The sequence below is a fragment of the Phocoena phocoena genome, chromosome 6, assembly GCF_963924675.1.
Source record: "Phocoena phocoena chromosome 6, mPhoPho1.1, whole genome shotgun sequence".
NCBI lineage: Eukaryota > Metazoa > Chordata > Mammalia > Artiodactyla > Phocoenidae > Phocoena > Phocoena phocoena.
The window spans coordinates 8,225,174-8,296,445 of NC_089224.1; the positions used below are offsets into that span (position 1 = coordinate 8,225,174).

Genomic DNA, 71,272 nt, shown 5'->3' on the forward strand with positions numbered 1-71,272 from the left:
TGTAGTTGTCTTTCTGTGCACCGCCCATGTCAATCATTTGTCCATTTGTCTTTAGGTTATTTAGAAACAGGAAGGACTCCTTACATTTTCTTTGCAGTAATCCTTTGTTATACAGCTACTGCAAATATTTTCTCCCCGTCTGACACTTACTTTTAACTTGTTCACGTCCTTCCTGAGGCTCTTATGTCCTTTGCAGGATTAGCAGTGATCCCATCCTTTGCTTCTGGGTGTTTAGCCCTCATTTCTCTTGCAAAAATCTGGTACCAAGAGTAACAGTTACCCTTTTATTGAATGCCTGTCATGTGCCAGGCTTTCTGCGGAGGGCTGGAGAGGCACCGCCTGTGTCATGCACGCAAGGTAAGGCCCCGCGTAGTGGGTGCACTTGACGGGGGAGGACTCGGGCTTGAGGAGTCAGCTGACTTGCCAAAGGCCACCTGGCTGAACAGGACTCCAGCCCCCAGAGCCATGACCGCTGGCTCTTGTCTTCCCAGCCTCAGCCCCCTTATTGACGTGGCTTAAACCATCCTTGCCTGAGCCCTGATTGGGCGTATTGTTTTGACTTTAATATGTTACTATCTATCGGATGTGGGCAAAGAGCAAAATAGCAACTTGTCCCCATTGATTCATGTCTTTGACGAATACCCACTGAGCACTTTCTATGTTCCGGGCTCTGTACTAGGGGCTGGGGACACAGTGGGGAAAAGAAACAGCCCAGCTCAACAGTAGGGACGGCCTGGCCAAACCTTTCCGCATTTTACTTTATCGTTTACTCACTCACTTAATAAATACCCGTGGATCATCTGGGATTCAGGAGGCCCTGCCTATTTTTCTTAATCTCAGGTAGGGTGCACGGGGGTGCAGTGGGCCTACTGTTCAAACCTAGGGGCTAGAAATGAGTAAGAAAGAAACAACACAATCAAGAAATAATGCCAATGGCAAAAAGCTTGCACAATTCTGGGATTGAGTCTCTTTCCCAGGGGCCCTGGCCTGGTGAGTCAGGCGTGCAGGCAGGCCCACCGGTGCACGCACTCGTACAGCCTCACGTGCACATGCCCCACCCCTCTTGTCCAGCCTCTGGAGCAGACGCCACATATTCTACTTCCCTCTGGAGAGCGGAGGGCTCGCAGGCCAGTCGGTCTGTGCAAGCCCAGTCCTCGTGGCTCATGGGAAAGGCCGTTCAGTCCAGAGTGATGAGCTGCAGAGAGACCTTGGCCCAGAGGGAACGGCTCCAGCAGAGGTGCCTCCAGATGGTACCCTTGTCCTTCCAGAAGACCTCAGGCCGAGATTAGGGCCCCCCTGTCCTCCTGCCTCCCCTTCCTCGCAGGCGATGCTGTCAGCTCACGGGCAGCTATCCCCTTCACCTCATCAGTCCTCGGTAATCTGCCCGCAGACCTCTTGGGACTGGCTCCCATCAGCCCCGACAGCCTCTGCTGCCCACGGGGGCCTGGTGGCCCAGGGGCCAAGCTGATTGGAAAGGGGAGGCAGACGGGCCCCGGGGTGGGCAGGCTGGGCTCCCACACTGACTCCCAGGTGACCCCAGGGAGATGCTGTCCAGCCTGGGCCCTGACGGGGGAGGGCCGTGCATGTACTGACCTTCTACTGCACGTGTGACCCACACCCGAAGCTTTATGCACAGCTTCCCTGTGAGCTGGTATGTTTGTGTCCAATTTAAACATGATGGAACTGAGGCCGAGAGGGGTTAAATAATTTGCCAGGGATTCCACAGCCAGTAAGAGGCACAGCCAAGAGGTGAAGCGAACACGGCCTGGTTCTTCCAAAGCCCGTCCTTCCACAGCAGGCTCGGCAAGCAGCCAGGGAGCGAGGTCACAGGGGTCTGGGCCCAGCCCGCGGATGGGTCTGGGGCAGCTCCAGCTCTGTCTCCAGCAAAGCCGTACCTCCCTCACTCTCCCAGGAACTCCCGCAGGAGGAAGCTCTGCACAGAGGCTTGCATCCCGGATGCCCAAGCTTGGCAGGTGACCTCACCTCTCAGAGCCATGGTTTTCTCATCCATGAGGGGCACGGTTTGAAACATCTAGACCAGATTCTTCCTGGAAGAATGGTTAAGAGTGGTGAGTCCTCACTCCACCATTTACCAGCTGTGTGGCCTCGGGCCAGTTACTTACCCTCTCTGTGCCCCAGTCTCCTCATGTCTAAAATTAGGATCATAGGATCAACCTCTCTCTTTATACCCAGTAAATGTTGACTGGTCATGAAGGTCTATTCAGCTCAGAATGTACACATGGTGCCAAGGTTAGCTCTTTCTTTAATCCAGAAGACTTTATGAGCTCAGCTTGGCTGGCTGCGGGATGCACCGAACAAGCCTATGTCAGTTGTCTGTTTGCCCTGATCTGCCTGTGAGTCATGGTGGCTGCTGCCCTCAGCTCTCTCCTTGTTGCCTCTGCGGCTGGGTGCCCAGAACAGGATGTGTTTCTCCCCTGTGAACATGTTGGGGTGGAGGTCTGAGCACATGCCCATGGATGCAGACCCACCTGGGGACGGCTGGTGAGAGCCTTGGGCAAGTAAACCCCGAGGCAGTGCTGGGCAGACTCACCCAGGGAGAAAACAGAAATAGAGTCCTTTCCCCAGAATAGAGTCCTGCCCATCCCCCCACCCCAGACCTCCACCCAGCAGGGACCTCTCAGCCAGGCCCACGAAGCCCCCAACACCCAGCCACAAACAGCAGAACTTCAGAGGCACCAGCCTGAAGAGGCTTGTCACCAGCAAATACAGGGAAAAAAACTCGGGAAACTCAGACATCAAAGAGGACTGAGGTCCTGTGGTGTCCAAAGTCACAGAAATTTGGGTTAATACTATTAAAATGACACTAGCCGCCCCAATCCCATTAGGATGGCTATTATCAAGATATCAGGTGTTGGTGAGAAGGTGGAGAAATCAGAACCCTTGTGTGCTGCTGGTGGGAAAGTAAAATAGTGCAGTCGCTGTGGAAAACGGTATGGTGGTTCCCGAAAACATTAAAAATAGAACTACTAGATGATCCAGGCTTGGGTCCCAAGAGATATTTGTACACCGTTTATTGCAGCATTATTCACAAAAGCCAAACGGTGGAAACAACTCGTGTCCATCGACAGATGGATAAACAAAATGCAATATATACAATGTCCAATGGAATATTACTCTGTCTTAAAAGGGAAGGCAATTCTGACACATGTCACAACTTGGATGAACCTTGAGGCCATTATGCTAAGTGAAATAAGCCAATCACAAAAAGACATATATTGCATGATTCCACTTACATGAGGTTCAGAGAATAGTCAAATTCAGAGACAGAAAGTAGCATGGGGGGAGCCAGAGGCTGGAATGGGGAGTTAGTGTTGAATGGCAACAGACTTTCAGTTTGGGAAGATGAAAAACTTCTGAAGAAGGATGGTGGTGATGGTGGTTCTACAATGTGAATATACTTGATACTTACTGAACTTAAAAAGTGCCGAAGTTGGTCAGTTTTATTCTATGTGTATTTTACCACACTTAAAAAAAACCCCAGACAACGTGAAGCCTGGGGAAACTCGAGCCTTCCTTTTAAAGTACCTAAAGGAGTATGTAGTGGACCCCTTTGTAAGATAAATCATTGGAGACAGTTGTATCCTTTGCGTAAATCTGGATTATTGTGTGTGAGTTTGCTGAGAGCTGGTCCACTGGTTTTCCAGCTTAGCTTTGGTTCTTCCTTATTCGTAGATGGGAAGTTTATTCGCACTAAATATTCTTGTTTTTAAAACTGGTCAGTTACAAGGATACATTGACACCTACTCTATGTCTTGCACTGGGAAGGTAGAATGGAAGGTACAAAAGAAGAAATAATTATTATATTATGTCTATGTGTCACTATTTGCTATGGGCTGAATTTTGTTTCCCCTAAATTCCTATGTTGAAGTTCTAACTCCCAGGACCTCAGGATGTGGCTGTATCTGGAGACGGACCTTTTAAAGAGGTGATTAAATTAAATGAGGTTATTGGACTGGACCTTAATCCAACACGACTGCTGTCTCTGTAAGAAGAGGAGATAAGGACCAGACACATACAGAGGGAAGACCACGTGAGGACGAGGACACAGGGAGAAGACGGCCATCTGTAAGCCAAGGAGAGCGGCCTCAAAAGAAACAACTCTCCTGACACCTTGATCTTGGACTTCCAGCCTCCAGAGTTGTGAGAAAATAAATGTCTATTGTTGAAGCCCCGCAGGCTGCGGGGTTTGTTACTGCAGCCAAATGCACCAACTCAAAGTCTCTTTAAATCCTGAAAACAGCCCTGCAAGGGAGTCACTGCTCTTCCCTGCCTGTAGAAGGGGAAATCGAGGCTCAGAGGGCTTGAGTTACTAACTCAAGGTCACACAGCTGGAAAGTGCTGGGTAAACCCAGGTCCCTGACTTCAACACCAGGGGCTGCTCTTCTCGCAGTTCTGCCCCGAGGGTGGGAGCAGTGTGACGGCAGACAAAGAAAAATCCTAGCAACCAATAAAGAACAAAACGCTGAGGGGCACAGTTTGAAGCCCACCCTGGGAGACAAAGAGGACAGGGGACACCCAGTTAAGGCAGATGGAGGTTGTGGATCAGGGTCTTTGAAGGTCTTTCTTTGGGGGCTGTCAAAATACTAAGAGCTTGGGCTTCCCCGGTGGTGCAGTGGTTAGGAATCCGCCTGCCAATGCAGGGGACACGGGTTCAAGCCCTGGTCTGGGAAGATCCCACATGCCACGGAGCAACTGAGCCCGTGCGCCACAACTACTGAGCCTGCGCTCCAGAGCCCGCGAGCCACAACTCCTGAGTCCACGTGCCATAACTCCTGAAGCCTGGGCGCCTAGAGCCCCTGCTCTGCAACAAGAGTAGCCACTGCAATGAGAAGCCCTTGCAGTGCAACGAAGAGTAGCCCCTGCTCACCGCAACTAGAGAAGGCCCGCGCACAGCAACAAAGACCCAATGCAGCCAGAAAAAAAGAAAAAAAAAAAGAGCTAAAGTTTCTGAGCACTTACCATAAGACAGGCACTGGGATAAACACCCCATGTGTTCTATTTTGGCTAAACCTCAAAACAAGCCTATAACGTAGGAGTTATTAATGTGCCCATTTTCCAGATGAAGAAACTGAGACTCAGGGAAGTCAAGCAAAGTGTCTGAGTTCACACACCCGGGAGAGGAAGAGCTTGAATTTGAACCCAGGTGTATCTGATCCCAAAGGTCTTGCTGCTACTCATTTTACAATAGCACTGCAAATGCCCTGGCTCTGGGGAGGGAGAGAGAAGGGGAAGCACAAAATCCATGAGGGGTCCGAGGCTGGGGCGTACTCCTTACCAGAGCTCTGGTTGGGGGGCAGCAGTCATAGGTTCCACTCTCTCAGGCCTGGGCCCCTTTCCAATACCCTCACACGGACAGCTTGGGGCTGGGAGAATACTACCTCCACAGCCATGAAGAGGGGCTGAGGGCAAAGAGTGGGTTCAGATCCAGGGTCCAGCACTGGCCAGCGAAGAGCCTCTGGACAGGCCTGGTGTGTGGAGTCTCTGCCGGTTTCCTCATTTGGGAAAAGAGTTTAGGCATAACAATGGTGAGCCCCTGCCCGCCTGTGGGCTGTTTGGGAAAGCACCCTGGAAACAGCAATACCGTGCAGATGTCTGTCCTCCTTTGCCTGTGCGGCAGCCCCTCCTTGAGGCTCTCCCAGCCCAGCATCCCCCGTTCTCTGCTGCCACAGTCCAGCTGCTCTGCTTGGGGTCACATCCCGACCCTGCTACTAACGAGCTGTGTGACCATGGAAACACCGCGTACGCTCTCTGTTGCTGGTTTCTTTCTCTGTATTCCCACCTCTTTGATTGTCACATGATCAGAGGAGTCGAAACAAGGCAAGTTGTTGGCCAGAGGTCCAGGGAGAGGGAGAGGGGAAACAGGTGGAGCGCAGAAGATGGCAATGAAAGTATTCCGGATGGTAGTATGACGACAGGCGATTTTACGTTCGTCCAAACCCACAGAATACAAGGCAAAGAGTGGCTCCCAGCGTAAACTATGGACTGCAGTTAATAATAATGTGTCAGTGTCAGCTCATCAGTTGTAACAAATGTCCTGCCACTATTGCAAGATGTTAATTATAGGGGAAATTGGGGGTGGGGCGGGGTGAGGGGTAAATGGGGATTCTCTACGCTTTTCATTTATTTTTCTGTAAACCTAACAGCTCAAAAAAAGGAAAATCTGTTACAAACAAAACAAAAACATGACAAATGGGGAGCCTCCATGAACAGTGAGGAACCCTGGAACCTTCCTTGGTGTTACCAGCCCCGCCTCATCGGTTTAGGCGGCTGGTCCCGGCACCACCGGAGCCCAGGGCTGCTTCGCCTCCCCGGTGCGCGCACTGACAGCTCTGCGCTCTGCAGAGCAACGGCCCTCCCACCCGCGACCCCGACTCAGACCTAGAGGCCGAGGATTTCTGAGGTGAGAGCGCCACCTGCTGGTCCTACTCAAGCTGCCCTAAAAGGCAGTGACTGTCGGGTCTGCGTCCTCGTCCTGGGGGGTTGGGGGCTTGACTTTCACCCAGGGCCGTCCGCGAATCCCTAGCGGCACCACTCATGCAAACACGAAGGTCATGTATGCGTTGTCCAGGCTTGTCACCAGGAACGACACGGGAAAGGTCAGATCTCGTGACTTTATTACGGAAAAGTCCCAAAGTGCTCCAGCGCAGTATGGGTCAGGTCAGGGGGGAGCCCGCGGGACTCAGGTTACCTGCGGTAGACTCCTGGCTTTTGGTGCCAGCACAGGAAGCCTTATATGACATGATGACAAACACTTACGAGTGTGCCGGACACTATTCTGAACACCTTAGCGGGTCATCCTCGTGAAGAACATACAAGGTAGATACAACTGTGGTTCTTTCCCGTTGTGCCAATGACAAGGCGGAGGCACAGAGAGGCTAAGTAACTCGCCCAGGGGCACACAGCCGGAGAAGGTTCGTGCTGAGATTGGATCCGGTGTCCAAGCCATGACCCACCTGCCAGGCCACTCTACCTCTAGTTTGCTCATCTGAGAAATGAGCTTGCCGACCCCTCCCTGCCTTTCCAGCGCATCTGGGGCTGAGGAAGCCGCCAGTTGCACACGGGCCTAGGGCTGCAGCTCGTACTGGCCCTCGGTGGCCGTGTGGAAGTCCTCGAGCACCGAGTGCAGGAACTCAAAGGTGGGCCGCTCCTCAGGCCGGCTGCGCCAGCACTCGGCGATGACGCTGCTGTACAGCTCGGGTGGGCACGAGTCTGGGCGCGGCATGCGGTAGCCGCGCCCCAGGTTGCCAATGACTTCGGGGTTGCTCATCCCTGGAGGCGGAGGGGACGCGGCTGAAGGGCGGCGGGGTCCCGCCAGGCACGGACCGCCATCTCCGCCCTCGCAGCCCGGCTGGTGCCACCTTTACGCATCCCACCATTTACTTTCCATTGCTTGGAGAACAGTTGGAAACGAGGCTGTAGATTATCTCAGTGCGGGACAGTTCCTCCTGGGTGGGACCCTACCTCGCTTACCTGTGACTGCGCGGCACACAGGCGAGCATCACTCACTGCGCAGGTACTTGGTGAACAGGCCCCAGCCCCCCCCCCCCCCCAGAGGCTGCTAAGAGGCCCCAGCCCTCCGGGCCTGAGGCTGGGGGGCTGGGGGTTGACCCTCAAGATGGGGCTTTGTACACAAGGTGCAAGACCAAGGGAGGGGTTGAGGGCAAACTAGTTGGAGGAAACCTGAGTTCAGACCCCGACCTTAACTGAATTCCAGGTTTGGGGGCTCACTGACCTCTGCTGGATGAAGGGGACATAGCTCTGTTGCCAAGAGCAACGTTGAGGAAGGGGGTGGAAGCCCCGCCCCCAGAGTGGCACGCTTGGGTTTCTGTTTCAACCACTGGGCTCCATTCTGACGTGCAGGTGGGCAGCCCCAGGCACTGAGGATGGGACATCTGCCATCACAGTCACGTCAGGACAGCCCTGAGCAGTAGAGTCACTGCACGATGCAGCCACCTACCTGGGTAGGGCACACGCCCGTACGTGATGATCTCCATCAGGAGGATTCCAAATGACCACACGTCTGCTTTGATGGTGAACACCCCGAAGTGGATGGCCTCTGGGGCAGTCCACTTGATGGGGAACTTGGCCCCTGTGAGACAGCCAAGAGCAGTTTTGTGAGGCCGTGACTGACTGCCCCTGCACGCCCCCCGACGCCCTGCTGTCCCTCCCCTCCACCCTGCCCTGCCTGGCGGAGTTAGGGCAGCTGTGCCAGACACAGATGCATCCAGGGAGTCACTCCGACCCCTAGGACACATGACCAGGAGTGAGCAGACCCTGGGGGTCCGCAGCATGAAAGGACAAAGACCACCCCTGTCATCCGCTTTGGATCTTTGCCCAGTGGGTTTCATTGGGCAACCAGCACGTGTTTCCATCTGGGATGGAAGATTCCTTTGGCACCTCCCCTGAGTCTTGTTTACTAACAGGAACCCATGGCTTGGGAAAGTCATGTAACTTGTCCCTGCATTCATCCTCTCCTGCAAAAGGGAAATGGTGACACATGACTCATATACCTCCTAGGGTCACAGTGAGGAAGGAATTCAAATCCTGCTGTCCACGAGGCCCACCGGATGGCCCTGCCCTTGATCACCTGCACCTTGCCTGGCTTTATCCCCTGAAGTTCCCTCAGGGAACGAGTCATGTCGATCCCTCTCCCTTATCAAGCGATGAATGTGCTGAGCTAACATTGCTCACTAACTTGCTGGATGAAATGTATTTTGATCCTTTCAAATCCTCTTGTGAAGAGGGTTTTTTGCCAAAGTTTTACAAAGTAAAGTAGAGTGCCCGTGGAGACCCCAATTCAGGTATTAGGTTTTGCCGCTCATACTTTAGAGCAGTGTTTTCCAAAGTGTGTTCTGTGAACCCCTGGTTCTGTGGGAGGTTCACAGAAGTTATGTGGAACAAGTATTTGGGATTCCAATTAGTTTGGGAGACCCGAGGTGAGGCACAAGTACACTGTTCCTTAGCTGCAGGACTTCTCAGTGCCTTTAATATGCTGCTGTGGGCTGGGAGTCTCCAAGGGAGGGCTGGATGGACTGGGCGGTGTCTCCAAACTCACTCCCTCACAGAGCTATTCCTCCCGAGGCACCTGTGCTCTACAGAACACTTTAGGGAAAGGCTGGACTAGCTGGGGTCAAGGCCAGAATTGCATGACAAGGAGTCCAAAGGGACTTGGGGGAGTTGGGAGGCTCTGCTCACCCTCTTGGGCAGTGTACTCATTGTCGATGATCCGGGCCAAACCGAAGTCACCGATTTTGCAGCACAAGGTCTCAGACACCAGGATGTTGGCCGCCCTCAGGTCGCGGTGGATTGAATTCATCCGCTCGATATACGCCATTCCTTCTGCAATCTGAGGGAATGGGCCCCACGGTGAAGGCCAGCACCCCTCGGGGAGAAGGACTCCGGCCACCCTCTGCGTCAGAGCCAGGGGCTCCGCCCTGCTTACCCACCTCTCCTCTCCTTCCAAGGGTCTGCAGGGCAGGAAGGTGGCAGATGGCAGGCAGGAGAAAAGGAAGGAAGGGGCGTGAGAGGAGGGGAAGGCAGGAGCTTGGGCAGAGGGTTTCATTTCCTCAGCAAGTTGCAAGCACTGGTCCTGGAGCAGGGAGCCCTGGATTGCAATCATTGCTTAAGCTCCTCGGGGGAGGGGGAATCACTGCCCTGACATGGAACGTGAGGGGATGGGTCTCCAGGGCCCCAGGGTTGCGGTGAGCATTACGTGAGACCGGTAGGAGGACCTAACCCAGCAGGATCCTGACGGAACAGAAGCAGTGAAAGAAGAGAGTTGTTTCTGTCCCAGGTCACCAGCATTGGGCCAGGAGGAGCTGTTTGTCCTGCTCTTGTGCCGTTTAGCCAAAGAAACTAACTCAGGGTTTATTCACTGCACTCCCAGTGGATGGGTGAAGAAACTGAGGCAGAGAATAGAAAGCCAATTTACCTCCTCAAAGCCAGCACTGGAATTGATCCCACTCCTACTTAGGCTTCCAATGCACTGGTTTATTCATTTATTCATTCATTTGTATATTATATCTTCATATTTATTCCTTCGCTAAGTCATTCCATCATACGTATGTGTTGGTATGGTACTGTGAGGACTATAAGGCTGATACCAAATATCTTATATCTGGACAGCATTTAGCAGTATTCATCCCATTAACAAATATGTACTATATTGTATTCATGTATATATGTACTATATGAGCGGTATTAGAAATTAAAAAAAAAAGGTCTAGCAGGACCCAGATCTGCTTTCAAGAAGCATCCACCAGGCACGATGCTAGGGGAACACATGACCAAGGTGCTCTCTGCACTTTCTCGTCCAGAAAAATTGAACAGAAGTGACCTTGACCTGGGTCGTGAACGTTGATTAGGATTCTGCCAGCTGAGAAGAGAGGCAAAGGCATCCCGGGCAGAGGGGACAGTCTGGGCAAAGGCTCCCAGATGTGACAGGACAGGGGGGAGCTGCTGTGTGGCTGCAAAGTGGGGCACATGGGCTTGTGGTTGGAGGGGAGCTTGGCATTTCATGCCTTAGAGCCGGAAAAGGAGCGCCCAGGAGGCGGTGAGTGTGTGTGTGTGTGTGTGTGTGTGTGTGTGTGTGTGTGTGCACGCAGTGAGGTGTCAGCTGCTCGCCTGGAAGGTTCTGATTTTCTTGTTTCCTAACCTTCAGGTTCTTGACCACACCTACTTAGAAACTCAGGTGGCTTTTCGCATCTTTTGCCTCTGGGTGACCCAAGATTTCCCAAAGGATTGACTAAGAGACAGCGGAGAGAGAGAGAGAAGGAAAAGAACGGGGGCAAAAAAGAGCGGGCAGGCTGATCACTGCGCTGTGCTTTGAAACCGGTCACCAGCATTAATTTTCCGAGATCACCTCACCAGCCTGTTGGACCCGGCCTGTGCTCACCTCGGTGGAGAGAAGAGGGGTGGTGACCTCAGTGCCTGTCCTGATATTAAGAGCAGATAACAGTAGAGGAGAAGGTAGATGCAGGAGGGTGCCTCTCTGCAGCAGGGTGTGTGTGTGTGTGTGTGTCTCACGGGCTGACCACAGACCGGAGCTTTTCTGCTAAGTGTTCCAGTTTTAACAGATGCATGCTTGGAGCCACCAGATGTGCTTTGCTGCCGGTTAGAACCCTCAGCTAAAATCCCCGGGGAGGAAAGATCCTCCTCTTCCTTTTGCTCTTTACCTCACGCCGTCTGAGTCTACAGAAGGCATTTGTGGGCACCGTCTGAGGACAGGCGAGGTCACCACCAAACACGGGCCTACCGTGTGGCATGGAATTCGTGGGAACTCTCTGGGTCTCCCACACCATCCTTTCCTCCCTCTCGTCCTTAGCAATGGAACCCAACTCGCTCCTTCACGGCTGCCCAGGATAAAGACTACACTTCCCAGGCTCCCTTGCAGTAGGTGTTGGCTGGTGACCGCTGGCCAGGGGGCTGGGAGAGCAAGGGTAGTGGGTGACTTTGGGGACGCGTCTCTAAAGGGAGGGAGGTGGGCTTCCCCCCCCCCGCCCCCCCACTTCTTCTTGCTGACTGAGGAGGACAAGATGCTAAAGTGTGAGCAGCCTCCCTGGGTGGGAAGACGACCTGCTAAGACCTGGAGGGTGGAAGAAACCTGGGTCCCTGCTCTGAGGAGTGGCCCCGCTGCCCACCCCAGACTGCCCACCTCTGGTGTTCACACATTTAAGCCATGATGACTTTAGGCTCTCTGTCCTTCACAGCCCAGCCTAAATCTAATGGACACAACCTCTAAATATTTGATCTTGTTAAGCCATGGGGACGGAGGAGAGGGTCTGGGGGCCTGGCCCGCTGCACTCGGTTCTCACAAACCTGGGCCGACATGTCGATCAGCCTTGGGAGGGACAATCGACTACCTTCATCCGTCTTCAGGAAATCCAGCAAGCAGCCTGAGGAAAGACAAGTTGCAGGTGCATTTGTGCAAATTGACCCAACCCTGGCTGGGCCGGCCTCTCGGGGTACGGGCTGTTCCCCACCTGCGGCAGGAAGTGGGTGGCACTGGATCTCTAGTGCCCAGAGAACAAACCCACCCACAGCTGCAGGTGCCTCTGCTCTACAGAAACTCCCATCTCAGCCCTCCCAGCGCCCAGGAGGTGCTGATCTGCTACCAGCTGCTTGGAGGATGTTAGGTCTCAGCCAAGTTCAGGGTCATGCAGCCAGGGAACCGGAGCAGAACCTGCCCATTCCCGGCACCACATTCCGAAGAATCTTCTTGCCCCCTTCTCCGTTTGTTGGCAGAGATTCTTCCTCCGAGGACCAAGGGCACAAGAAAGCACCAGAACGGAGAGACCCGTCTCCTGGGTTGGTGCAGGGAACAAACGCAGCTCCCCTTTGGCATCTAAGAGTTGGGGGATGCTCACCACAGGGGTGGCTATGAGGTGAGCTGGGGAGTCAGGTGCTCAGCGTGGGCCCCCTTCATGACGACCTTTAAGGAACTGTATTAGCACAGCACGTTAGGATCTGACCAGAATCAGTGTGCGGTCAGGGCCACAGGAGGGGTGAGAAGGAACCCCTGCCCCGGGAGAGCGTGGCCACACCATGGACCTCAGAGGCCATCTCGCCCGACCTCTCTTCATCCATGTTGTAAAATGCTCATAGGGTTGTAAAACGTTCTCTGGACTAGAACCGTCTCTGGACACCCAGCCTACTGTTCTTTGGACTTTGCCTCGCTCTGTCCTCCCCAGGGGGCATCAAGCAGTGCCAGGCACAGAAGGTGCGCTCCAAAAATGCTGGTTCAAGGGCTCCTGCACTGAGGACACCGCTCTGTAAGGACCACTTATCCGTCTTGTTCTCATCACCCTTCCCTCCGCCCCCCACGCACATGGAACACCCTAGACCTGAAAGATGTTGGCTAACCGATCCAGCCCGTGGCTCAGTGATCTCCTGCCAAGGTCTCCTGGCCAGGCAAGCCCATGGCAGCAGATCAGCCTCAGCCTTCTTGGGCCCCCAAGCCTGGACTCCCACCCTCAAGCCTCCCTGCCTCTGTCTGAAGGATGCAGTCCCGGGCAGGGCACCACCTCTGGCCATGTACTCGGTCACGATGTAGATGGGTTCCTTGGTGACCACGGCGTAGAGACGGACCAGCCTCTCATGCTGGAGAGTTTTCATCAGGTTGGCCTCACCCAGGAAGGCTTCCGGAGACATGGTTCCCTCCTTCAAGGTCTTGATGGCCACCTTGATGTTGTTTTTGTAATAACCTGAGCCCCAGGGACAGAGAATGAAGAGGACATTCAGAAGACCCAGAGGCTATGGGAGGTGATCCCTTAACCAAAATCGACATAAGCTTCCAGGAGCCATCTCTGTTCTATAGATGGGGCACTGAGGCCACAGCCGCCCCCGCCCTGCCCCCGGAAGTGGTCCTGGGCTGGAATGACAGCTCCTGAGACAGATGGATGTGTCTGCTTACCTTGCGGGATGCCAGCTTGTCCCAGCCTCCCCTGCCAGATGGGAGCCCCAGGCAGTGGAGGAACTTACCCGGCCTGGGAGGGGGGCCATTTCACCTCCTTGCCCCTACACCCGGGTCTGGGGTGCATCTCTTGTCCTTCAAATAGCCTGCCTCCTACCCCTACGTAATGAGTCTCTTCTATCACTTGATAGCTTCAGCGTGGCAGGGAGCATCACAGCCCACGACAAAAGCATAGAGAACGCAGAGGGGGCCTGGAGCCTCCTTCCCCCTTTCTGCGCCCTGTGATGTTTCCCTTACAGCGCCAGCACCTGCACACCCCCACCCCCACCATGAGGTCCCCATCCACACTGAAGGGAGAAGGCAAGTCATGACTCAGACTTGCAACAATCCAGGTGGAGCTCCTGCCAGGGGCGCCTCAGGCACCAGTCCTGGGTGCCAGAGGATTGCGGGGGGTGGGGGGGCAGCAGGATCCCACCGTGAAATCATGCCCATAGACACGGACCTTTCCGGGGATAAAATAAAGCACCTTGTGCTCTGAGAGCGCCCATGCTGAGTAGAGGAGTGGCCGTCAACTGTAACTGAAGGTGAGGCCACAGGAGTCCAGAAGTTAAGGGACTGGCTAGTCTCACAGCTGCAAGTGGTGGCTTTGGTCTGTTACCAGAGTCTTGGGGCCCCTGGTTCACCGCTCACCACGGTTAACATGCTGTTGCCACTCTACGAGTTAGCAAGGCGTTCCAGGTCACACACAAATCAATGGCAAAGGCAGCTCTGGGCAGCAAAGAACAAAGGAGGGACTGGGCTGAGGGGGTGGGAGAGTTGGATTCTACTCCCGCTTCACCATCATGTGGACCTAAGGAGTTGACAACTGTCAACTGACAGTTGTCAACTGACAACTGACAACTGTCAGCCAAGGGCAAGTCACTTTAGTGTCCTATGCCTCCATTACCTCATCTGTAAAATGGGTATATAGCCGCAGTCCCTTCCCCCTCACAAGCCTTTATGGGAAGCACGATGCCCTGTGCAAATCCCGAGACTTCTGTGCTTCAGGACGCAGGACAGGGAGACAGCGACTCCCGGCATGACACATACTCACCCATCCAGACTTCGCCAAACTGCCCAGATCCAAGTTTCCTGACCAGCTTGAGAGACTGCCGGGGGATCTCCCATTCATCCTGGGCCCAGGGGTTCTGGAGAGCCAGGCTCACACAGGGTTGCGTCAGCCTCTGGCACAAACCATCCCCTTTCTCTGCATTAGGAAAGAAGAGGTGGGGCTGGAGCCAGACTGGTCTCATTCTCATGGGAGCCATATCACTCCCAGCTGTGTCCCTGCCCCCTATTGCCCGCCCTACCCCACCCCCACCCGTCGTGCACACACCACACACACGCAGCTCTCTGCATTCGTTTTGCACTAAGCAAGGAATGCTATCATTGTCTTGCTGTCTCTAAGACCGAAAATACTTGTTACTCTCCAAGTGCTCACAGCCAGAGGGGATTAGGGACACAGAACGTGAATCATTATGTTGACAGTTGTCAACTCCTTAGGTCCAGCCTTGGGATAGTCCTCCACCCCTGCACCAAGATGGCGCCAGTAATTCACACCATCCTGAGATCTTAGTGATAGGGAGATACAAGGGCTCCTCTGGTACAAGCCCCCCAGGCGCCCTCACCAGACGCCCCCTCTTACCAGAATAGTGCTGCACCAAAGCCTGCAGGGTGGGGAAGGTGTTTCGGGGGGAGATGTAATAGCCGCCTTCATCCAGGGAGCGGATCTTATAGTGTTTGATCACCTCCCCCTGGGTGGTCACATCCTTCACAGACAGAGAAAAGGCACCTGGAGGGTTAATAAAGACACACACATGAGAAGCAAGGCATAGAGGGAAACCCAGGACCGGGATTTGGGCTTCATTCCAATACCCTGGAAAAAAGTTCCCCAAATTCTGCTCTCCATTTTGACCACTTCCATCAAAAGTTATCTTTTCCTTCATCTCACCCTCCACCCTCCTGGAAGCCTTTCCTCTCTGCTCCATCTGACTCTGTCCTTGATGTTCCTCCCCAAATCTCTCAAAACTCAGCCAGAGAATCCCAGAGCTCTGGAGCAGGCAGGATGTTATCTTAGCAATCAGGCTGTCCCCCAACTTGGGCCCTGGGGCTTGCGGACCCTTTGCCATGGGATATTGAGAAATATAGAGTTGTTGGAGGGACTAAGAGACTGACTCATTTATTCATTCATTCCAGCTGAAAGGCTGACCCTACCCCACATGCAATACTAAATTACAACCCCAAGCACTCCTGTCCATGGGGGAGAACATAAGACACTCCCCAGGGGTTCTGTTCAAATCCATACACACAACTAGGTATTCCGTCTTCTAGGTGAATGTAGCAGATGCCAAGCGTTAAGAGCAATTTAGGTGGCAAGAGTTTTCAGCTGAAAAACATTCCACGAACTTGATGGTTTTTATAAAGCGCCTCTCTCCAGCTCTCTGGGCACCACACTCCTCCACTCTTATTTGGAAGATGAGGAAGCTGAGGCCCAGAAGGGGGATGTCGCTTTGCCCCAGGGCCCTCCGCTGGCCAGCGGCAGGCGTGGGGGCTCCCGTGCCCTTCCTAAGGGCTCGCCTACCTCGAGCAGTACCAGCCCTCCCCGCCAGGTGTCAGGCTTGGACACCTCTTGTCCTGGGTGTGGGCGCTTGATTTTGCTCTGCGGTGTTTGTCTTCACGCGTCTTTCCTCCCCCATCAGACCATCAGCCCATCTCAAATCCCTTCTCCCCTAACCCTTGGCCATTGCGCCTCTCTTATTGCCCACCTGCAAAAGGATGCGGAGAAGCCTTGCGCCCCGCGGCGCGCCCTGCCTCCGCCACAGCCCGCTCCACGCGCCCGACCCCAGCCCAGCCCGCACGCGGCAAACTGTGGCCCCGACTTCGCTCCGGGTGGGTGCAACGTGCCCCGGTATCTCAGGAACCAGAGAGTGGCTCTAGTGAGTCCATTCATCCGCGCATCACCCTAGCGAGGAAGGGAGCTGTTCTCCCCGTTCCCTCCGCGGCACTCTGCTTGCGAATCCTCTAGATCAGCCAAGGAGACCGGGCTCTCCTCCAGCAGGGCTGCAGAAGCTCGGATTTAGGGCCTCTCTCTTGTGTGGGCTCCTCCTAGGGACTGTCCCGAATATCCATTTACAATCTGGCATTCCTTCCTCTTAAAGGGGACTTCAATCCTTGCGGTTCACAAAATCTGGATCCCCTTGTCCTGTCTCCACGCTGCGTGTGGGCTGCGCTGGGCATCGGCAAGGCTGGGCTCCCAGAGATTGAGATTTCTTAACACTGTAAGGACCACCTGCCCTTGAACTGGGAAACTAGTCAGTCCTCACACAGATATCAATTAAATGAAGCTTGAGAATCTAAGGGATGTCCTGGAGGCCTCTCGGGGCTAGAACTCGCTCCCTGGCTTCTGGGGGCAGTGTTCCTTCCCCATCTCCCATCCTCTGTCTGTGGCCTCCAGATGCTTTGGAGTTCGGTGGAGTGTGCGCATGTGTATGCAGGGATGTGTATATGTGCGTGGGGTCCTGAAGCCTCAGCTCCATCTGGCCAATCCCAGCCTGGACTAGCTGGGGAGGGGGGCAAGGACAGGAGGAGACAGCCGTCACCCTTAGAGACCCCTTCCTCCTTCACACTGAGGTTGGGGACGCCCTTTCCCTCCAGGGGTCCCTTAGCAATAGGCGATTAAAACATCATTTCCGGGTGAAATGACGTGATGTCTGGGATTTGCTTCAAAGTAAGAGTGGTGGGTGGCGATATAGACAAAACGAGATTAGCTGGGTTGATTATTGTTGAAGCTGGGCATTGGGTACAGGGGCTCCATTATACTATTCGCTTTACTTCCATATGCATTTGAAATATTCTACAGCAAACAAAACACTTATGTCATCTCTAATGATTCCCATATTGTTTCTTGGACATAGGTGCCCTGCTATTCAGATGGAGTAGTGGCAATATTCTAATATGTATGTGTATATAATTTAATGCATCCATGGGTGCATTTCCGGAAATTCTGCACAGAGTACCCCAACGCACCATTGCATCCCTCCACCCCCCCCACCTGGTTCTGACCCTTCGAGGGGCAGTGAGCTGTGGGAGCTCCCCTGAGCCTCCAGTGGGTTGTAAGCAGCTCTCTTTGTCCAGCTTTTGCTGCTTTCGTGTTTCCAGTCACTGCAGTTCTCAAGCCGTGGATGGAGCTGAAGCGTAAGCCAGCGGGCAGGGGAGGGGGTGGTGCTCCCACCAGGAAAGCCCTGTCCTTTCTCTTTGCCCCAACACAGGGGGGCCAGGCTCACAGCCCGGCCACCCTCTCTCCCCTTCACCTCTGATGTCGCTGCTGCCACCTCCTCTCCTGTAACAGGTCCCTCTGTGCAGTGTCCTGATAACAAAGGCTTTCTTCGCCCTAGCAGCAAACGTGTACCAGGAAGCATATATAACAAGGTTCATAGCAGCACGGTCACAACAGCCCCAAACCGGAAACAACGCCAAGTCCACCAACGTTAGCGTGGAGAAATAGCAATAACTTATGGAATATTCATCTACTAGATTCCGTATAGCAGTCAAAGAGAACTGTTGCTATCCTCAACAACACGAGTGAGTCTGTTATGGGCTGAATTGTGTCCCCCCCACACACAAATTCCTGTGCTGAAGTCCTAACCCCCAGTACATCAGAGTGTGACTATCTTTGGAAATAGGGTCTTTAAAGAGGTGATTACATTAACATGAGGTCATTGGGGTGGGCCCTGATCCAATATGACTGGTGTCCTTATAAGAAGAGGGCATGAGGACACAGACACACACAGAGGGACAACCATGTGAGGACACAGGGAGAAGACGGCCACCTACAAGCCAGGGAGAGAGGCCTCAGGAGAAACCAGCCCTGCTGACACCTTGATCTCAGATTTCTAGCCTCCAGAGCTGTGGGAAAACACATTTCTGTTGTTTAAGTCCCCCAGTTCCTGGTACTTTGCTTCAGAAGGCCTGGCACACGAATACAGAATCTTACAGTGTTGAGTGAAAGGAATAGGACACACACAAAAACTAAAATACTATGATTCCATTTGTATAAAGGTGAGAAACAGACAAAACATGGGTGGTAAAACTAGAAAGAAAGATAAGGAAGGATTTCCATCCAAGTCAGGACAGTGGTGGCTTCTCTGGCGGGTGGGGAGGTGAATCAGAAAGGGGCACTGGTGGGGCAGGGAGAGGGGCTCTGGGTGTCTGGAATGTTCTCGCTCTTGTGGTCACACGGGTGTTTACTTAGCATGACTCTACGTTTATAATTATGTACTCATTTATAATTTATGCAATTTTTAGATGTGTTTTATACTTTATAGAAGAAAGAACTTTGAGGAGGAAAGACAGAGAGAAAACTAAAGACAGAGAAAGAGAAAACCCAGTGACTTGAGGGTGGTGGCAGAAACGTTCTGCTGGGTCAGTGGGTTTGAATCTGTGAGTCCACCAGATCTCAGTGATCACTGCCCCGTCCTTGTATATCACAAACTTATACCTCATGGGCTCTTGGAAGTGTCTTGAGTCACAGCCTCTAGCTGAGATTATCTCTAAGGATTCTTTCAGCTCCCAAATCCTTTGATTCCAGACGTGGCCCGGGGTCACACCCCCTCTTCTGCCCCCGCCAGCCTCAGCACCCCTGCTGACCGAGGCAGTGCGAGACCAGCCCGAGATGGGAGCAGCTCTCGTGCTGGGCACATTTCCAGCGGGGCCCTGGGAGAACTGTCCATGTGTACAGCCTCACGCTCAGTTACCGGATACCCATGGGCTGTCCTGGCTGTCCTGATGTGGGAGGGACCCCCCGGGGTGGACGCTGCCAGGTTCTCCTGCCTAGCACCCCACACACTGGCCCCCTTCCAACTCCCAGAAGCAAGGCTGCAGGTGGGGCTCCCGGGTTGCACAGGGAGGGAAGCGGAGGCCCAGGCTTACCTTTGCTGGTTTCGCTCTCTCTAATAAGAAAGGAGCCGGCCTTGTTGATTGGAGCCAGAAGCTGCCTCTCGGCATCTCTCCGGCAAATTGATCTAAAGAACCACCTGGAAAAGAAAAGCACAAAGGCAGACAGACCTCAGAGAGTGGCCACACTCCCGGGGATATTGTCGCCCAAGTCCCTTCCCTCCAGAGATGAAATGTGTTCCTGTTGCCAACTTAACCCTGAGCTGAGCATTTTGATACATGAAATACCCCTCGGTCCCCTTCCCTGCTGTCAGCGATGGACTTGGTGTTTTCTTGAAATGAAAGGAGAGCAGTATTTGGTGCCCTTTGTTAATTTTGCTCTGGGAGAATGCACCTGACACCTTCCCTCACAGCCCACCCTCCTTGGGGCTGGGTCTCTAGTGCCCCTTGAGCACAGGCTGGCCAGGGTGGATGTGCCCGCCCCACACTGGTCCAGGGACAGGCACAGGGCCGGGCGTGCTGGGCAAGGAGCCCTCCTGGGGGCGAGCATCGCTGGATGGGAACACTAGACGAGGCGGCAGACCTGTGCCAGCTCGTGAGTTTGACAGACTCTGAGCTCCTTCAGGGCAGGGGTCATGTCATAATGGGTTTTGCATCCTCCCCGGTCCTGGGCAGAGCTGGGGCTCTGGCTCTGTTTGCTCAGGGCACTAATGCTCGAGGCCCTGGCTGGTGCCGTGTGCAGGTGGGTTATGAGGATGCTGGGGTGGAGCTGTCCCCTAAGGCCCCCATCCTGTGAGTCTCCCGAGGTGCAATCCCTGAGCCCTGTCCTGGAGGCAGGGGAGGAGGGTGGCTGATCAAGGCGGTGGGACATGGGGTCGTCTCTACCAGGTTAGCCAGGAAAGAGGCAGCTCCCATTTTACAGATGGGAAGGGTGAGATGGGCTCCCTGAGTGACACCCTCAGTGTCACACAGAGATTTAAACGTTGCTGGGACATTAGACAAGCCTTTCCCAGCGGCACCAAGTCCCCACCCATCTCCTGCCCCCTCTGTGCCAGGTTCACACCCTGCTCTGCTATTTAGATACTTTCAGGCTCTGCCCTGAGCAGACTAGAAGCCCCCAGCACACGCCTCTGCTCTGAGGGGCCGTCTGTCCACCTACTTTTCCACTTCCAGGGTCTCTATTCGGGTCACAAAGTTGCTGGGCACGTAGCCTTCTCTTCCTGTGATGAGAGACTTGGCCAACCACCAGTCTCCAGCTCTAGGGAAAGAAAAACAAAACAGGTAGTGGCTCCCACAAGGCTCTCTGGGCAGCTCACAGCCCACAGCATCTCACCCCTGGGAGGCAGAGGATTCGAGAGGCAGGTGGTCGGGCAGAGGGAGGGAACTGGGGCCAGGGGCTCAGTGATGCGGGGTGTCCAGGTCATTCCAACTCGCCAGCATCCCATGGGCCCAAGATGCTCCTGGCCCAGGGGAGGAAAGGGAACAACGCAGCCTCCGGGGGAGGTTTGTCTCCATAGCCTGATCCACCCACGAGGGCCCCAGTCCTCTGGTGAACCACCTTCCTCTCGATTAATGGGACACGTATAGGGTTTGGGGACTGAGTTTGGACTGGACGGGAAAGACAGAAACAAGGAGGGCTGTGGAGGAGAGGACCAACCAGAGCCCACAGATGGTCAAAAGGTCAGGGCCTTCACACTTTATCGCAGAACATAAAGAAATAAAGGAGCCCTCAGCCTCCACAGGACCAGCCCGATGTGTGAGGGAGTAGCTTTAGAGCAGTTTCTGAGAAGAAACTCTGGATAAACTAAAGCTGAATTCACGGGTAGGGTCTCATGCGAGAGCTTGTCTCACAAGGGAGACAAATCTGGACACAACAGACTCCAGCCCAGAGCTGTGATGGAGCAGCCAGGCAAGCGTTGTGAGCATCAGGAGGGCTTCATGGAGGAGGTGACATTAAAGGTGGGTTTTGAAGGAAGAGTAGGGTTTTGACAGCAGAGCAGGAGGTAGTGAATACGAACCCCTACTACTGAGTGACTGGGCTGGGCTGGGGGGCAGGGCACTGGAGAAGATATTCTGGAGGCAGCCGTGCAGGGCGGTGGGTTGGGGGAAAGGTAGGTGGGCCGGGGGTGGGGTCCTGCAGTCACAGGGACGGTGTCCGGGACACTTACTCCTTCAGGATCTGCAGCTTCTCCCCCTTCAGCATCTGCAGGTCCCGGTCGTTCACGGCTTTGTAGTCATACAGGGCCACCACGAAGTGCTCCTCTAGGGTGAACAGGGAAGAGGTGGTCACTGCTTGGGCTGCTAGAGCGATGGTAGGGGCTGGAAAAATCCTGAATATCTAGGGAGATCAGCTGTGTGGACCTGAGGGACGCAGACCCACGTCCGGGAACCATCCCTTATCACTTCGGAGGCCATGACCCTCCCCTCTCTTCCCCTTCTCCCCCTGCCCTCCCTGCCTCTGTTCCAAGGGGAGTAGTGGTCTCGGAACATAGCAGCTGTAACTTTGACCTGTAACGGTACCCAGGGCCCTGTCACAGTGCTCCGGCTGGCAGCACCCAGACGAGCTGCTGGTCCCTGCAACGGAGCGGGCTCCGGAGCTTGGCTTATCGTCTTTCCAATGACCTCTGCTTTTCTGCACAGCTCTGGGGAGCGAAGACCCCCCGCCCCGAAAAAGGTCACCTGGAGACCACTTAGCGTCCCCAGAAGTAGATGACTCAGCTTTGTCACCAGAGTGTAGCTGTTCACCTCCCCTCGGCGGGAAGGGGGGCTGGAATAGATGACAGAGGCCGCCTCCGGTTCTGAGATTCAAGGTCTTGTGCCAAAGGCAGTTGGTTTTACTTCCTTCTCCTGGACTTCCTTCCTGGAGATGCGAAGCCCCCGGCAGGAAGTAAGGATCTCCCCTAATGGTAATTAACCGTGATCCTCAGCACGGATAAGAAACACCAGGCACCAGGTGAGGCCACTAACTGGGTTGCAGCTCTTGACTGACAGACTCTGAGCTCCTTCGCGGAGAGGCCCCATCGTAATTAGTTTTGCATCCTCCGCAGTCCTGGGGCAGAGCAGGGCTCTGGGTTGTTTGTTCAGTGCAGTCGTGAGAGTGCTCTAATGCCTGAGGCCTCCCGGTGCTGGATGCAGGTGGGTTATGAAGATGCTGGGGCAGAGCTCTCCCGGAAGCCCCATCCTGTGAGCCCCCTGCCCCGGCCTGAACCCCCGAGGTCATTCATTATGTCACCTCCACAGTCCGGCCCATCAGAGTGGAAGTGGAGACCAGGGGTGGTTAGAAGGCCGGCAGGGGGCCTTTGAAAGTGGGCTGGGAAACTAGATATGGGAAACTCCATATGGAACAGAGCAAGGGCTGGGATGCAGAGCCATCGGCCTTCGCCCGTGGAGGTTGGGAGCTAGAATTTTTGAAAGCCACGGTTTGACGATGCTGTTTGTATTTGCTGTAACTCTTTTGGTGCTCGTTCGTAGTTTGTAAAGTCTTTAAAAAAAAAAAAAAAGCCCACCCAGGCTCAGGTACACTAAATGAGCTGGTGCTTGGCTCCTGGAGGGACACCCCCTAAGGGCAGGTGAAGCCTAGGGCACCTCACTCAGCCTCCCCCCAGGCCTCCTCCTCTCCGACCCTCGAGGGCCCATCTTCCCCAGGAAGCCACTCCCATCTCGGCCCCTCTTCCAACTGCACGAAGCCAGGGGCCCGGAGGTCGTGGCCAGGGGAGCCTCAGCTGCCGAAGCAGCCCCTTCTTACCTTGGTCCCGGTGCCTGGTGTCAGGAGGGGGCGGAGCCGGGTGATTAAACACGACCTAGAGTGGAAATGCACGTGCTCTGTGTTAGGTCACGGGCCCCGAGGCCTGGGCAGGGCAGGAGGGGTGAGACTGCTGCGTGCCAGCTGGAGGGTCTGGGGGAACCTCTCTGCTGGCCCAGGAGGCTGCACAGGTAAATTCTACACATGCTGCCTCAAGCCTCAGATGCCAGTGCCACGTCCCACAAGCCGGGACCGCCTGCCCAACCACACATGTGGCTGGAGGAGGGGTACGTGGGGATGCCCCAACTTCATAAGAGGCAGCTGTGGAACTGTGGGAGGAAGCCGTATCACCCAGGTTAAAATCCTGGTTCTTCTTTAAAAGAGAAATTGCAAAAGAGTATTTGCTCTCAAGGGAAATTATTTTAAAAGCATATTTCCCTCAAACTCAACAGATGTATTCCCAGGTATGTACCCTGTAGAGAAACTTTTGCACCGGAAGGCTCCCAGAAAAAAAATTAAAAAAAAAAAAATCGTTGAAGTGTGGAAATCACGCTTTGACCAAAAAGATAGACGAATAGACAAACTGGAGCGAGTCATGCAACGAAACCCGGGGCAAGTTCGTGGCTACAGCCCCAGGCATCCCCGTGGATAAAACCCACAAACGTAACAGAGATCCAAAACCCACGTCTCGGACAAATACATGCTGTCTGATTCAAATGATTTAAAGTCCACAATGGGTAAAATCAAACTGAAGAGTGTTTAGAAACACATACATATGTGATCACACCGAAAAAGCGAAGCTAAGGAATGATACACACTCTCAGGATAGTGGGGCCCGGGGTGACGAGGATAGACTGGGGGCAGCAGACAGTCTCAACCGGTCACCTTCTACTTCTGAAGATGACGGAGCTGTGCTGGCTCTTCATTCTGTTCTTTGTTCAACTTGACATATGCGTTACAAATTTTTTTTTTTTTTTTGTGGCCACGCAGCATGTGGGATTCCCCCACCAGGGATCGAACCCGTGCCCCCTGCATTGGGAGCATGGAGTCTTCACCACTGGGGCCGCCAGGGAAGTCTCCAAATATTCTTTTTGTATTCCATATTTATTGAACACAATTCTGAAGTAGGATTTTGCAAAATGGCATGTATAGCGTGGTTCCATTGACAATATAAACATGTAATATAAATAACCCACAGAAAAGGGGTCTGGAGGCAGAAGCTCTGAAGTGCTAACTCCAGGTATCATTGGGCAGTGGAATAATGAGTATTTACGATTTTTTTCCATAATTAATAGATATGATGTGACTTTTTAAAAAGTTCAAAACCTTCCAGGCTCTACTACTTATTAGCATATAACGAACACAGTCGAAGTTGGCGTTTTCCCAGTCGATCATTCATTCATTCAACAAACATTTCATTGCTACCTGCCAAGCCCTGCACTAAATTGGGACACGGATAGATAAGATTTCTCTAAGAAACAGGATTGGCAATCCCCCCTCCCCTCCCCCATCAGGTCACTGTCAGAATAAAGCAATGGCCAGTCGAATGTGCTGGTGAGGGTTGGGGGACCCAGGCATGACTCCCAACTGACCCAAACCAAAAGGGGGTAGGTGGCCGGGCGGGGGAGACACGAACATCATCATCTAAAAGTGCCTCTTTGGGAATGCTACTGTCAAAGGGTGCCAACCGTTTTGTGAACAGACCAGAACTGCATGACAGGCTCCATGAGAACTTGAGGGGCCCCTCCAGTCCTAGGCTGCCTTATCCCAGGACGGCAAGCTGCTTGGAATGCCAGCAGCAGTGCCACGAAAGGGACAATGACCATCAGGAGCTTCTGGGCAGGGGGTGGGGGCAGCAGATGTTGCTAAATGCCCCAGACCCCCCCTCGCCCCACCCTTTCTTCAAGTTGACATTTTTGATTTCCTTTCCTCTTCAAGCCTGCCCGTGTGCATTGAAAACTGGCTAAGGATTACCGGGAGCCCCCTAGGCCAGGTCCTGTGCCTTGCACACCTGCATATGGTCACGTCCCCATCAGAAAGGCATTCTTACTGTACCCATTTTACAGATGCGGACACTGAGGCACAGAGGAGTTAAGTAACCTCCCTGGAAGCACACCGCTCATAGATTTAAGCTCGGCAATCTGGCTGCTAAGCTTGGTACTATGCCACCACTGCGACGTGGGTGGTGGTGGCAGTGGGAGGGGTCTACTTGTTGGTGCCCCGCGTTGTCTAGAGATGGCGCTGGTGCTGGCTGCAGACGAGCAGCAGCCCCCGAGCCGCGCAGGGGAGCTCCGTGTGCCCCTCTCCCACCCCTCCAGCTGCGCACAGCAGTCACTCACCAGGGGCGGCAGTGGTGGGGCCTCTTTGCCCTGGGTGCTGGCCTTCTCGGGGCTCCATCTGCCCTTCCCCTTCTCCTTGACCTGCCTTTTGCTGCTCACCACTCCCATTCTGTCAGAGAGCACACAGAAGATTGGCCATGTGAGTAGGTTTTCAGAGCCTCTGTGCACAAGAGCATCCCCAAACCCCTTCTGGTTGCCGATTAAAAAGGTGGGGAAGCAGGGGGACAGAGAAGGTCAAAGTCAGAACATGGGGTCAGGAGGGGCTTGGGTGGGCTAAGCTTGCCTCCATCTTTTTTCCCAGAGCAGGAAGAAGTGGCCCAGAGAGGAGAGGCTCCTGGGTTTAGGACACAGAGATGGTCTGGCCTGAGGAAACTACCAGAAACCGCCAGGGTGGATCCCAGGCCCCTGGGGGTAGGAGCCTTGCCGTCTAGAAAGAGGCTGACCAACATGTCTGGTGGTCTGGGTTTCAGTCTTCACTTGGGAAAGTCACATTCCCTCTCCCGGCCCACGTTAGAACATTCTGAGGTTCTTTCCAGCTCAGATTTTCAGGTGAGATGCTGTAATTTAGGTCACAAAGATAGTACAGGCATCTAATGCCAACTTTTCAACAATATCAGGGAATCTTCTTGAGAGGTGAGTGAAATACAATCAAGATTTTTCTTGGGTAAAGAATCTTCCAATGACAGATGTGGGAAAGACCCCGGGGACCACAGCCAAGAGCATCGCCACTTCACCACCACCCCCATTCCAGGGCCGGCTGTTCAAGGAGAGCTTACTCTTGACCAAGAACTTCACCTATCTTGTATCATCCTTTCAAGTCTCTAAAATAAGTGCAAGTAGGAGGTCTGAGATGTTACGCAGCTGGTTCCCGGTCAAAGAGTCAAGCGATGCAGAGCCAACTGTGGAGCCCTGGCGGACACTAGACCACCACACTTACCCACATTTTGGATAACAGATTATGGGGTTGTACTAGGAAGCGCTGCTGACTTTTATCAGGGGACTATTTAATATCTGTTTATATGATAATTTTCTTCTTTCATTTGTTGATGTAATGAGTTATGTTGATCAATTTTCTGCTACTGAAACATCCTTGCATTCTGGAATATAAGCTACTTCGGGGCTTCCCTGGTGGCGCAGAGGTTGAGAGTCTGCCTGCCGATGCAGGGGGTGCGGGTTCGTGCCCCGGTCCGGGAAGATCCCACGTGCTGCGGAGCGGCTGCGCCCGTGAGCCATGGCCGCTGAGCCTGCGCGTCCGGAGCCTGTGCTCCTCAACGGGAGAGGCCGCAACAGTGAGAGGCCCGCGTACCGCGAAAAAATAAAAACAAAAACAAACAAACAAAAAGCTGTTTGGTTACAGTGCCTTAGTCTTTTTGATACACGGATGGGTCCTATTTGCTAATATTTTATTTTGAATGAAAATCTATATTCCTGAGCGTGATTGTTCTATAAGGAATTAACCTTAAGATGATTCTGGCTTCATAACATACCGGAGATCTCTTCGTCTTTGTTCCTATGATCTTGAATTGTTTAATAACATTGGGGTTATCTGTTCTTTAAAGACTACATGGAACTCAGCTGGTAAGTCATCTGTTCCTGGGACCCTTTTAAATAGTAGATCTCTAAATAAATTTCCAGTTTCTTCCACAGGAATTTGTTGCCACTTTTCCTCCTTCTTGCACCGCTTTGATAATTTATATGATTTATAGGACATCTTTGATTTCCTCTCCATTTCCAATTTACTATGAAGTTTTACATCGTATTGTTTTGTAATTATTTTCATCTCTTCTCTTTCTTGATTATGACTTATTTGATGTTCCCAATATAAATTAAATGTACTTTCAATAATTACAATTTTTAATTGGATAACATTATCTGAAGGTTTCTATGACCAAACAAAGTCCTACCCTAGCTTTAAAATTATGAAAACGGAGAGTAAAACCAAACCTGCATGAAAGTGGAATAGGAATAGACATATCATCAGTGACACATAATAATTAGAATGCAAACAGATTCCAGTACATACGGAAACTGCATATATGAAAACAGTGGCATTTTAATTCAGTGGAGAGGTGAGGGTTTATTTTAATAAAAGGTATTGGGGAAATAGCTATCTACCTAGAACAAAATACAATTGGATGCCAATCTCACGCCATATTAAAAAAATAAATTCCAGGTGTATTGAAAAAATATATTAAAAATTAAACAATTTTAATTGGAAGAAAATTTAGGAGACCATACATATGACGCAGAGCTTGGAGATAACAATTGACAAAGATGGAATAGCTAGAAGCTGAGAGAGGACAAAAAGACATATTCATAACAAAAGGACAGATTCATAAATGTTAAAGGTACTACACAGTAAAAGAAACCATCATGAAGATCAGCAATAGATTGGGGGAAAGATTTGCAAAGCATATGGCAAACAAATGTCCACTTATACGCAGAGGTCATGAAATTTGGCCAGAAGTATGGGTTTAGCATATAATCTACTCGATACAAAAATGAGTAAAAATTATAAATAGACAATCCATCCAACACAAATCCAAATCACTAAATAGGCATGTGAAAAATGTTGAAATTACTTACCAATTGGAAAATGCAAATCAAAGTTACAAGAACGTTGCATCAATAAGATGGGGAAATATATAAGAGGAATGGTAGAGGGAAGAGATATGGGAACATATGTATATGTATAACTGATTCACTTTGCTATAAAGCAGAAACTAACACACCATTGTAAAGCAATTATACCCCAATAAAGTTGTTAAAAAAAGAAAAAAAAGAGGAATGGTAATACCAATTGTTGATGGTAAAGAAAAGGAAAATTGTGTTTTCTTACATTTCTGGTACAAAACTATTTATTATTTCATCTGTTCTTTCCCACTCCATTTCTAAGATGAAACCTCTGTGACGTCTGGGATCTTTGCATTATACGTTGTTAATCCAAATTGCTAAAACAGTGCCTGGTACAGAGTAAGTGCTTAATAAATATTGAACAAATAAAATATGAAATATTGCCAAACTTGTAGAAAGCAATCTCTCAAGTTCTATTAAAAGGAAAAACTACACATACCTTTCGATTTACAATCCCACTTCCAAGAATCTCACTGTGTACTAAGACATCCTTATATAGGAATATATGAGATACAAACACGTTTATTGCCACAATAATTGTAGCAACAAAAAACAAAACAAAAGAAACTTTGTAACTGCTCACCAACTGGGGAATTGTTGAGTAAATCTGCACTTTAAAAGTCTCTAAAATATTATGCATCTATCAAAAAGAACATGTTAGATCTTTACCAGCGAGGCTAAGAGGAATTGCTACAACATATAGTTAGGTGGGAAAAGCAGGATGTGAAGAAGTGAGGCTGTCCCATATTCGGAAAAACCAAAGAATGAGACAAGAAACCCCTATGTAGGCACATGCACGTGTTTTTATATTACATGGAAATAGGTTTGGGAGGGTAAACACGAAGGTGTTTACTTTGGTGATTGGTGGAGGAGGTAGAGACAGAAGGGGAGGCAGAGACAGAAAGGGAGGAAGCACGCCCACACCCAACAGAAAAAAACAGCAAATTAAAAAAAGTGTGTGTGTGGGTGTTAATGCAAAGCAGGACTCCAAAAAGATATTTCCTAAAGTGTTAATATTGTTTATCTCAAGTAATGAGACCTCGTGTGAATTTTACCTTCTTTCCTATGATTTTATGTATTCCTTGAATCCTTTAACAGGAAACATAATCTTATTGGTACAAGCAGAAAATGAAAAGAGATGTGAATGCCTTGCCGGGGACCAGAAGGGGCGTAAGGCCTGGACTCGGGTCAGCCCCAGCTCTGGAGAATGGCTGCCTGGGCCTCAGGCCTTTCCTCCCTCTCCCACCCAGCCTCCTGGCGCAATGAAGCGTCAACCAGACTGCCACCAATTTTAAACTTCCTGGGCAGACCTTTATGTCCACTTAAATAGCAGAACTGAACATCTACATAACTTGACAGGAAGTAAAATTCCTCAGATTAAATCACCACTACTTACACTTCCTCGTCCTTTGACTCCTTAGCAGTGTGTATACAGATGCTTTTCCATGGGTTTTATAAACACACCGGTTCTCTAGGGTCCCTCCACCCCAGAGGCTCTGACGGGAGCCTGAGTTACCCAGGAAGCCATGTGACAAGCAGAGCTGTGTCCGCGTGCTTGGGCTGCCACCCCGCTGTGATATTTTAGCAGTTTCAGGCTGGGTGGAGCCAGGAAACAAACGCAGCGTCCACGCAGAAGCCCAAGGCAACACGTGCGGCTCCCTGGGTGTTCAGGGGGCTTTGCTGCGCTTGGAGGGCACTGGCCTCCTCCCAGCGGTGAAGGATGGATGGGAGAAGGATGTGAGTTGTGTGTGTGTGTATGTGTGAGAGAGAGAGTGCACACACGTGCACCTGCGTGTGTCTGTGAGTGCATGACAGAGCAAGCATGTGAATGCACCCGTGTGTGTGTGTGTGTGTGTGTGTGTGTGTAGTGCAGGGGGTAGGGGTTAGAAAGAGGAGGGGATGTTGGGGGAGGCGACCTCTGCTTGTTTATTTGAAATGAATTAGACGCCCCTGCCCACCTTAACCAGAGCAGGGAGATCAATGTAGGCCCCCGGGGAGACGCTGAAAAACTGAAACAGGGGCTTCCCTGGTGGCACAGTGGTTGAGAGTCCGCCTGCCGATGCAGGGGACGCGGGTTCGTGCCCCGGTCCGGGAAGATCCCACATGCCGCGGAGCGGCTGGGCCCGTGAGCCATGGCCGCTGAGCCTGTGCTCCTCAACGGGAGAGGCCACAACAGTGAGAGACCCGCGTACCGCAAAAACAAACAAACAAACAGACAAAACCTGAAACACAGCCTCAGCCTGGCAGGGGATGTGGCAGAGGCAGTAACTAAAAATAGAGAGACTGGAAAGCCTTTATTCACAGTGGCCAGCATTTCACAGGATGAAAGCACTTGACATATATGATTCATTCAATATTCATGTAGCATCCATAGGGTGGTTACAATTACAATAAGTCCCCTACACACGAACGAGTTCCTCTCCGACAGCGCTGTCGTAAGTCCAAAACAGCCTAGGTACCCAACTAACACAGTCGGCTATATAGTACTGTACTGTAATAGGTATATAATGCTTTTCACACAAATAATACATAAAAAGCAAACACAAAAAATAAACATTTTCAATCTTACAGTCCAGTTCCTTGAGACGTACAGTAGTCCAGTACAACAGCTGGCACCCAGGGGCACGTTCGCGTCTTTGAAAGTTCTCAGCTTGACGGCTCGTATGTAGGGGACTTAACTGTATTCTCATTTCACAGCTGAGGATGGAGTGGCAAGGTGGCTTGTTAAGGTCACACTGAAGGTGACAGAGCCAGGTGCTGGAGGGGGTTCTCAGCCCCCACGCTGCCCCTGACCTCCCCGCCCAAATCAGGTACATGGGTGCCCCGCCTGGGGCTCCATCCCCTGGGCCCACAGCTCAGGCTCAGACACAAAGTCCTCTCCTTTGTGGAGGCTGCACCTGCCTCCAAAGCCCTCCTGCCGGGAGGAAAAACCTCTAGGGAGCTGCTGGATGGGGGAGGTCTGGAATTCCAGGCAGAGCCTCGTACAGCCATCTCCCTCCTCCCTGGCTCTGGGGGGAGTGGGTGGTCCAAGCAAGCTGGGCTCAAAAGCAAGCCACGAATTGACTGTGTGAACCTGGGCAAATCACATCACCTAGGCTCAGTCTCCTGACCTATAAAATTGGGAAGTATGAAACTACTCCCCATTTTCATACATAAAGACTTCCTGAGAAAACATACTCAAAGGTGAATGCCGAAAAAAGCCAAACAATGGACTTTCCTGTTTGGGGGTGAAGGGGCAGTTCTGTTTCTGTGGAAATTAAACCAGGTTTCAGTGCACTTTTCTGCTTGCAATGCCCTATGGGTGCGATTCCTTCATCCCGATCCTGGCTTTATGGAATGCCATATCTTTAGCATGTTTTTAAACAAAAACTAATAACGTGTCAATTATGTCTTGCCTATTTGGCAAATCTTTGTCTATTTTTAGCCTTTCACAGATGTCTTTTAATTATGCACTTACCCATGATTACAGGCGTAATTCCAATGACTACTTGTGTAAAATTAGGGGGCAGATGCACCAAAACATTAAAACAGTTGTGCACACACTATTACCCAGATGAAAATGTTGTCCTGCCAAGACGGAGCTGTTGGCAGGCGGGTGGCAGTCCATTCACCAGCTGACGTGCTCAAGTCCGAATTCAACACATGGAAAATGTTTGGGGATGTTGACACATAATGCACAGCTACATAGGTTTTTTAGAGTTCAAGGACCAACAGCCCGTACATAAATCACGTGGTTGTCATGTGGACCAAACAACATGAGGGTCAGAAAGGAACGAGAGCAGAGAGGGTGCTAAATAAATTCTAACTAGAGGATGAACTGGGTGACAGAGGAGAGCTTCATGGTGCCCTAAGCTACCACTGGGGTCCTTCGGGATTTCCTAACCTTTCCTTTGGGGGTGAGAGCCTGGGTGGTGGTGTGCAGACCCAGGGCCCATCCTGGGGGTTGGACGTCGTGGTGAGACGCCAGGCTGTCATTGGCGAGTTCCTTCTGCCCTCGTGGAACATTTGTCTACTTCCAAGCATTCCAAGGCCTGCCCCCCACGAATCCACTAGTGCAATGCCCATTTCCTAGAGAGTACAGTGATGGGCCTATGACTCTAAACTAAAGAAGAGGCCAAAGAACTTGAATTGAAACTTATTTTTCGAGTCTCAAGTTCAGGATAACTCAACTTGAATGAGGCTATATCACCTTTGCCCATATCGCTCCCCCCACATGTGATCATGAAACAGCTGCAGTGTTGGCTCTTAGAAACTATATTCTTGTGTTCATTCAGTCACTGTCAACCATGTACTGTGTCAGACACAGCGAAGACATAGAGATGAAACAAGGAAGGCGTCCGTTCTCGGGGGACGATAAGCGGTGAGACGTACACTCAAGTCACAACAATCAGGGTAGGCAGGTGACGTACAGAAGAGAGGTCTTGTGAGCGCAGCAAGAAGAAATCACTTCCACCTGGAAGAAAACACTAGGTAGTCCTTAACGGATGGCTCAGATATCACTTTTTTAGATTAAAACTATGTTTAATGAAAACTTTCTAAATATAAAAATAAAGAGTATAATGAACACCTCCATACTCATCCCCCTAGATTCACCAGTTATCTTTAGAAATTGTTTTCTTTTTTTTTTTTTTTTTTTTTTTTTTTTTTTTTTTTTTTTTTTTTTTATGCGTTACGCGGGCCTCTCACTGTCGTGGCCTCTCCCGTTGCGGAGGACAGGCTCCGGACGCGCAGGCTCAGTGGCCATGGCTCACGGGCCCAGCCGCTCCGCGGCATGTGGGATCCTCCCAGACCGGGGCACGAACCCGCGTCCCCTGCATCGGCAGGCGGACTCCCAACCACTGCGCCACCAGGGAAGCCCCTGTTTTCTTTTTTTTTAATTATTATTATTTTTTAACCAGATGTTCATTTTTAATTATTATTTATTTATTTATTTGGCTGCGTTGGGTCTTCGTTTCTGTGCGAGGGCTTTCTCCAGTTGTGGCAAGCGGGGGCCACTCTTCATCGCAGTGCGCGGGCCTCTCACTATCGTGGCCTCTCTTGTTGCGGAGCACAGGCTCCGGACGCGCAGCCTCAGCGGCCATGGCTCACGGGCCCAGCCGTTCTGCGGCATGTGGGATCTTCCCAGACCGGGGCTCGAACCCGTGTCCCCTGCATTGGCAGGCGGACTCTCAACCACTGTGCCACCAGGGAAGCCCTAGAAATTGTTTTCTTGATTGAAGTACTTTAGGTGTTTTAAGACAAATCATTTTATAAATAAAGGATTGAAACTTTGAAATGAAATGAAACTCATGGCTTGAAACATGCTGTGTCACCTCCACATACTCTGCACGTGTCTTTAAAACATGGAGACATTTTCTCACAATGTCGTTATCACACCTAACAAAATGAGCAATAATTCTGCGGTTTTATGTAACATCCAATCCACAATCAATTTCCCCAGTTGTCTCAAAAATGCCTTCTTGCTGTTGGTTTGTCCTATCCAGGATTCAAACAAGCTTCACACATGCTATGGGATGGTTGAGTCTCTCTCAAGTCATCTTTACTGGAACTGCCCCCCAGCCCCTGCTTAGGTTTGTTTCATGCCACTGAGTTATCGGATCCAGAGTGGTGGTCCTGTGGAATGTTCTGCGTGCTGGAGTTTGCATCCTCGTGGTGGCTCACAACCTGCTGCTCTACCTACCTCTTCCTCACACATAGAACTAACTCTGCCGGGTCCACTACATCCAGGTTCAGCTTTTCCTGGTAGGGATGCCTTATGGGGGTGACGTGAGCTCTGTGTCACAACCTATCTGGAGGCCCAACTGTCCAGCGGCACCGCTTCAGTGATGCTGAGATAGATCTGGGTTCAGGTGATGCTGGTTTGATCCTTCCATCGATCATCTCCTCATCAACATTTCAACTAATGGTTCCATGAGGGGTCACTAAATACTGATGTGCTAATTCCAGCATTCCTTCCACGCTTGTTAGTTGGGAGTTGAGAGAGTAAAGGATGAGAGCGAGAGAACACCAGAAAAAAAATGCCCTGCATAATTCCACCAGGGCTGGGTAGTATCTACATATACAGAAATGGTGCTTTCCCAAAGACGTCGACGCAAGAACCTTGTTCAGAGTTTTCCACTGGCTGGATTCTAATGCTAGAATTAGTCAAGAAACCACAGTTAACACCTTGAGCGATATTTTCAATACTAGTAGAATATTTGCCCAGTGCTAGCACAGGACCCACTGTAGAGTTGTAACTCCTGCCTGAGTACGTCAGGGCCACTGGGCGAGCTAGCAGTGGACTTGGACTTGTGTGTGCCCTTGGTCAAAGCGGTCGCCAACTTAGGCCCAGTGGAGAGGAGACACACATATGGCTATTTCAGTTTTGTAAACTGAAAATATTTCAGCCGTGGAAATTCACTCCCCGCAATGGTAAAGTTGATCAAAATGATTTTCAGGTGGTAAGACGTTTGAGGGTGCTGAGCAAAACTTCAGGAAGGAAGACAGCCTTCTTGTGACAATGTGTTAAGTACAATATAGACACATGCTTCCTGTGTCACCTACCTTTGATTCTGCTGACATAGGCAAGCTTGAAACTTGTTAGGCAATTAGGCGGAAAATGGCACCATGATGATATTTAAATTCTTGTGATAATCACTAGCTTGTGAATAAAATTCTTTTATTGGGAGACACCATGTACATTTATACTAAAAAAAAAAAACCAACAACCACGGGCTTCCCTGATGGCGCAGTGGTTAAGAATCTGCCTGCCAATGCAGAGGACACGGGTTCGAGTCCTGGTCAGGGAAGATCCCACATGCCGTGGAGCAACTAAGCCCGTGTGCCACAACTACTGAGCCCGCGCACCGCAATTACTGAAGCCCGCGTGCCTAGAGCCCGTGTGCTGCAACAAGAGAAGCCACCGCAATGAGAAGCCCACGCACCTCAACGAAGAGTAGCCCCTGCACGCCGCAAACAGAGAAAGCCCGCGCATAGCAACAAAGACCCAGTGCAGCCAAAAATAAATAAAAAGAAAGTAAATGAAAAAAAATAAGCAAACAAAAAAGACACAGTAGTGATAAGTAAAACATGCTGCCCGTATGTCGAAACAAACAAACAAAAAAACTACTGGTGTATTTGGTACTGATGGGACCATGGATCTTAATCTACTTTTAAGTTTCTATTTTTTTTGCATTGATTTTATTAAAAACTTAAATCATGAGTTCACTTCCTAATGGAGTCAGTTATGATTCTTTAGCACAGTAGTTCCTAAGCTTGCATTATCAAAGCTGGGAGTTTACAGCCAGTTTGAGGCCCAGTCCCAGCAGTTCTGACACGTAGGTCCAGCCTGGAGCCCCAGGATCTGCATTTTTAATTACTGCCCTGACCATGCTGATGCAGACAGGTTCATCAACCCCACTTCATGAAGACCCTTTCTTTCATTTGGCTGCATTTCTGGAGTATTACTTGCAAAAAGGATTAAAAGATAGTCCTGAAAAAAAAAAAAGAAAAGATAGTCCTGAAGACCTTGGGTATTTCTTCATATGAGTCCCTCATAAATAACGTTTGTAGTTTTCCTGCCTGTGATCCTCTTGTCTTTAAAAGGAATGACTTTTGTTTGTCCTCCATACACATGTCCCTCAAAACAACCCTGTGAGCTGAACAGAAACCTCATCCTCGTCCTCAGGAGGCTGAAGACGGAGGTGAAGAAACAGAAGCAACTGAACAGGGATTTGTGTCACATCTCTGACGGGAAGCCTTGTTCTCTCAAGCTGAGGCTCACAGGTGTCTTCCCAGATGCACGTCTGTTCCTGAACGACCTGAATTGCTTTCAAAGGCACTAGCCATCATCAGTCCTTTTGAGCCGCCTCTCCAATGTTTATTATGCACAACTCAGAGGTGGAATTTGTAAACAGAAGGGAGGCTTGTGCAGAGAAGCACCTCTACCAGGCTTGAGGGGGCAGGGAGACATTCGGACTGAAAAAGCTGGCTCTATTTTATGCTTGCAAACAGGAAATTGGAAAAGGTTAAAGACAGAAAGAAAAGAAAAGAAAAAAAAGAAAGGTCTTAGGTTCCTGATATATATATATTTTTTTCCCGGTACGCGGGCCTTTCACTGCCGTGGCCTCTCCCGTTGCAGAGCACAGGCTCCGGACGCGCAGGCTCAGTGGCCATGGCTCACGGGCCCAGCCACTCCGCGGCATGTAGGATCTTCCCGGACCGGGGCACGAAGCCGCGTCCCCTGCATCAGCAGGTGGACTCTCAACCACTGCGCCACCAGGGAAGCCCCCCCTGACATTTTTTGGGTTAACTGTAATTATTGTGAGACATGGATGTCCGGCTAGAGGCACAGAGATCTAAAATTAACTTATAAAACTCTTTGTGGTAGGATTTGCCTATCACAGGGGAGCATGAATACTAATGATTACTAGCACTGGACCTAGTATTCCTTCCTACTCAAGGCTGGACACTCTGCCATGTGCTTTACATATAGTATATCTAGACCTGACAGTAGACATACTCCTTCTCATTTTATAGATGAAGAAACTGAGGCTCAGTGAGGTCTAAAGACTTGATCAAGACTGTACACCGAGTCAGAGACTAACATTTAAAAACCAATTCTCTGGCTTCGAAATCTGGCTGAATCTACTGTGTTCCAAAGTATGTGAAGTAATGTAAATGAAACACTTGTGATGACATCTGTGAAAAACATAAAAATGATTAGAAAATTATGTATAAGTAATAAGTGATAAACAAGTAAAAGTAGATTATGGTAGGATTTTAGAGCAGGATGCAGGTTTTAGAGATTGTAGACATAGCAGCAATAGAAAAAGAAACTAAAGTGAAGTGCTTTCAATAAATAAAGAGAAATAAAACTAGAAAAAGAACAGGGCACAGCGAACTGTGAGACAACTGACCACATTAAGTGGTCAAAAAACACATAATTGGATTATCAGAAAAGGGATGGAAGAGAAAAAAAATTGAAATGAAAGATGGAAATTCCAAATTTGATGAAAACTATAAACCCAAGGATTCAAGAAAGTCACTCAACCTCATGTATGAAGAAAACCACATCAAGTTACATCATGATCAAATTGCTGAAAACTAGTGGTAAAGAAAAAATCCTAAAAGCTGCTAAAAAAGATACATTATAGTTCTAGAAAAAAAATCATAGGGGAAAATCTTTGTGATCCTGGCTTAGGCAAAAAAAAAATCTCTTAGAACTTAAAAGCATGTAAGCATGAAAGAAAAAATTGATAAATTAGACTTTTCCAAAGTTAAAAATATCTGCACTTTAAAAGACACTATTAAAGAAATGAACACGTAAAACACAGACAGGGGAAAATGTTTGAAAAACATATATCTGATATAAGAGTATATAAATAACTTTTTCAATGTAATAAAAGAAGGCAAAAGTTCAACTTAACAAATACTTGAATAAAGAAGATACTATATGGGGAGTATGAAAATATTGTATCTGGGACTTCCCTGGTGGGCCAGTGGTTAAGAGTCCTCACTTCCACTGCAGGGGGCAAGCCTTCCATCCCTGGTTGGGGCACTAAGATCCCTCATGTCGCGTGGCACGGCCAAAAAAAAAAAAAAGAAAGAAAGAAAAAGAAAATATCCTACTAAGGGCAAAAAGAAAAAAAAGGGAGAACTTTGCTTCAGTCTTTCTTGAATAATTAATTACATTTTTGGAAAGGCAATCATGCTTTTTGCCCAGCGAACCTTGAAAGTGAATAATCTGGACTCATCTATAAGATGAGCAAAGGCAAAAAAGCCAAAAATACTTTTATGAAAGCAAGTTCCTGAATGATTTTATATTAAATAAGTTGAACTGTATAACTTACTTACAATAGTGCCTTGACACATAGTAAGCACTCAATAAATGTCAGTTATTATTATACCATGGCTTGATAATATATTATTATACAGACCCCCAAACCATCAAGAAATACTTATATTTGTTTATTTAGAAGCTTGTGTGATTTGGGGCAAGATTTTTAAATCTCGCTGAGCCTCAGTTGCTTTATCTATAAAATGGGGCTAGGGATATGTTTCCTGCTTGCCTTAAAGGATCAAGTGAAAATCATTTAAATAATATGTAAACTTTAAAGTACCATACATAATAAAAATCTCTGTTAAGACCAAATAATAAAGCCTAAAAATTTAGAACTGTCCATCTTCCAGACTATCCATCTCCCTACTGGATAACTAATATGTCATCAGGTGGATTTCAGTGCAGTGGTTTTTATTTTTATTTTTTTCAGTGCAGTGTTTACAGTGAAGTTTTTTTTTAAACATCTTTATTGGAGTATAATTGCTTTACAATGTTGTGTTAGTTTCTGCTGTATAACAAAGTGAATCAGCTGTATGTATACATATATCCCCATATCCCCTCCCTCTTGAGTCTCCCTCCCACCCTCCCTATCCCACCCCTCTAGGTGGTCACAAAGCACAGAGCTGATCTCCCTGTGTTACGCAGCTGTTTCCCACTAGCTATCTATTTTACACTTGGTAGTGTATATATGTCAATACTACACTCTTACTTCGTCCCAGCTTACCCTTCCCCCTCCCTGTGTCCTCAAGTCCATTCTCTACGTCTGCATCTTTATTCCTGTCCTGTCCCTAGGTTCTTCAGAACCTTTTTTAAAATTTTATTTTTTAGATTCCATATATATCCGTTAGCATACGGTATTTGTTTTTCTCTTTCTGACTTACTGAGTCAAGATTTTTACATGCTAACGATGATATTGATTAGACCACATTAAGAAATGATAATAAGTTCTGGAAAAGAGCTAAGGAAACACCCAACATGATTTTCTTGGGTGTTGGTCCCTGGGTCTGATTGAAGAGCTAGTCTTCATTCATGGCGTAGCCCATCCATCATCCTGGCACCCTGTTTCCATTACGTCACCCCCTCCTCTGGCCCACGGCACTTCTTACAGCACCAATCACAGTCCTTTGGGCCTTCTGTTTAACGCCTGCCTTCTAAATTAGACTTTGTGAATGCCTCAAGGGAAGGGGCTTTTTAAAATTTTTCATCTTTGTATCTCCAGGACCCATCTCAGCACTTGGAACGTATTCTAATATGCAGTAGAGCTTTCTCTTCTTTGGAATGAATGAATGAATCAGAGAGAACCCAAATATAAGAAAATGCCTACTGATCCACTTCCCCCTAATATCCCGCTGCCATAAAGAGTAATCAGTTTAATTTACCAGGACTATAGTAAAAAGATGCCATTTATACCAAAAGCCAGTGTTATTCTGTGTACTGATTATCGAACCCTAGCCAATACTATGTGGTCAACAAGGCACATTGATTTAATGTTTAATATTGTGTTACATCTAAGCTGTCCAAAATGAAATAATTTACTCTTTTTTTATTGCATGATTATTTCCCATATTTCAGGAAGTCTTTCCCCTTTAACGGCTGCCAATTTTCAGGAATAATAAGTGGTTAACTTAGCAGAGATTCTCAGAGGAAACAAGGAGACCTGAGATTGAATTTTGCCCCATCGTCTTGCCTCCAGGTATGCACGCTTGTGTTTAAGGAGATTCAGGACAGGATTACTAAGAGAGAAAGGGAATCAAACACATTTAGGAAGCCAAAGTCACTTAAGGGTGCCAAATAGTTTGTTGTTACTAAAAACATCTGTTTGAAGAGAAGAGGCCCCTTGGTATTCAGGAAGTCATGGGTTGAAGTCTCCCACCCGTTGGGTTGAACTGTTGGGTTTGGTCTCTTGGATTTCAAAGTTTCTTTGGCTCCTTAAGCCTTGAGTGATAACATTTCCTGTGATAAACTCAGCTCATCTCCTATGGTTAATTAACCAACCACAAATATTTCTGTGTCAGGCCAACTCCCTGGAGAGAAATGCAAGGCCAAAACATTTCCTCTTGTTAAGAACCAAGGATGGCCATGATCATGGCAGAGCCTCTTATTTGAACACATTAGCAATTGGCTTTGGTTAAAGAAGTAAAAAGAGAAGCAACTCTCTCAACCATAAGGCACTTTAGCACAATGGGTACACACACGCAGAGCTGGCAGTGAGACAGGCTTGGGTTCGAATCCAAGGTTCCCCAGATGAGGATCATATGGTCACCATTCCACGCCTGGACTTCCTGTATGGAGACACAGATCTTTCGGATTCTTTTATTTCAACCCCAGACTCCCAAAAGGGGGTGGGAGGGAAGGAGAGAGAGAGAAAGAGAGGTCTGTTGTTTTTAAAAACATTTTGGGGGCCACAGCCTCCTTTGAGAATCTGACGAAACTACAGACACCTCCCCCAGCAAATACACTTATGTGCATACATGTCCAATTGTGTGTTCATTTTCAGGACGCTTCTTCCCCAAAACCCTCACAACGATTCATGGACCCCTGATTAAGAATCGTGGTTTAGACTATGGGACAAATGAGGCCAAAGCCTTGGGTTTTGTTTCCTTATGAGTCATTTCATTTCACAGAGAGGAAAGTCTGTTTTCCGGCCAAAGACCACATCAGTAACCCTGGTCAGCGAATATAGTTGCTGACAACGAGGGAGCTAGATGAGAGGATGAAAACTCAGGCCACTATCACCACGGCTTCAAATGCAAGTCCAAGTCCACCCCACTACACCCCCAAATAAGCATTCAGTCTCCCTATATAACTGTCGTTCCTCGGAAGGACTAGGAAAGAATACTCTTTGGCTGAGTGACGTAGTTCAGAATGACTTTGCAAGCTACATGTTATTTTGTTTTTAATCATAGCCCTCTAGGATGTTTAAAAAAGGAAACGAAATGTTCAGTTTGAAATACAGTTAACACAATGAAATATTACGCAGCTTCAAAAATGGTCACTGTGAAGACATGTAGCCATGGGAAAGATGCTTATGTTAAGATGAAAGAAAGAAAGCAAGGAAAAAACCTCCAGAATCCAAAGGTCTCTGTCCCTTATGATTCCAGCAATGAGAAGCTGCATCGTATGAACCAAGACAAGCAAGTCTTGGGTAGAAATCAGAGGTTAGTGGAATTATTGATGGCTCATATCTATTTCCAAAAATTTTTTGGTATTATATGATTCTTATAGCTTTAAAGAAAGGAGGTAAATGATAACTCTGTACGAAATCAGCCTATTCTTCCAAATGGCTGTGGCGGATCTCCTGCTTCTAAGTGGCCCGGCCCTTTCTGTGGCTTCCCTGTGAGCAGGTGAAGAAGGAAGGCCCCCCGCGGACCTGGTCAGAGCTCCGCAGACCTCACGGAGCACAAAATCCCAGGCTGCAACTGGAAGAGCAGAGAGAGCGCATCCTTATTCCTAGGCTTGGGTCCTCGTCATCCGAGTCTGGGCTGACAGGGAGACTGGTTCCTGCAAACAGCATGAGGAATTTCATGTCTAAATGTACGTGACCTTCTGCTTTTTAGATTCCCCCATCCACAAGCAGAGTCAGAAGTAAAGGACACACCCAGGTGACAGACCACTCCCCTGCCAAGCTGGAAATAGACACAGGGCCCCCGCAGGGTCCGCATGGGTCCTGGGAGTTTAGCTACTCTCACAACAGCCACCAAGAGAAAATTGCCCAGGATCTTCCTGCAGTGCAACCAGCCTGGGGGGGGCGGGGGGGGGGCGGGGCAGAGCGGCAGCAGCTTCATCAATAAAGACTTGACCTTCTTAAGGTCATGGTCAGCGCACTAGTCATTAGCATGGAGGCTTCACAGCCCAGCTCTGACCTCAGGCCTGGCTCACGTCCCTCAGGCGAGCTCCTAACCGCCTCCCTCTCATCTCTGCAGCCCTGCAGCTGGGGGGGTCGTGAACAGCGAGAGCCGCCATCACCACATCCTTCACATGTGGCTTTTCCTTCCCAAAGCGCTCAGCACAAGCAGGGCTGCCCTCCTTCTGCAGCTCCTCCACCGAGGCTCTGCTGGCCTCTAGAGAGATGAGTGGCTACCTCGTCTGATGGCCCCGAAGCCCGTGGCAGGACCTGGGTGACAGCCCCGTCACAGACAGATCAGATAGGGGTGGGCACAGCGGGTGCACATCTGACCTCACAGAGACTCTCGTTTCTGCACCCTCGGGGACTCATGTGAGTCTGGCTTAGCGCACGTGGATGTGGATGCCAGGGTGTGGCACCCTGACAGCCTTGACCCGGGGCAGAGGCCGGAATAAGACATCCCAGCAGCGGCCTGCGTGGATAGAGAAGTAGGATCAGATAGGCCGCCTCAAAGGCCTGATTCCCTTGAGCTCCCCACCCCCAACCTTGGACCCAACCCTGGAGAAAGGGGGAGGGTGCTGAGCTCCCTGGGGGGGTTTTCCACTACCCAGCAGAAACGAAGATGCTCAGACTAGATGGTCTGTTTTTGCACACTGAGTGTGGCTGAGATTCATACCCTCCCACATGGGTCCACGCTCTGTCCTGACCCCCCTGAGCCCACCAGACATCCTTCCAGAGGCAGCAACACCTTCATCATAAACTTGCTCAACCCGTGCTGCTACGGTCTGTGAAGCTGGCGTCCTTGTCAACAATTTCAAAGGTTCCCCTTAGCGCCATTGTTCTCACAAGCCTGACATTCTTCTTCTTCTTTATTTGGGGGTGGGGGGATAATAAATGAGCCAAATACTTATTCCTGAGTGTTCCCAGGCTGTGCGGCCTTGGGAAAGTAAAAGAGAATAAAGCAAGGAAACAAACTCAGCACCGCGCTGTCCTCCCCTTAGGTCGGCAAGCGCGGCATGGGAAAGCTTCAAGGCAGTCTTCAGGCCAGACAGACGGAAGTGAAGAGTGACGAGGTCCAGCCTGAGGGCCAGGCCAGTCACTGATGATCTGTGTGACCTCATGAACGGTACTCTGCTCTCTGGGTGTGTGGCTGGGAGTTGGCGATACAACTGGGGTGTGTAAATGGGACCTGGGATGGAGACTGTGCCACCCAGCTTGAAGCCCAAAGTCCTTTCTCTTAAGCTCCCTGCTGGGCTCCATGGAGGGAGCCTCTAGCCAGGCCCGGGTGGAGGGGAACGGCCATAAGAAGCTCACGAGATTTTAGAGCTGGACCTTCGAGGTCCCACAGGATCTCTCCCTGGGGAGATGGGCATTTCCGGCAGAGAAGAGGATTTAACAAAAGCTCTGAGTTGTGGTGGGCCCAGTGAGCCTGGAGGTGGATGCCAGGAGAGCGGACGGAGACCCAGACCGTCTGGACTCTGCTCTCAGGCATCGAGGAGTCAACAGAGATTTTACCCTGACTGGTGACAGGGCCACGTTTGACCTTTAGAAAGACCTCACCGACCACATGCAGGATGGACTGGCGTGGAAGAGACTGGAAGAAGACAGATGAGCTCCCAGGATGTGCAATCATCCAGGCTGGAGTAGGGGGGACCTGAGCTAAAGCGATGGAGACCTGGGGGCGCATTTGACAAAGGAGAAGTCAGTGTGATCAGTGCTGCCCTCACACAGGGAAGCCTGGGGGAGCTCCGGCCGTCCTCTGCCTTTGCTACGACTCCTGCTTTCCCTGCACTTCAGGGCTCCTTTGTAGGAACACTCCACGCTCCTCCCGGAGACGCCAGGGGAGCTGGTCACCTTAGCAGGAGATGGGAGGAAGGGCCGGCAGGGCACCCAGGGATTTCAGACCCGGCCTCTCCTGCAGAGTGTGGAGTCAGGCCAAGGAACACCAGACCCCGAGGACGGGCGGGCCTGGCACCTCCATCCTCCCCTCTGACTTGCCCACAGCCCCAGTCCCAGCCCCGTGCTCCTGCAAACACGCCGGGACTGGCTCTGGGTAGGTGAGTGGTGGTGGGTGCTCTCGGCCCTCCCGAGACCCACTCAGAGCAGAAGAAGACATGTCTTGCTGTTTGATGACAGAAAACATTGTGCGGTAGAAAGTATGTAGCAGGAGAAGGACTTTGGGGAGGATGTGCTCCAGCGACTAGATTTCTCCAGAATGGAAGAGGCCTGGAGATCTCTTTATGGGGCAGAATGGATTCATTCACTTTTGTTGCCAATGCAATTTGTTGTGCTGGGTGGTTTCTTGGTGTTGTTGACGTGTGTGTGCGTGTGTGTGTGTGTGTGTGTCCATGTGTACGTATGAGCCGGTGTGTCTCTGTGTGTGCTTGTGTGTCTGTGTGTGCGTGTGTGTGTGTGAGCACACCTACATCAACAAGCCCCTTGCCTGCAACAGATTTTCTTTTTCGTCTTTCTAGTATAAAATTCTTAAAACAGGGTCCAAAAAGGACTACCGCACCAAACACTGCATGCCGGCAAGTTCCAGCCTCCTGAGGCTAAAACCTCAAGGGGTCCTGTCTCAGGGGTGGGAGATGGGGGCGCGCTCCTCAGTCACAGGGCCCCATGGAGCAGCAATCACCACACTGGAAACATCTTTTGAGCACCTGCTCAGGGGAGATTGGCTAGGGGCCCCTCCCACTTACAATGAACTGAAAGTATTTAACCAAGAGAATTCATCAAAGACCTTAAATATAAAACTTCTGACAACATTATAGACCTGGACAAAACCAGCTCTTGAGGCCCGTGTTTTTTTTGTTTTTTTTTTTGCGGTACGCGGGCCTCTCACTGTTGTGGCCTCTCCCGCTGCGGAGCACAGGCTCCGGACGCACAGGCTCAGCGGCCATGGCTCACGGGCCCAGCCACTCCGCGGCATGTGGGATCTTCCCGGACCGGGGCACGAACCCGTGTCCCCTGCATCGGCAGGCGGACTCTCAACCACTGCGCCACCAGGGAAGCCCCTGAGGCCCGTGTTTCTCTCCAGTCCTTCTTACACCTTTCCCTTCCCTTCATTGTCAAGGGCCTTTCTGATCAACAGGACGAGAAGGACCACACGTGGTGACGGTGACTCTTTCACAGGCAGGCAGCCCCCACGGCAGTTCTGATGGCACACAAACAGACGGGAGGAGGGCAGGGTGCACATCACGAGAGAGTGGCTTTCTGTGCAGGCTGCAGGTAGAGGTTCCACGCGCCAGGATGAATGTGGCGGAGCCATTTGCATGGATGCAGCAAAGGCTGAGTTGCACCCACCTCGGTCCACCTGTGCGTCCCTCAAGGGGCCTTGAGGAGAAAGGTGTTAAACCCTCCCGACGCCACCAAAGTGTGACCTTCCTATGAGCAAACTCTTGTGCAAGCAAATGAAATCCTCCTAAAGACCAGAAGGAGGGAGACAGTCACAGGGCCTGTCCCCTCGGCTCTGGGCCAGGAGCCTCTCTGGGGGTGTTATTTTCGCTTCCCGTTTGCGAGTTCTCAGAGGGCACTTGTCTTGGTGACAATGGGGCATGGAGGACCCTGGGAAGCTCCATCTGACCAGGAGGGGAGGTTGGGAGCGGGCACCTCTCACTGGCTGCCCAGGTGGGAGCAGCCTCAGCGGGGGTCAGGCTGCGGCAGAAACATGGGCTCGCTGAGCCCCATCCCTCCTCCACACCTGTGACAGGGCCACCGGGCCTGGTTGTCAGGGGCAACATCTACAATCTCAGCCTTGATGGCTGGGAGCCACAGCACTGTGTCCTGCACTGAGCCCCGGTCCCCTGTAGGAAGCGTCTCCGCCCACACTTCTAGGTGACGTGAGTGGCAAGGGCCTCCCCCGCGGGGGCCACCTTGTCTCATTCTTGGAGCAGGTCCCAGGAGTACTCGGAAAAGCCACCTTCTCCCCTTGGAAGTCAAACAGAAACCAATCCTTCCCGTGCCAGCAGCCCCAAACCTTCCTGATTTGATGAAATCTGATGAAAGCTATAAACGATCTTTGCTCAAGACCTGTCCATTCCACAAAAGCTTGCATGCAAGTTCAAGGAGGTCATAGGCTCCATGAAACTCAGCAGGGGTCCATGATCTCCAAGACTTAGGTCGCCAGCTGCAGCAGCAGGTGCAGAGACACGCCTGCCGTGGGGAGAGGGTCTCCATCCAGGGTCCCGCACCCCTCCTTTCTCCCTGCCACCAAGCACACGGCAGGACCACCAGATCCCTGGGCGTCTTCTGCCAGGCTTGGGACTCAGGAGAGCCCAGGAGGCAGGTTAGTCTCTACTTGGCCCTGCTCAGCAAAGCCCAGGTACAGAAAAGGCGCAGATCTGTACTTTGGCACTGAGATATTATGCCTCTCAGGCAGCCATGCGCTGGAGCCAGCTCACGCTGGTTTGTAAGAGCCAATTGTTAAATTTGGGGGGTATCTGTGAGCTGTTTGTTAAGTACATTGTTATTCAAAATTAAAATGTACAAAATTAAAATTACATAAAATATAATTAAATGACATTAAAAACGGAGGTAATACACACTCAAACCTCATCACTTCCTAGATAGTTTACTCTCGTCTCTGCTCTTGTTACTTATATCAGTTGTATCTGTAGGGTGGACACAGTATAACGGTGTGCTACCTCGCCTCTTTCCAGCCTCCCAGCTTTGTGTTCAGCCAAGTCATGCTGGCGGCTTGAAATCAGCCACAGCGAGAGTGTTTACACCACAGGAATAGGCAAGGGCTATACATCTGGGGTTGATCTGTTGCGCTGATTTTCCCAACTTAAGACAGTGATGGAGAAAATGTTGATAATGTTGATTTCATTTAAAAATATTTGTAGCTGTGAATAGCGCCCCCCAAAATGGGGAAAATTTTTAAAGTAGTAAAAAACTATTTTCCAATTTAGTAAAGAAGTGTGTCACCACATAGACTAACAAGAGCAGTTCCGACATGTCTTTGTGGTTTCAGTCTGATCTTACTTCTTGGCATAAGTGAAAATATCAGTGAAGTTCATGTGCATTGATGGCAACCATAGCTTGACTTTGGATACAAGGGTTTGGCAAAAGTTCACAAAAGCATTCTATGGAGAATCAATGGGCTGTATGGTATTTATGAGAAAGGGTATTGTATATATTAATGTTTGTAAATTATGCATCATACATCCTTCATACCAGTAAAACTGATGATTAACTTATATGTGTGAATGTGTATGTTTGCTTCCCGGAAAGCTGGTGGTTAAGCATGTGACAGCACATCTCTGCTGTCAGTCCCGAAGACGCCTGTCTTAACCTGACACATCCCTGACGGCACTGACAGGTGCCAGGGAGTCTGCCAGCCCGACCAACAGACAGACAGACGGACACCACAAAATAGAAATGGCTCTCATTAGGAAAAGGAGACTTCAGCCTTTCCCATAAAGCCACCCAAATAAACTCATAAAATGCCTTATTACTTTTGGTCCTATCTTCAAATGCAATACTTTTTAATTTTTTTTAATATTTATTTATTTTATTTTGCTGTGCCGGGTCTTAGCTGCGGCGCGTGGGATCTTTGTGCCTGTGTTCAGGATCTTCGTTGCAGCATGTGGGATCCTTGGTTGCGGCATGTAGACTCTTAATTGCGGCATGCATGTGGGATCTAGTTCCCCGACCAGGGATTAAACCCGGGCCCCCTGCATTGGGAGCACGGAGTCTTAACCACTGGACCACCAGGGAACTCCCCAAGTGCAATGCTTTTTAAAAAAAAAAGAATTTATTTTTGAAAAGTCCCATTTACTTTAGAAATGGTAGGAATAAAAAGAATCTTACCATGGAATAATTTTAGATAATCTCTGTAACAATAGAGGCTACAATAACTGTAAAAACAGACAGTTGAAACAGGCTATTTGTCTAACTATAATAGACCCACAGCTGGATATCTCACAATAGGTTGTTCTATGCTTTGTACACAGAAAGGGAGCTAATTCTTACTGAGTACCCTCACCGTGCATCAGGCTCTTTCCAGAACACTGTCCTGTTTTTGTTGACTTATTTATTCATTTCCTGATGTTTCCAAAAAGATTTGGGGCCACTTATAAAAATAAATATGAAATAACGGGAGAGAAAAGTAGACAAAGAAATCAGACCAAAGGGTAAGTTAGGGCAGGAAAACAAATTTGACAGTAAGGCAGGTACACAGAAATACAGACCTTGAGATGGGGCTCCCCAGCTGCTAATATGGTTAGATGGAAATTTGGCTCTAAGTGTCCTGGAGTCTGAAGCAGTGGGTGGGAAATGACCCGTTGGAAGAGTTGGTGTCTCCCGGGTCTGGAGTCTGAGAGTAATTCTCCCGAGGCTCCTTTTAGGGTGGTCCTGAGTGCAGTGGTGGGCGGCGGTCTCAACAGCATTGCAGCAATGATGCCACGGCGAAGGGCCTGCCTTGTTTCTTACAGGCGCCTTTAGTATGAGCCGAGCACAGTGTGTCCTTGCCAAGCTGGGTGCATGGGCCTGATTCAGGAATGTGGTTCCCTGAACAGCCCAGGCACTGAGATCCAGACACACAGCTCTCGGCCCAATAAGCTCGACACAGGGGGAGCACCCAAGGCACCTAGATTTACGTTTCTCAATCTTATTAAACCCATTTCCCCTTTTGAGAAACCAAATCACACTCTCCCTTTTCAAGATTTCAAGATAAATGTGCGTACCAATAAATCTAAGAAGTTACAAATGTGAAATGTGCCTTTTCAAATTACAAGGACTCCTCTTACGCGGAGAATTGATTCTTCCATGAAGCATTGAATAGAATCTAGATGGAAATATTCTGTCCTCCTCAGCTTCAATTCACCAGAGAATTAGGGCTTTGGAGTTTAATTCTTCTAACACTGTGATGTGCTATTATCAACAAATAAAGAAATGAGACTTAAGGGTATAAGTCCCCTACTGAGATAGGTGAGGCTGCCAGTATAGTGTGAGGTCAAACAATTGTTATTTCAGGAAGACATTTGGTGACATGCCTGAGTTGCAACAGCCAGGAAGTGGCAGGACTGAAACTTGAACTTGGGCCCTCCATTCCACAAGCCCAGGCATCCAACCTCTCAGCTGTAGGACCTCTCAGCCACGGCTGCTTTGTCTCTCTCCTATGCCCAAGTCCCTTCCCCTGCCTTGTACATACAGCACACTGAGATAAAATTAAACTATTCTTCCTAACCATCGGACTTGGTGAGTCCAAATATTTTGGGGTGGACAGATCCTTTTGGGAATCTGATGAAAGCCATAAATGCTCTTTGCAGAAGAATGCACGCGTCCACAAAGTTCAGGGAGCTCACAGGTCCTGTGAAACTCAAGAGGGGTCTGTGGTCTCGAGGTCAGAACTCCTGACTTAATCCATTAAACACAGAGCATCTCATATCCGTGCAGACATATGAATATATTCGACCATCCCCTGCACCTGAGCGATCCTGAGAGGGTGACCCTCTTTAAATTCTGTACCCTCGGAGCCCCACTTGCCTCACCCTGGTCCTGGCGCAGCAGCCCAGGTAACAAGGTGTGCAAAGAGGCCAGCAGACATTGGCCTTGACAAGGCACCCGAGATAACCTCTTTCTACCCCCATGGTTTTAGGAAGCATCAGGCCTTTTGTGAGGGGGTACGCACAAGCCACACAGTGGCCCATGGGGAGCTGAGGGGCCATGGCAGAGCCTCCATGCTCCAATCATCTTGTTCAATTTAGTTCTCACTTCTGTACCTGGAGCTGGGTGCAACTGTTCCCCCTTTACAGAGAGCTAGGCCATTTGCTCCACCCTCCCAGATCCCCCATAAGTGGCAGAGCCAGGTCCCAGTGCAGGATTGGCTGACCCCAAGGTCCAGCACCTTCCTCTGGTCCACTCTGCCTTGAAGGAGCAGAACATGCTGAAGACCTAGTGACACCCCATCTCCTTCTGCAAGGGCCCCCGTTAAAGCCCCGGTGTGGCCATGGTCCCGGAGTCCACTGTGACTAAGGGTGATCGTGAAATCTCACATGCTTTTCCTCCTTCCAGCTTTCTTCCTCATGTCTTAAGCTTATTTGCATTCCAGAATGTGTCGTTGTTTCTCTCCCTCAAGAACCACTCCACAGGGAATCCACCCTGTGCTAGGCACGTTCTGGGCGCTGGGACTCAGAGGGAAGGGAGGAAGGGCCTGGTCCCTGTCCTGGAGGAGCCCAGGTCCAGAGGGGCAGCAGACCAGCAAGCAAATAGCCCTAAGCATGTGCTGGAGGCCATGGGGACACAGGGATGGGTCTGGGCACTGGTGACAGAAGAGAACACATTGGTCTTCTGATCCTGAGAATCAGGACAAGCGGGACTTGCCTGGATGAGGGGTGGGGGGGCGTGTGCCCAGCAGGAGCGCGGACCTGTGGAGGAGGTCCAGGAGCAGTGAGGGAGCAGGGGACATGACAGGGAGGGGACTGTAGGCCCAGTGGGAATCTCCGCTCTTTAATTCTGATCTTCATCTAAGTGATGTGATTTTCATCTAAACACTATCACCCCACAGCTTCATAATTCTTTCTTCTTTCTCACCTGCTTCCGCAGCGTTTCTCTAATCTGGCTGAGATATCACCTTCGACCAAGGGCACACCTGCTCTGCCAGGCCTGTGGGGTGTGCGTGTGCGTGTGTGTGTGTGTGCTGGAGAGGTCAGGCTTCTCTGTCTCCCTGGTACCTTTCCAAACAGCAGCCCCTTATAAGCAAGGATGCCGCCCCTAGTGGTCTCATCTGGATGCTGCAGATTCTAGGGCAGCGCAGGAGCTGGCTCTTCAAGAGTCCCAGTTCTGCTCTGCATCCCTCTGGAGATGCTCCGCTCACGGGAGAGCGTTGGCCAGCACAGCTCACTGCTGCTTGGCTGACCACAGATTCTGTGGGGATGGCTGAGCTCAGGACGGCAGAGTTCATCGGGTATTCCGTGCCGGGTCTGGGCCTTCCCTGGCCTCCACGCTCGGCCTCCTACTTCCTCACTGGTGAGGGGCCAGTTGTGGGTAGCTAGGCATGTGCTAGGGCCCAGGAACCTGAACCAACGCAGTGAGCTCTGCTGGGAGACAGAGGTGGGGTGTCGGCCCTAAGTCCCCTGACACAGAGTGAGGGCTCAAAATATGTGTGCTGCGTGAAAAAATAAATGAATCGTAAGAAATACCGTGAAGAGAGGGAAATAAGAGCCTTCTGGGAATAAGGTGGGGAGCTCCAAGGTGATAGAGACTTCTATCCCAGAGGATAGAGACTTCCCATACATCCTTCACCCAGCTTCCCCTAATGTTGGCTTCTTTCCTAACCATGGTACATTTGCCAGAACTAAGAAAGGCACATCAGTACAACGATAGTCATTAGACTCCAGACCTTATTTAGACTTCACCTATTTTCACGAATGACTTTGAGGTTGTTGTTGGTCCAGAATCCAATCCAGCCCGGATATGAATTCTGGATTTAGTTGTCACGTCTCCTTCCTCTCCTCTGATGTGTGACCGTTTCCCCATCTTTACTCATTTGTCATGACCTTGACAATCTAGAAGGTCAAATCGTCTGTAGACTGTCCCTCAATTTGGGTTTGTCTGATGTTTTCTTATGACTAGAGTGGGATTATGGGTTTGGGGGAAGAAGAGCACACAGGTGAAGTACTTTTCTCCTTGCAGACAAAGTTACGTAATAAATACAATATGACTTATCCCTGGAGATGTTAACTTTGTGGCCAGGATTCTCCACTATAGTGTTACCATTTTCTGCTTTCCATACACTCTACTAAGTCCAGTTCTCACTTAAGCTGAGGGGAACCAAGCTCCCTTCCGGGAGGGAGGAGTATCAACATATATTATATGGAATTCTCTATAACTACGGAAACGCGGTGATAACTCTTTAGTTCATTGGTAATGTGGGCAGTTGAGGCTAAACACAGCGGTAAACACAGTTAGGAAATGACTAGAAAAGTTGTCAAAATCCTAGAATGTTTAAAATCCTTTCAAAATATGTTGTCAACTGTTCTTTCCTTTTCACAGTTGGCCAAATTGATCTCTTAGCCCAAAAGGCCATCGTTAAACCTATTCCATCACCCTACCCCCACATGTCTGAAAAATGGAAAACCTTATTAAAAAAAAAAACAAAACCCAAAATGAAACAAAAGCAACAGCCAATCGTTGACCTTGAGCCAGATGCTCCCATGCATCACCGCTGGCCTCCATCAGCTCTGCACCATGGTACCTTTACTCTCGCGTATAGGGAGGCTCTTGCCTGGAGCCCACAGCTGCCGTGAGTGCCCACGCACGCCGCCACCACCCGGTCCAGCCTCCTCCTCTCTTTCCTCTGTGGCACATTTACCACCTTTTCCAGCTTAGAAAGCCTGAGAAACAGAATCTACCCTGGATGGATGAACTTTTATAAATCAAACAACTCTCTAAAACAGAAATGAACAAACAACAGGGCAATCTGTTCACAGCTGCAGCTCGGATCCTAAGAATGTCTTCTCTCTCCGCCCATAACCCCCATAGCAATGTTCCTGCCCGGTCTCCCACCCACAGGCCTCCGGGCACTGTTGGCACCATTTGAGGAAATGAGACGGTCGGGAAGGCAGAAGATGCCTCTTACCTTGGCAATGCTTAGCAGCCGCTCACCATAGCTCTTCAGATCCCCGCGCCTTGTGGGGCAGTGTCCTTCCAGCTACAGCCAGCAGCTCGGAAGCAATCCCAAAACAGGAGCCCATCCCAGGTGTCTCAATCAGTTCGGTAGCTCGTAGCTTCCTGCTGACGATGGCAATCACCCGGCCGAGGTGGCAGGCTCCCCGGTCTGTGGTCACAGCTGCCCCCAAGGAGCCCCGCCCCTCCCGCCAAGCCCTTCAAAAGCTTCCGTGGGCTCACTGGGTCCAGGAAAAGCCTGCGAGGAAGGACCACAAGCAGCTGGTCTTTCTCTGGGCCTGGGCCACATCGGTAACAATGCCCCTCGGCCACTGGGAAATTTTCTCATGGGGTTTTGATTGAACAACACAGATGTTGTTTTTCCTGCAGCAAAGCCTGGCAGAGTTAGTAACCTCCAAGCTAACTCGGCAAGGTATTTCGCTCTGCTTTGCAGTGTTTGTCTTCAAGGCAAGAAGGAGCTTGGGCTCTGCTGCCTTGTGCCATCTGGGTGAGCAGGGTGGCCATTCTCCCAGGCTTGCTGGATTTTTCTTGTCCTCCAGATAGTCCTGACAATTCCTAGCCCATGGGATACTAAGAGCACAAACGACAGAATGAGTGAGAGGAGGCACAGGATCGGCTAATTCCCTTGTTTCTAGCACCCTAGCCAGTCCTTGATTTTGATCTCAGAGCCTCTTCAATTGTGCTATTTCACTCAGCTATGAAAACTCAGAGGAACCGAGAATGATACAGGTGATGGGGAAGGACCCTAACACCCAGAGTGGTGAGGTGCTGTCCTGTACCGCACTGGCGGAGGGACCGATGGGACCAAGAAGGTGGCTGAGATGACCTCTGGAGACTTTGCTGGTCCAGCCAGACATGGTGGGCCACTGGACACCTGCTTTCTGATGCACAGACAAAAGGGAGCCAATGGGTGGCTTCCTCTCCTGCCTTTAAGTCTGGGAACCTCAGTGAGGGTGGGACCACAGTCCAGAATTTCAGCTTCCTTATGGAGTTTCTCTCCTTGGATTTTAGGACTAAGACAGTAATTCTCTGCAAGTTCCCGGTAGGAAAGAGCTTTTTGACAGATGTTCATGGCATCAGCAGCAGAAACGGAGTTCGTGGGTTCTAAGGCTCCTTGGAAACAGTCTGCTTCATTTCTCCCAAAAGGTTTTTTGTGAGAATAAATGGATTAATGTGTAAAAAGTCTCTATTACGGTACTTAGCACGTAGTGAACCCTGCTTTGTCTTCTTCTATCCTTGAGAGCAAAGGGCCCAGAACAGTGCCCAGAACCAGCTGTGCTCAGTGAATCACAGGTGTTATTATTTTTGTATTCACTTCCTGACACCTGAGAGTTGGACCTAAACATTTAAACACAAGTTCAAGGACTCCCAAGCTTATGATTTAAAAGTTACTGTTTGAGATGAGACGATTCAGTCTTGTTATTTCAATTCAGTTAACACAACAAACTTTGGTGATTGTTTGCTCTAAGCACACACCAGAGGCTGGGGATACAGATATAATAGGCACGGCTCTCCTCTGAGGGACTCAGTCTAAGGAGCCTGGGAAGGGGTCTAGTAGACAGACAAGTATCATGGGATGTGGTAAGTGCAGCCATAGACGCCTCAACAAGGCACATTATTAGAACAGAGGCAGGAACAATAACTCCATCAGGGATTATTGGGGGATGTTACCAAGGGGACGGCCTTGAACATGGTTTATCACTAAGGATCCTGCAGATTCTCAGAGGCAGACACCTGGGTTGAGTCTTTTACTAACCAAGGGTCCAGTGATGCTGCCTGAATAACATCTAATTTTTTTTTTTAATCTGTGGGTTTTGAAGAACTTTTATATACTTGGACCCAAGGATACAGAGAATATAGCAGGGAGCAGGAAATCTACCTTTCTAAAGAGAAAATCCATTTCCTCAAACTCAGACTGATCTATTCAAGGTTAGGGTGAGAGGGGATGTGAGAAGTTTGCAGGGCAGGGAGTTCAGGTAAGCTGGTTTTTACATGATCTGGGAAAAAAAAAAACCCTTCACCTTTCTGTCCACCCCCAACAGACAGGGGTCGGAAAAAAACCCGAAAATGTATTCCAGCAGCTACTCAGAAAAGAACAAGGAAATGACCTTGCTCTTGAGTTTCAGTTGTCTAAGCAGAAGTGAAAGTTACTTTCTGCTACTTTCATCCTGACAGTCATAGAATCCATGCAAAAGGCAGGGGGAGGTAAGGGGCGAGGCAGGGCAGAAGGTGGGCAGCAGCGAGATGTGTTAGGTGAGGCTAGGGGTGTCCTTAGCAGAAACATTTGTTAGAGAACCCTGGAGAGGGCTCCTGGGGCTGCGCTGAGATTAAACCCCAGCTGTGAAACCCCCAGCTCGGTGTTCAGCCTCGCTGGCTCCCCCATTTATTTTTGCACATTTAAAGTGATTTATGCAAAATTCGGAGCTATTCTTCTATGTGTTTGCACCAGCCTTCTGACATCAGTACATTTCTGAAAAAATCAAAAGCTGTGGGCAATAGCATATTTGAAAGGAAGAAACATTGAAATAATCCAGTCCAAGATTCACTTAGGAATGGTGGTATGAGAAGCTGGTCAATTTCCCCCTGAAAAAAACAAGTATAAAAACCAGATAAAGTTGTTAAAACCAACCATTTAAAGGCACTGGAACATGACCAAAGGCAGAACAACAAGTTGAGAAGTGTTTAATCTTGAAAAACTGCTCTTGCGTCAGAATGGCCATGAGTCTGTGGTCTTCTTGCGTGGAGTTTCTATCCCTCGCTCCCACGCCTTAGCTTGGGTGATGAGAACCACAGCTCTACTCGTGGGAATGATGGACTTGTTTGAGGGCTGTTAGTGAAAACCAACAGCCAGGTGGAGGTGACAGATCTGATCTGGAATGGGGAGGTGAAAACCTGCCGTTTATGGGTTAAAAGGTCATGGAATCAGTTCAAGACCAAAGTGAAAAACTGCAGCTTTTCTGGCTTGAGAATATAACTTCTGTCCAGAGTGGCCTGCAGATCACCCAGGAATGTAATGGGGGTAAATCCTGGAAGTAAGTTAAGAGAGCCCCCAAAGGGCTGAAATAATAAACTCCCCACATGTCCCTCACTGACTCCTAAAATACACACGAGGGCTTCCCTGGTGGCGCAGTGGTTGAGGGTCCGCCTGCCGGTGCAGGGGACACGGGTTCGTGCCCCGGTCCGGGAGGATCCCACATGCCGCGGAGCGGCTGGGCCCGTGAGCCATGCCCGCTGAGCCTGCGCGTCCGGAGCCCGTGCTCCACAACGGGAGAGGCCGCAACAGTGAGAGGCCCGCGTACCACAGAAAAAAAAAAGAAGAATCAAGTGGAATTTCTAGAGTTGAAAACTACAAAAACTGAGGTTGAAAATTCAGTAGATAGGCTCAACAGCAGATTTGAGATGGCAGAAGAAAGATGCTGTGAATTTGCAGATAGAGCAATAAAAGTTATTGAATCAAAAAAAAAAAAAAAAGAGAGAGAGATAGAGAGCAAAAAGAGTTAAGAAAAATGAACAGAGACTTAGAGACCTGACAAACGATGTAAAATGTTCAAATATAAATGAAATAGGAGTCCCAAAAAAGAGGAAAGAAGAAAAGACACAGAAAAACTATTTGAAGAAAAAACAGTTGAAAATTCCTCAGTGTTAGTGAATGACATTAACTTAAAGGGTCAATGCTATGGTCTGAATAGCATTTTGGGTGTTCCCCCAAAATGCATGTGTTGAAACTTGATGCCCAATGTGCCCAACCTAATTAGGAAGTGGAACATTTGGGAAATGATTAGGCCATGAGAGTGGAACCTCATGTAAACTGCATACAAAAAAATTCCCCCACTTTTATTTATCTGGAAAAGAATAAGAATTAGTGCCCTTATAAAAGAAGCCTGAGAGAGCTGTCTCCTCTCTTCCACCACGTGAGGCTCGAGCAAAACGATGGCCATCAATGAAGCGGGCTCTCACCAGACACCAAATCTGCCGGCACTGTGATCTTGGGCTAGCCAGCCTTCAGAACAGTGGGAACTAAATTTCTGTTGCTCAGAAGCCACCCAGTTTATGATATTTTGTTACAGCAGCCCAAACACACTAGCACAATCAGAAAACGGAATGAACCCAGCATAACATAGACACAAAGAGGACCATACCGAGACATCACAGTTATATACTGACAACCAAAGAAAAGAGATTATCTTGCAAGCAGCAAAAGAAAAAAATGATCCATCATATTTATGGCAAAAACACAATTAATGGTTGACTTCTCATCAGAAACAAAGGTGGCTGGAAGGCAGTGAAATGCCTTTTTTTTTTTAACATCTTTATTGGAGTGTAATTGCTTTACAATGGTGTGTTAGTTTCTGCTTTATAACAAAGTGAATCAGCTATACATATACATATATCCCCATATCTCCTCCCTCTTGTGTCTCCCTCCCACCCTCCCTATCCCACCCCTCTAGGTGGTCACAAAGCCCCGAGCTGATCTCCCTGTGCTATGCGACTGCTTCCCACTAGCTATCTGTTTTACATTTGGTAGTGTATATATGTCCATGCCACTCTCTCACTTTGTCCCAGCTTACCCTTCTCCCTCCCCGTGTCCTCAGGTCCATTCTCTACGTCTGTGTCTTTATTCCTGACCTGCCCCTAGGTTCTTCAGAACCATTTTTTTTTTTTTTTAAGATTCCATATATATGTGTTAGCGTACGGTATTTGTTTTTCTCTTTCTGACTTACTTCACTCTGTATGACAGACTCTAGGTCCATCTACCTCACTACAAATAACTCATTTTCGCTTCTTTTTATGGCTGAGTAATACTCCACTGTATATATGTGCCACATCTTCTTTATCCATTCATCTGTTGATGGACACTTAGGTTGCTTCCACGTCCTGGCTATTGTAAATAGAGCTGCAATGAACATGGTGGTACATGACTCTTTTTGAATTATGGTTTTCTCAGGGTATATGCCCAGTAGTGGGATTGCTGTCATATGGTAGTTCTATTTTTAGTTTTTAAGGAACGTCCATACTTTTCTCCATAGTGGCTGTATCAATTTACATTCCCACCAACAGTGCAAGAGGGTTCCCTTTTCGCCACACCCTCTCCCGCATTTATTGTTTGTAGATTTGTTGATGATGGCCATTCTGACTGGTGTGAGGTGATACCTCATTGTAGTTTTGATTTGCATTTCTCTAATGATTAATGATGTTGAGCAGTCTTTCATGTGTTTGTTGGCAGTCTGTATATCTTCTTTGGAGAAATGTCTGTTTAGGTCTTCTGCCCATTTTTGGATGGGGTTGTTTGTTTTTTGTTATTGAGCTGCATGAGCTGCTTGTAAATTTTGGAGGTTAATCCTCTGTCAGTCACTTCGTTTGCAAATATTTTCTCCCATTCTGAGGGTTGTCTTTTGGTCTTGTTTATGGTTTCCTTTGCTGTGCAAAAGCTTTTAAGTTTCATTAGGTCCCATTTGTTTATCTTTGTTTTTATTTCCATGAAATGACATATTTAAAGTGCTAAAAGAACTGTCACCTAAGAATTTGCTCTCCAATAAAACTATCTTTTAAAAAATGGAGGTGAAAGAAATACTTTTCCTGATAAATAAAACAGAGAATTTGTTTCTATCTGACTAATACTACGGAAAAAACTAAAGGAAGTCGTTATAACTGAAAGAAAATGATACCAGATGGTAACCAGTTGACAGAAGGAAATGAAAAGCACTGACAATGGCAACCATGTAAGTAAATTTAAGACTATATAATAATAAAAAAGAATATATAATGATATATTATCTTTTCTTAACTTAAAAAAAACATATGATTGCTCAAAGCAGAAATTATGACATCATACTGTGGGTTTGTAGCACATATAAATATATATGCCAATAATAGCACAGAAGAGGGGGTAGTGAGAAATGGAGCTACATTGTACAGAGTTTCTTTTTTTTTTTAATTTTATTTATTTTTTGGCTGCGTTGGGTCTTTGTTGCTGCACACGGGCTTTCTCTAGTTGCTGCGAGTGGGAACTACTCTTCGTTGTGGTGCACGGGCTTCTCATTGCAGTGGCTTCTCTTGTTGCAGAGCATGGGTTCTAGGTGCGCGGGCTTCAGTAGTTGTGGCGCGTCGGCTTAGTTGTTCTGCAGCATGTGGGATCTTCCCAAACCAGGGATCGAACCCATGTCCCCTGCACTGGCAAGTGGGTTCTTAACCACTGCACCACCAGGGAAGTCCCCAGAGTTTCTTTCTGTCACCAAAAAATCAGTATTAATTTAAAGTAGATTGTGATAAATTGAAGAGGTGTACTGTAATCACTAGAGCAAACATTAAGGAAAGAAATTGAAGAAAGTTATAAAAGTAAAGAGGAGAAGTGATCTCAGCAAGTTAGCACACTAGGAAGTCCCAATACTTGTCCTTCACACACACACACACACACACACACACACACACACACACTAATAAAGAACTACAACAGATGAAATAACATAGCACTGGCAGAGCTCTGAATGAAAGAAAGAACTTGCAGCAACTCAGTGGAGCACAAAACCCAAGGATGACTGCATAGAAAATCGTAGGAGGCATCTTCCTGGGATCACCCCATCCCCCAGTCTGCAACAGCTCAGTGGCAAGAGGGATGCCCTCAGCAGGACCTTCCCACACGGGGGAAGGGAGATCAGGAGGACCACAGCAGCCCTTGTCACCACTGAGACAACAAAAGCTTTCACCACTGAGGACTTCCACAGAGTTTGCTGACACTGACCCCAGCAAACGGAGATGCTTGGAATCCATACTACTGTGTCTCCCTGGAGAAGAAGCCACTGCTGTGCTCCCTGCCTTGAAAGGAGCTGCCATTGCATTCCCCCCCAGGGCCAGAGCTGCCATGTCCCCACTCCATCCTCCCCTCTCCAAAACAGTTGTACCCATGGCCAAGACCCTAGCTCAGAAGCCACTCTGTATACACTTGACATTGGCACCACCAGCACCACAGCAAGTTCACTGTGCCCTGAACCTCAGAGCCATAGTCACTCCATGTGTGCCTGCCTCTTGGACACCAGTATCATTGTCACAGCAAGCATGCCTGCACCCTGGATCTGGAGGCCACAGCCGCTCTGCACGTGCCAGACCTGGTCCTATGACCACGGCACACACGACTGCACCTCAGACTCCAGTGCCACCGTGGTAGTGAACATACCTTCATGCCAAACCCAGCACCGAGAGGGATCTTCTTGAACACAACATCCTCCCGCGGGGAATAAAGAGAACCAGAGCATCCCAGCAGCCTTCTCCAAAGAGGACCCCAGCCAACTCTCACCACCACCAAAAACACCCACTGAGTGTTCAGCATGATGGATAAAATCAAGTATACCACTGCATCATAGAATTTCAGAACAATGAAGTAAAGAGAATACCCATCCACAGGCCTCCAGAGAGAAAAACAGGGGACAGAGGACCAATGACCTCAAAGTAATCATGGAAGCTGGAAAATAATGGAACAATGTCTCCAAAATTCTAAGGAAAAGTTATCTCCAACTTAGAATTCTTTCTTAAGCCAAACTATTAATTAGGAGAGAGAGTAGAATAAAGACATTTTGGGGCATGCAAGGTCTCAAAACATTGGTTCCACGTTGCCTTTCTCAGGAAGGGACTCGGTGATGTGCACCATCAAAACGAAAAAAGAAATCAAGGAAGAAAAAGACTTGAGATCCAAGAAAGAGAACAGCCAAGATGAGAGAGGTGAAAGAGATTCCCAAGAAAATAACGAAGAGAAATCTCAAGAAAATAACTGTGATGCAGGCTTAGGAAAAACCCATGCATTTTGGAGTAGGTCAGAGGGCTCTAGGGGATTTCTTCAAGAAGGTGATATTATCATATTGCCCAATATGTTCGAATGTATTAAGAAGAGACTTACACAACTAGGGACAACTAGCTTGGAGGGTTGAATTAATGATAAACATATAGATAATTAAGCAAATGAAAAATTAAGTCAATTATATCCAGGGAAAGTTTATTATTGTGTTTGAAAAAAAAAGTGTAGTATACTATATGGCTCAGCTGCGAGTAGAATTTATGTGATCGTAATACAGACACTGAATACTTATAAAAATTACATGGCTCTACTGGAGAGAGGGTGAGATAAGGAGGGTGTGCTGGAGAGCTCGAGAAGAGCTAAATTTGCTTCATAATAAGAAATCAAAAGGTCGTGTCTGAAACTGAAAAAAATCAAGAAGTAGCAATCTAAACCTGCTACTGATATTTGGAGAAATGGGGGTAAGTGTCACAAGCATCTGTTGGAATTTCTGAAAGTATGGAGTCTGGAGAGCAGAAGAGAGCCGGCAGCTGGCAGAGGCAAAGGAGCCCTTTTTTCATGGCAAGCCTCTCTGAATCTTCAAACTACATACATGTATGACCCTGAGAGACACTAAAACTAGATTTAAAAAAAAAAAAAAAAAGGAGAAAGGGAGAGAGAGAACAGGATGACACAGGTTATGGGGTGGGGGGTAGGGGGCAGGGCAGAGCTTCTGTACTCACAGGTGGACTATTGCCCAGAAGCAAAGGGAGATTCTGGGACGGCAGCCCTGAAAAAAATCTTGAGGCAGCAGGGAAATGTGATTTTTAGCAGTTATCCAGAAGTTCACCAAATTGCACTTATCCCTAATCCTTGGGAACTCCAATAGGAAAAGGACTTGTGTTTTTGTTTTATTTATTGATTTTAACATCTTTATTGGAGTATAACTGCTTTACAATGGTGTGTCAATTTCTGCTTTATAACAAAGTGAATCAGGAAAAGGGCTTGTTTTTTCAGAAATAGCTCCGTTCAAAACTGGAGAGGGTACAGGGCCCATCATTAAGGTTTTGAAAGTCAACCCCTGGGCCCTAGAGGAGGTGCCTGCAGACAAAAGGACTGGAAAGCACACAGCAATGGCTTCCAAACTTTTTTTTTAATTGTGACCTGCAACTTACATTACAACCCAGTACACATCTGTACATAACTAAATCCAAAAATTCACCCCAAATTACCTATTCTTACCTTTCATTTATTCTACTGTGTTCTATTCCTATCCCTTCCCCTTTCTTCTGCGTGCTTTTATTTCATTTTTTTTTTTTTTTTTTCCTTGCTGTACACGGGCCTCTCACTGTTGTGGCCTCTCCCGTTGCGGAGCACAGGCTCCGGACGCGCAGGCTCAGTGGCCATGGCTCACGGGCCCAGCCGCTTCGCGGCACGTGGGATCCTCCCGGACCGGGGCACAAACCTGCGTCCCCCGCACCGGCAGGCGGACTCTCAACAACTGCGCCACCAGGGAAGCCCTATTTCATTTTTTAAATGCTGGTTTTGACCTACTAAATTACTACCACTCAGATATCAAGCTTACAGAGCCCAAAACACTGGTGGGAAACATCTCGAAGGGACTTCTGTGAGTCTGGGAAGCATTGGTCCCAAAAGGGAGACCACAGGAGCAGCTAAGAGTGAAAATCCCAGTGTTATAAACTTGTTGGCTGTGAGACTCTAGCTGCAACACCTAACCTCCCGGGCCTCAACGTCCTTGTCTCTAAAACTAAGATAACAAAACCCAGCTCTTCAGGTTCTGGAGATGACAGGTCTGCACAGTGCCTGGCCCTCAAAAGGCCCTCAAAGATGTTCTTTTCTTATAAGTCAAAGGCATGATGCCCCAGTAACATAGATCCTTATGAGCGAGTTCTCGTGTGTCCTTGAAATAGCTTAGTGGTCGAGACCTTGGCAACTGGAGAAAGACATTCTGGTCAAACCCTGCAACAGACATTTAAAGCACAGACAACTTGGGCAAGTTGCTCGATCTAGCTGGGGACAACAATAATACCTGTCTCTTAGGATTTTGTGAGGATTCAATGAGCTGATACAGACAAAGCATTTTGAACGGTTCCTGACCCGTGAACATTGTGTAGACGTTTACCAGTATCACTGTGATCGTGTTGGCTGGACGCATGAAACAAGTGACAGTGAGGCAGGCTCCACGGCTCCCGGGAGGGCATGAGCCTGGACGTGTGGCATGTCCCCATGGGCACAGCTGCACTGTGGTTTGCAGAGACTATGCTGACAGTGTTAAACCTTTGCACTTCATTTTCTTAGGACGGCCTGTTGTATCCACTGCCTCCCAGATAAAAATTGGATGTCACAGGAAGGCTCTCCAGGCACTTGTGAGCATTGCGCTCTCCCAGCCAGGGACCTCACTGCAAGTCGGTGTTTAAAGGTTCTGTTCCTGGCTAAGGCCCTCCCCAAAGTCCCTGGCCTCACCCTGGAGGTGAGGAGAGTGTGGCTATGTCAGAAAAACTTAGCGCTGGATCCACCACTGACAAATAGTGGCCTTGGTCAAGTCACTTCAGTCCTCTGATTTTTAATTTTCTCCTTTTCAAAATGGGGTAGCAATCTCTAGTCTGAAGTAGGGCTGTTGTTAAGAATAAATGTGGGGCTTCCCTGGTGGCGCAGTGGTTGAGAGTCTGCCTGCCGATGCGGGGGATACAGGTTCGTGCCCCGGTCCGGGAAGATCCCACATGCCGCGGAGCGGCTGGGCCCGTGAGCCATGGCCGCTGAGCCTGCACGTCTGGAGCCTGTGCTCCGCAATGGGAGAGGCCACAACAGTGAGAGGCCTGCGTACCGCAAAAAATAAATAAATAAATAAATAAATGTGAACGTTTGCACAAAGCCCGGCACACAGTCAGAAAGCCCGTTCCCTCTCCTTATTCTGAGTAAGGAACAGATTCAGAAACCAAGAGCCTCTATTACCATGACCTTCTCCTGCCTGTCTAAACATTGGGGCCTCCCTGGGTGCGGGCTTTGCTGTTTACAAAGCATGTTTACGATCGTGATCGTACTTTGAGTTCTCAACAGACAGCCCAGCGCAAGAGAACTCCCCACCTACTTCTTACAGATACACACATTGACTGCCCAATCCACTTGGCTTAGCAGGGCAGCCCCAGGGCTCTGGCCCCTGTCCTGCACTGACTTATTCTGTGCCTCTGGACAAATGGCTGCAGGACCCTGAGCTTCATCTACAAATTCCAGGGAATGGACTTGGTGATTTCCGAAGTCCTCCTAAAGTCTGTGTATTCTGTACATCTCAGAGTTCTGTGGATGGAATTAGTTTTTGGCTGAACTGTGTCCCTCAAAAGTTCGTATGTTGAAACCCTAACATCCAGGACCTCAGAATGTGACTGTATTTATAGATGGGGCCTTTACAGAGGTGATTAAATTAGGATAAGGTCATTAGGGTCGGCCCCAATCTAATCTGACTGGCATCCTCGTAAGAAGTGGAAATGTAGACACACAAAAAGAGACACAGGCCATGCACACGCACAGAGGAAAGGCCACGAGGACACAGGGAGAAGGAGGCCGTCTGCAAGCCAAGGAGAGAGGCCTCAGAAGGAACCAACCCTGCTAACCTCTTAATCTTGGACTTCCAGCCTCCAGAACTAAGAGAAAATAAACGTCTGTTGTTGAAGCCACTAGTCAGTTTTACTTTGCTATGGCAGCTGAGCAGACCAATGTCACTCCTGTGACATTCAACTGTGGACGGCCCCAGGCTAAGTGCTGTTGAGGTTAAGTTGACCACCACCGTCTGAGTCACTAGACTAAACAGTTTGGGGCAAATCTGTGGAAGATTGTGGAAGTTGTTGTTTTTAGCTTTGATTTGGTGTTTGTTTCGTTGGTTTCTATGTGCCTCGCCAGATTTCCCTTCCCTCTTCTTCTGGTAAGAGGGGTGCTGCCCGGTCACAGGGAAGGGCGATGGCTCCTGGCCATAATAGCCACCTTTCTGACGACAAAGGTTGGCCTGCGGAGAGGTCTGGGGCCCCAGCACGGCCAGCAAGGGCACCCCTGGGGTGGCCGTGCAGATGATGGTAATGACAGCTGACTGACTGCACGTTGCTGTGGTCACCTACTGCTTTTAGCCCTGTACAGCTATTGTCTCCTTGAGTTCTCAGACAATTCTATGAGGTGGTTTATTTTCTATTCCTTGAGAGGCTAAGTGACTTGCCTAAGTCACAAGGTGGTAAAAAGGCTGAGCCGGGATGGACACGCAGAAAGTCTGGCTCTGGCGCCCCTGCTCTCTGCTGAGGACACTAGGCTGGGACCACTGGTGGGTGTTTTCTCCCTGCACAGAGGAGGCCTGTTTGGAGTCAGAGAGGCCGGGTCATTCGGGGTGATCGTGCCCAAAGAACGAGGCAGCAGACGTGCCGTATTTGAAAACCGAATGGGAGGCGATGGGATAATATTGGCCTCCTCTCTTCTCCATGGGCTTCCTCTGCCAGCACTGAGAGGGGACTGGCTCCTGGGTCCCCTCGAAGCCCCTCAGCATGAGCTGTTCTCTGTGGGACACTTGGGCAGGTCATAGCTCACCTGCCCCCCGGCAAGGGTGAAGATCCCAGCTCAGCCGACAGCCCCAGGCCCCTCCTTAACTGGCCTTCCTGCCCCTCAGTTGCAAAGGGAGATACCGTTATCCACCAGACAGAGTGCCTATGGGCTCATTAGGGACCCCTATCGTTTTAGCGTAGCTGAGACAATGGCGCTCCCTCCTTGAATTGCTAAGATGTTTCTTTATCCCAGAGTTCACTGACCCTGCCTGTATCACCAGAACCCAAACCTACACTTTTCACACCTGGGCCAAGGGTGAGAGCCGCCATGCAGTGTCTCTGGGGCACCCTTTCCCAGGAGCCAGCATCCTCTGTGTCTTCTAAAGCTCCCTCAGGAAAAAGGAGCTTTCCCCCGCCCCGGGAAGCTCTGCACACCGAAATCCGAGGCCTCAGGGTTCTGAACTGCTCAAAGCCAGGCCCCCAATCAAAACACCCAACACCTCCACCTATGAGGCCTTTGGGCTGGGGCGGTGTCTGGTTGCCTCTACACAGCCACCTCTGCCTACGAAAGAGGGGAAAATGCCCGACCAGAGAATAAGATGTCCAGAGTCACTGACACCTCAGTGGTCAGTAGTCTGTGGCTGCTTCCCTACTGGTCAGCTAACTGGGAGCCAGGCTGTGGATCCAGGAGGCAACGAATGTGGATTTTGTGCTGAGAAGTGGGAACGGCCCCAGAGTCACCTGCAGAGGAAGTTTGGGGACAGCAGTGGGGTGCTCACGGCACTTGGGCGGGGATGGGGGTGCGTTTGAAAGGGGTGGGTGGGTGGGAGGTGTGTAAAGAGCTCTGGAAACCTGCGTCCACACCTCAGGAGACCTTCACCGTGTGTGAGCCCCTCCTATCTGCTCTGCAGCTCCGTACCATGCTCCGAAACGGGGTGCCTGGCTATCCTCACCTCATCCCCACTGGGAGTCAACTCAGGGTCTCTGACCTCACATGTCCAAGACCAGTATCTCAATTTTCCCTCCCAGACCCACTCGTCCCCCAAATCAATGAATCACCACCACTGACTCTGTAGCTCCATGCAAAATGTCCAGCAGTCATCCTCTCCATCCCTTTTCCCCAGTCACAGTGGATCCTATGTGCTCTGTTTCCACGAGATCTGGCATCTGCCCGCTCACGGCCACCTCAGCGCTCTAACCCCACACAAGGCATCACTGGCCTGGACAGTGGCGTTCTCTGGACACTCCCCCAACCCCGGTTCTCTCCCTGAGTCACCCTGTTTTATTTTTTGGATGGTACTTAGCCGTAAGTAAAGTTACCGTATTGATCGGTTTATCTGATGGCTATTGCCCGTCTCCTTCGCTGACTAGAATACAGGTCAGCCCCACAAGAAAAGGCCTTACCGTTCTCGTCTGTCACTCCGTCCCCAGGGTCTCCAGCAGTCCTCAGCACACCGAAGGTGATCGGTCATAGCTGGTGAATGACTGAAGGATCCTCACCTGGGTCCTACCGTCCCCATTTTCCAGGGTTCAGAGAAGGAAAGAGATCTGCTCGGGCTGCCAGCTGGCGCGCAGGAACACGAGGACTGGATCCCGGGGCTCCTGACCCACAGGCCAGTCCGCTTTCCTCTCCAATGTGCTGCCTCCTGGAAAACTCTTCCCAGACCTCCAACCCACAAGCCCGCTAATGACCGGCTTGAGCTGAGAGCAGCTGTTCTGGGAGCTTCAAACCCTGAAGGCTGAGCTGCCGCAAATCAGACTTTCTCCGTAGTTTAAAGAGAGATCGGCAACGTCTGCAGCTTGGCAACTCTGGGCCCTCCCTGGACCCCTGAGGGGCCGCCCCGGCCTGCTGTGGCCACCCCTGATGGGACATGGCCGAGTCAGTGGAAGGGCTTTTGGGGCTGAGTGCCCAGGACGGTCCTGGGCCCCATGCAGGACAGTAGCAGAAGCTGAGACCAAGCCTGGTGACTCAGTGGAACGCAGAGCAGGAGTTCGAAAGCCCAGAGCGCGCAGGGAGAAGGCACAGGCTGCCTGGGTCTTTGGGGCCTCAGTTCTCCTCTCAGGCTCCCAAGAGGGGGGGTCGCCACTGCTCGGCCCTCAGTACCCTCCAGTTAACTCGTTTCTTTCCCCAGGCTCCAGTCCTGCCTCAGCCCTGCCCCACATTCCAGCTTAAAACAGTCTCCCAAACAGGACACGCTGGAGTTTCTAGCCTACTTGGGGGCCTACAGCCAGAGTGGCCTAAGTTCACGCTCCCCTGCTTCAGCATTGGGAGGGACCACCTCCACACACAGGACTGAATTCCAGGCCCGGAAAGGTACGGGGTAGGGGACCGCTTGCATGGCTCTGCCCCTACTCGGCTCACACACATTCCAGGTACCCAGGTGCAAACACCTCAGCCCCCTGGGCCTTGAGGGAAGGTGGGGCAAGTTGTGGAATTTTCTCAAGTCATAAATGGAAAACATTTTAATGTCCCGAGGTCAGCAGTCAGGTTCCCATGCAGGCTGTGGGGCACTTAGAGAAGTGCCCACTCTCTCCTCGGCCTCTCCATCTGCAGAAAGGACAGATCAAAGTTGACCCTTCACTGATTTCCTGCAAAAGGAGATGGTATAATCTACTACCCTCTTTTAGCTCCTGAGAAAAGAGGATTGATCACACAGGCCCTTTAATGACAGGGGAGAGAGAGCCCCTGCTGTCTTTCTGTAAGTCAGTGTCAGGGAGGCTAGTGGTGGCCAGACCACGTCCCAGGTGAACTAAGGGAGCCACATCGACTCGTGCCTAGGACGGGAGAGGACAGACGACCCAGCTCTCAAACTACCCACCCCATCACCAGCAGCCCATCCGGGACACTCTGGCATCCCTGGCTTAGTTTGTTTCCTTCCATTTCTTCTTTGGCAGAGGAAACTAGACACAAGGTGGTACATTCAGACCACAGAACCATTCTGAATATTTTCCTTCTCTTCTCTTTTCCTCCTTTCTTCCCACCCCCTCCTCCCCTTTCTTTTCCTCTCCCTCTCTCTCTCTCTCTCTCTCTCTCTCTCTCTCTCTCTCTCTCTCTCTCTCTCCCCTCCGCCTCCCCCTTCTCATAAGCCTATGGCATCATCACAACCACCATTTTCAAGGAGGGCTGATTCTGTTTGCTAAACATTTTGATCCTATCATGAAGCATTAACCTGAAAGTGACTCACAGGGGGTTCTGCAGAAGTAATTTCTCTGTGTGTTCACCATCTGTCACCCGTCCCTTGGTCTCTCACATCCTTGAGAGCATTTGTAGGCCCATCTCAGGGTGCTTCTCCCTGTCTGCTGCCAGTTCTGTCCTTGGACCAGAAACAGTCCTAGTCATGAGATGGTAGTCAGGGTAGTGGCAGGCGACCATGCTAAGCGCTGGCTGCGTCCCCGCCAGGAAGTGCCCTGAGTCTGTGCCTGAGGACTGTGGCTGAACCACGGGGTATGTTGCTCTGCTCCGTGCTCTGTCCTATTTTCCTAGTGTCAGGTTCCAAACAGAGCTACTTCATGTTCAAGGAAGACAAACAAGGCAGCTAAGGCGCTCGGGAATCCTGCCGGCTTGATTGTTTCATATTTACTCATGCTGCGGTTTAGGCTAGAACGAGCCACACGCACGACCCTTCTCAGATGGGGCACAATCGGAGGATCAGTTGGCGCACAGACATGGTAAAAAAAAAAAACATCGTTTATTGGGTTCCTACTCTGTTCCAAACTTCTGTCAGGCATTTTATAGGCATTGCTTCTAATCCTCACAACGACCCGTAGTGGGAGGCATTGTTACCCTTGATGTGTAGGTGAGGAAACTGAGGCTCAGAAGGGTTAGATATTTGCCCAAAGCCGCCCAGCAGCAAGTGGCAGAGCCAGGATCAGACCCAAGGTCCCCAAAGCCCGAACTGGGCACTCCGTATACTTCGTCCCCTCCTGGCTGGTCAGGATGGGGTGGGAGAGAAAGTGTGTATCCCATTTGCTTCAACTTCTATGGGGGCAGTCAGTTTGAGTTGATCTGGGGAGAGCAGTTAAGTATAAGGGAGATTAAGGAGGTCTGTTCTTGCGGTACAATTCTCGGAAAGGGGGTGAACATGAAGACCCACAGACTGGTTTCCCCCAGAATCCCTCCCCAGTGATGGATAACAAGCATGCCGTTATCTTTTTTGACTTGGCCCTGTTTCTGCCTCTAAAGCCCATGCTTATGGTCTAGGTTTTCTTAGTGATAGAAAGATCAACTTTATCCCTGTATGTGACAACATCTCCTGACACCCATCCTTGGCCTCTGTATCATTAGAGATTGGCTGGTGGATATGAAAAGAATAAAGTCATCGGCCGCTAGGAGCACCGCTGAGCTCGTGAAGCAACCGGGAGTCTGCGGCTGTGATTCCATCAGTCGGGAGCACCTCACCCCACTCCACCCGCCAGATTAAAGCAAGGCAGAGAAAAGCAAGCGCTACCCAAGATATGGGGGTACAGCCTTGTCTGTGAGTGTCTCACCTGCTGGCTGTCACCCCAGCCTCATTGCAAACCCACAGGACTCTTTCTCTCTGTCTAGCTGGCCTTGACCTCTTGCTGACCCAGACTTGAAGCATCTGCCAGGCCCTCCCACTTTGCAGCCTCTGGTCCTGCCTTCTGCCCGGCATGACACATTCTATTCGGTGAGTGGGGAGCATCATGGAATCCTGGGTCAGAAGGTGCCAGAGCTTGAACCTCTCATTCCAGTGATTTGACAAAGATCTAATGAGTAACAGAGCAAGGACTGGAGCCTGGATCTCCCGGTTCCTATCCAAGCCTCTTTCCATCATTCAAAGGAGGTGAGATGATGCTTAAAGGCTCTCCTCTGACCGTCAGGGCTGCTTCACCGCCATCATTAGTGTCACCATTTCTTCTTTCCTTCCAGAGTTGGGAGTACCAGGGAGGCCTCATTCCAGCTGTCACTCAAATGTGCTGGTGCTGGGCCTGGAAGTACTCTGCAGAATCTTCTAGATGGTGAGTCTCACAAATGTCCATAAGATAAAAGTGCAAACTCTGCAGGACAAGCCACGGTGGAAAGGAGAGTGACCAGGTGACAAGAGTTCACACTTGCGTGCAGTGTCCTGGGCTTCTTAAACAAACCAGCAAGCCGGGCCTGTAATCAGGCCCACCCTCAATGTTTGAGAGGTCCAAAGCCGACACATAAATGGAGGCCCACGCACCATGTGTCCAAATATTTGAGAGTTGTAAACCAAGCTAACAAACTGTTAGACAATGTTTGTTCTTTCCTCTTGCCTGGACAAACATATCTTTATAACAACCTCAAAGGCAGGTTTCAATTCCAAACCCTTGGACTCCTGGAACACCAGGGGCAGGGAGGTGAGGTCTCAGCCCCACCCGTGGCCTTCCCTCTTTCCTTTCTGACCTGAGGGCCCTTGCGCTTATGCAGGAGAAGCCCCATCCTGAGGGTCCAACCTTCACCCACACTCCGGAGACCAGGAAAGAGGCCTGCACAGGCCCAGATGCTGGCCGTTTGGGCAGGAAATTCCTGGATCCTGGATGCTTAGAGCACAGAATAAGGAAGGAATGGATTTGGAGTGGGCACACGTTCTCTGGCCTCACGGCCCCCTTACCCGGGGGAGACCCAGAGCAGGGCTCTCTAAAGCGTGGGGTCCAAGGCAGGCCCTCTTGCCCACGTATAAGGCTAGTACTACTAAAATGAGTTCCATTGTACAGATGAAGTAACTATAACTAAAACTTGAGTGACGCCATACAGGCGCACGCCAGTCACAGAAGAGCTAGGGCTTCAACCTGAGCCTGCCGGCCTACAGATCCCCTGCTGTGCCCCTTCCCCCAACACCCTGCGGTCCAGCATCCCCTGGGAAACGCAGTGAGCCACTCCCTGCCAGACTAGTAAGATGGAAACAATCTCTTTATTGGTCTCCTTTCCTCCCGTCTTGTCCCGTCATCCATCCAGGTTTTCTAAGACACAAAAGCCGTGACACTCATCCTTCTTAACCCCCTGCCTTCAGAGTCATGTTCAAAGACCTCACCTTAGCCCGTCATGCCTCTCTTGCATCCTCTCAGCCACGGTCAAGCCCCTTCTGGCCTGAACACACTCTTGCAAACGCTGTTCCTCTCCTGCCACGCCCCTTGTCAGGCCTCCCCGCTGCTTCTCCTAGCCAGGTCCCTCATCTTCCTCAGCTGGGCTTAGACGGCATCTGACACCTGCCCAACTCCAGTTCTAAGGTGGATGCTCTTTGTTAATTACTTCCTACACCAATGAACTGCAGGCACCGCACCCGATACTTAGCACCGGCTGGTACAGAGTGAGCCGCCCATAAATGCTCATTGACCCCCCCCCCCCGGGCTCCCTACAGGATGGCAAGCTGGTCCCCCACCTCCCTTCAGTGCTTCTGCCTGAGTCAACCTCTTCTGAGAGATAAGGGCAGCAAAGAGCCATTATCCTTGCCAACATCAATGCCTCCAAATGACAAACACTTCCTGGATCCTCTTAAAATGCTGGACCCATGATGGTAATGTCCCTCCCAAAGGCAGATGGTAGAAACTAGAGGACTCTGGCCAGGGACTGCGAGTTCTAATTGGGGACGGTGTCAGCACCCTCCGTGTCTTC

General features: G+C 49.8%; 1 protein-coding gene across 1 annotated transcript; it reads right to left on the bottom strand.

Annotated features, from left to right (window-relative positions):
- Positions 1-6,623: 6,623 nt before the first annotated feature.
- Positions 6,624-52,423, bottom strand: BLK (BLK proto-oncogene, Src family tyrosine kinase). Its single transcript, XM_065879184.1, has 13 exons — positions 52,325-52,423; positions 25,445-25,553; positions 23,109-23,163; positions 21,532-21,625; positions 20,523-20,621; positions 19,400-19,503; positions 15,117-15,263; positions 14,526-14,678; positions 13,044-13,223; positions 11,839-11,915; positions 9,217-9,367; positions 7,979-8,110; positions 6,624-7,290 (listed from the first exon to the last, which is right to left on the bottom strand). Exons 2-13 carry the CDS (start codon positions 25,550-25,552, stop codon positions 7,085-7,087), a joined length of 1,506 nt encoding a protein of 501 aa, XP_065735256.1. The 5' UTR covers position 25,553; positions 52,325-52,423; the 3' UTR covers positions 6,624-7,084.
- Between the last annotated feature and the right edge of the window lie 18,849 nt (positions 52,424-71,272).

Coding starts and splice junctions, on each gene's coding strand:
- BLK (XM_065879184.1), bottom strand. CDS start 25,552: ATGGGAGTGGTGAGCAGCAAAAGGCAGGTCAAGGAGAAGGGGAAGGGC. Junction 15,264..19,399: donor AGAGAGCGAAACCAGCAAAG/GTAAGCCTGGGC, acceptor TTAACCCTCCAG/GTGCCTTTTCTCTGTCTGTG. Junction 13,224..14,525: donor GTTTGGCGAAGTCTGGATGG/GTGAGTATGTGT, acceptor CCTGGGGCTCAG/GTTATTACAAAAACAACATC.